The sequence below is a fragment of the Chenopodium album genome, chromosome 21 (genome assembly GCF_948465745.1).
Source record: "Chenopodium album chromosome 21, dcCheAlbu1.1, whole genome shotgun sequence".
Classification (NCBI taxonomy): Eukaryota; Viridiplantae; Streptophyta; class Magnoliopsida; order Caryophyllales; family Amaranthaceae; genus Chenopodium; species Chenopodium album.
Window position 1 is genome coordinate 30,847,879 of NC_137854.1, and position 62,405 is coordinate 30,910,283.

General features: G+C 36.7%; 5 protein-coding genes, 1 non-coding gene and 1 pseudogene across 8 annotated transcripts; 4 read left to right on the forward strand and 3 right to left on the reverse strand.

Annotated features, from left to right (window-relative positions):
- Positions 1-3,894: 3,894 nt before the first annotated feature.
- On the reverse strand, positions 3,895-9,410 carry LOC145600627 (uncharacterized; annotated as a pseudogene).
- On the forward strand, positions 8,749-8,855 carry LOC145603186 (small nucleolar RNA R71). Its single transcript, XR_014104717.1, has one exon. It is a non-coding gene; the product is annotated as a small nucleolar RNA R71 (small nucleolar RNA).
- A 20,404-nt stretch (positions 9,411-29,814) lies between the features above and the next one.
- Positions 29,815-35,017, reverse strand: LOC145600628 (uncharacterized). The gene is made up of 5 exons (XM_081656511.1): positions 34,521-35,017; positions 33,811-33,913; positions 33,439-33,638; positions 33,138-33,361; positions 29,815-29,963 (listed from the first exon to the last, which is right to left on the reverse strand). Exons 1-5 carry the CDS (start codon positions 35,015-35,017, stop codon positions 29,815-29,817), a joined length of 1,173 nt encoding a protein of 390 aa, XP_081512637.1.
- Positions 35,018-40,696: 5,679 nt separating this feature from the next.
- Positions 40,697-41,008, forward strand: LOC145600629 (uncharacterized). The gene has a single exon (XM_081656512.1). It carries the CDS (start codon positions 40,697-40,699, stop codon positions 41,006-41,008), a length of 312 nt encoding a protein of 103 aa, XP_081512638.1.
- Positions 41,009-45,604: 4,596 nt separating this feature from the next.
- On the forward strand, positions 45,605-48,483 carry LOC145600630 (uncharacterized). The gene is made up of 4 exons (XM_081656513.1): positions 45,605-45,689; positions 45,784-45,849; positions 45,940-47,313; positions 47,399-48,483. The coding sequence occupies exons 1-4, from the start codon at positions 45,605-45,607 to the stop codon at positions 48,481-48,483; spliced, it is 2,610 nt and encodes an 869-aa protein (XP_081512639.1).
- Positions 48,484-48,492: 9 nt separating this feature from the next.
- LOC145600631 (uncharacterized) lies at positions 48,493-50,271 on the forward strand. Its single transcript, XM_081656514.1, has one exon. The coding sequence runs from the start codon at positions 48,493-48,495 to the stop codon at positions 50,269-50,271; it is 1,779 nt and encodes a 592-aa protein (XP_081512640.1).
- A 2,540-nt stretch (positions 50,272-52,811) lies between these two features.
- Positions 52,812-60,655, reverse strand: LOC145602336 (uncharacterized). Of its 3 annotated transcripts, XM_081658525.1 has the most exons (5): positions 60,312-60,655; positions 56,402-56,471; positions 54,365-54,486; positions 53,922-54,281; positions 52,812-53,846 (listed from the first exon to the last, which is right to left on the reverse strand). In XM_081658525.1, exons 3-5 carry the CDS (start codon positions 54,386-54,388, stop codon positions 53,271-53,273), a joined length of 960 nt encoding a protein of 319 aa, XP_081514651.1. In that variant the 5' UTR covers positions 54,389-54,486; positions 56,402-56,471; positions 60,312-60,655; the 3' UTR covers positions 52,812-53,270. The 3 variants fall into 3 exon arrangements, with proteins under 3 accessions (XP_081514651.1, XP_081514653.1, XP_081514652.1); XM_081658527.1 differs by lacking the exon at positions 56,402-56,471; XM_081658526.1 differs by lacking the exons at positions 56,402-56,471; positions 60,312-60,655 and adding an exon at positions 54,583-54,793.
- Positions 60,656-62,405: the final 1,750 nt, after the last annotated feature.

Here is a 62,405-nt window from a genome sequence, read left to right on the forward strand (position 1 = left end):
AAGAGGACAACTAAGCAAGGTTGCACTAGGATACTTCTTTAGACCTTTTACTAGTTCATTAGAGCACATCTAGATATTCCAAAGTTGTAACAAGCCCTCTTTCGGTTATAAAATCTCAAAATGCAAGTCCACCTCCCAAAATGCACTCCCAAGCCCCTTTAACTACACTCTAACTCGGGAATTACACAAGAAACGTCAAAATAGACAATGTGTGGGAGGCATCCACAAGTTGACCTCTAAAAGTGAAAATTTGAGAATTTGGGGGAGTTTTTTTTTTTTTTTTTTTTTTTTTTTTTTCAACATTCATTGCCCTCGCCTCTTTTAACTGTGAGCGGCTCTTTCTTTTATTCGAAACATGTGGCTTATTATGCCACTTATTACACAAGATACAAAAAGAACCAATTCCCTAATAGAGTTTCATTTCGGGAAGGAAAGGGGGCACATCAAGGGCACAAGGGACCGCAATTCGATGCAAACATATCCTACTTAGGCAAATTTAGACAATATCCTATGCTAGACGTGCAATTGAGCATTCATCGGTTTTCATTTCATATGCTCTAATGCAATCGAGATTAATAGACCTCTAAATGACCCCAACTCTTGCACACACCCCTCTAAAAGAACTTTTACTCATCACTCAAGAGTCAAGCAAGCAAAACATATAAGCATCGTCATTTGAGTCTCATCCTTGGGTTAATTTTTTTTTTTTTTTTTTTTTTTTTTTTTTTTTTTTTTGAAATAATTGAGAAAATTCTACAAATCACTAATATTTACAACAATAAACTAAGTTGAACATGAAAGTAAGACATAACTATGCACTAGATAAGGAGAGAAGAGAAGTATTCACATGATAAGAGATTTGGATTTCAAGGGGAGCAAATTTGGATTAAAGGGATTTGGATGTTAGGGAAAGGGAACAAACAACATGCAAATTCAATGCCAACACAAGAACACACATGAACCAACATATGAACCAATGACTCGTGAGAAAGACTCCCCCCCAAGCTATCATAAACATTGTCCCCAATGTTAAAACAATATAAGCACAAAGAGAAGGGGAGGAAGAATACTAACTCATTGGCTCGGTCCTCCTTGGGAGCTTGAGCCCCCGGGGTACAAATGCCGGTAGACGTTGCGGAATTCACCCAACTCCGATCTTAGACCTTCGAAGCTTGTCCTCATATTGTCATATGAGGTCCTCATGTCCTCGTGAGACTTTCTCATAGTCTCGAACTCGGTGCTCATGCGGGTGAAACCGGCATTCATTAGTTGAATTTGTTGCTCGAATGATAGGTGTGGGTTGCCCTCACCCACACCTTGACCTTGGTACCCCTCTTGGTACCCTTGTTGGTGCTCATGTTGTTGTTGTTGTTGGAATTGTTGTTGTTGTTGCTCTTGTTGTTGTTGTGGTTGCTCTTGTTGTTGTTGTGGTTGCTCTTGCTCTTCTTCCTCTTCACGGGGAAGCCAAGGGAAGTCCCTCTCAAAGACCCAGTTTCTCTCGTCGTAAATGTATGTGGTCTCTGGGTCGGGAAGGAAGGCATAGGGTCGCCCACTCACATACCACAAGTAAGGATGTGCCCCTTCTACGTCCACGACCCATCTCATTGTCCTCAACGATTGCATGTCAAGCTGCGTCGGCCCTGGACAAACCTCCTCATCTGCAAAATTAAGATCAAGAGAAGAAGCAATAATAGTGATCATGCCACCTATGGTGATGTTACCGGACCCCATGGCAACATCCTCAAGGTGGTCAACTAGCCATGACCCTACATCTAAGGCCGTGCTCCCCTCGCTCAAGTGCCAAAGGAAGTAAAGCTCCCTTGTAGACACTACCCCCGAGCTATCACCCCTAGCAAACGTCGTGTTTGCTATAGTCCGCTGAGAAAGCCTAAAACCGAGGTGGATAATGGTTGTGGCCTTATCGGACCTAGGGTTGTACTAAAAAAGGCCCGTGATTTTTCTCCAAAATTCACCCGCATTATAATTACGGGGGTACCTATCCCTGGGTCCTATGGTTCCGGTTGTGGGCCACCCAAAGGCTTGGTTTACCCTCCTTATGGTCATGTTATGTTGGGTATTCATGAGTTGGAAGGTAATGCGGCGGGGGGTTCTATTGTTGTCTCGAAGCACATGGAGGGTGGAAAGGAACTCGAGGGTTAGTCTCTTGTAGGTTGGGGCATGCAATCCTAACCAAGAACCTAGGCCGGCACCCTCAAACAACATCCTCACATCGTCCCCTACCCCTAGTTCATTGGCCACCTCATCATTGTAGAACTTAGTAGGCCTAATTCGCCTCCTACTATGTCTAAGAAAATTGTTCGAAAAGGTCAAGTCATTAAAGATTATTCCCATTGTGTCCACTTGTGGTGGATCAACGGGGGGAGGAGGCGATGGGTTGCGATACCTAGCATCGGTGTTTCTAGGTCGGTTTCTTCGAGACATGGTCACCAATGCAATCAAACAAACCAAGATAAGGAAATCACCACACAACCACACAAAGAGTACTAGGTCCACTAAGCCGACAAATCAAGGTTTACACAACACCAACAAGCACAACACAAAGCAAGCCAAGCTAGCCACCACCTAACACAAGGCAAGCAAATCACCAAGTAACAAGGGCTTCCTCAACAATGCAATTCATAACAATTCAACATTAATTTTTTTATGCACTATTATCAAACAATTCAACACAACAATTCACTTAAACAAGCATGTTTTTTTTTTCAAAAATCAACTCCTTCATTCCACACTTACAAAATTTCAATTCTCACAACATTCACCAAACACCTTCAAATTCACAAATACTTGACTATTTTCAACAATCAATCACATGCAACCAATTCAAACAAACTTTCCCAAGCAATTTCATACAAAATACTCAAGAACTTAAGTAAGAAAGTAGTGAAAGGAAGGAACGATTATACCGATTGTATCGTGGGTGTAAAACCCGCAAATGAACCTTTCTAACCTTCCTTATGCTTGCTTGAGCTTACTCCTTTAACCAATTGCTTCAATTTTTAACCCACAAGAAAACCCCCAATTTGATTTTTTTTATGTTAGGGTTTGAGAAATTGGGTGATTTTTGGGTTTGAATGTGGGAAAAAGAGTAGTAGTTTGTGAATTTGTTGAAAAGGAGTGAAGATTTTTGCAAAATTTGTTGAATTTGAGTGAGAATTTGGGTGTTTGATGGAGATATGGGTGAGTATGGAGAAGGAGGAAAGGAGTTTAGAGAGAGAAAGGGGGAAAATGTGAGTGTGAGAAAGAGGGTGAATTTTTTTTTTTTTTTATAAGGTAGAAACCGTGCAGCAATAACACGGATTTCTGGGAACGCACGGACGTGCAGATTCAGCACGGACGTGCAGCCTCAGACAGATTGGAAGTTGGTTCTGCTTCAGTCTGCACGGACGTGCATAGAGTGGCACGGACGTGCAACATAATAATGCACGGGCGTGCTTAGTTTGGCACGTCCGTGCCAAACTTGAAAAATTCCTGATTGCAATGCTTCGCTTCTGCCTGACCCTGCACGGTCGTGCTGTGTTTTGCACGCCCGTGCAGCCCTGATGCTGCACATTTTTGCCTTTTTTCTTTTTTTTTTTTTTTTTTTTTTTTTTTTTTTTTTTGTTACTATAACAATAAGGCATAATAATAGTAATAAAATTATTATTATCACCATTATTATTATGATTTTATTAAGACCACTACTTCACTTCCACAAATACATCTTTTTCTTACTTTTTCTTTTCATCAATACCTACAAAAGATATTAAGAGAAAAGTTAGTAATAATAAAAATGATGGAAATGAAATGATGGTTTTTAAGAGAGAGAGGGTGAGAAACTCGGGTTGCCTCCCGGAAGCGCTCTTTTAACGTCACTAGCTTGACGACATTGCGGGATCAATGAGAGTAAGGAACATCAAACTCATCAAGGTGAACAACCTTGGCTTCTTCATGCACAAAACCGTCAAAGTATGCCTTAAGCCTTTGGCCATTCACTTTGAACGGTTCACCATTGTCATTTGAGATTTCAATTGCACCATATGGAAACACCTTCTTAACGGTAAAAGGTCCACTCCATCTTGACTTAAGCTTACCCGGAAACAACTTCAACCGGGAATTGAATAGTAAGACCTTGTCACCTTCTTTGAATTCCCTTTTGTTGATATGCTTGTCATGCCAAGCCTTGGTCTTCTCTTTGTAGATCCGTGCGCTTTCATATGCATCCAATCTTAATTCTTCCAAGGCATGGAGGTCAAGCAACCTCTTTTCACCGGCACTTTGAAGGTCGAAATTCAATGTTTTGATAGCCCAATGAGCACGATGCTCAAGTTCTACCGGCAAATGGCATGACTTTCCATAAACAAGCTTGTATGGTGTGGTGCCAATGGGAGTTTTGAATGCGGTGCGGTAGGCCCATAGAGCATCATCAAGCTTTGTAGACCAATCTTTTCTAGACCTATCCACCGTCTTCTCTAGGATCATTTTTACCTCCCGGTTTGAAATCTCGGCTTGACCACTTGTTTGTGGGTGGTAAGCCAATGACACCTTGTGCCTCACACCGTACTTCTCAAGGAGAGCTTGAAAGGACCGCTTTGCAAAATGTGAACCTCCATCACTAATGACGGCACGTGGCACCCCCAACCTTGGGAAAATTACTCTTTTAAAAAGCTTGACCACCACCTTAGCATCATTAGTAGGAGATGCAACCGCTTCTACCCACTTTGACACATAATCGACGGCCACAAGAATGAACTTATTCCCAAAAGAGGTCGGGAAAGGCCCCATAAAATCTATGCCCCATACATCAAAAATCTCCAACTCAAGAATGTTGTTCAAAGGCATTTCACTTCTTCTTGAAATATTGCCGGTTCTTTGACACCGGTCGCAAGCTTTCACTACACCCCACACATCTTTGAACATTGTAGGCCAATAAAAACCACATTGCAAGATTTTCGCCAAAGTTTTGTTAGCACTCATATGCCCTCCACAAGGTGAGGAGTGGCACATTGTGATAACATCTTCAATCTCATTATCCGGGACACACCTTCTAAAAAGCCATCAACACCTTGTTTAAAAAGTAAGGGGTCGTCCCAAAAGTATTGGCGAACATCATGAAGAAACTTCCTTTTTTGTTGATAGGAGAGGTCGGGAGGAAGAATAGAGCAAGATAAATAGTTTGCAATGTCCGCAAACCATGGTGCCGGTGCTTGAAGAATAGCAAATAGTTGATCATCCGGAAATGAATCATCGATTGGCAAGTTATCAAGGTCACCTACAAAGATAGGCAACCGTGATAGATGGTCGGCCACAACATTTTCGGCACCCTTCTTGTCTCTAATCTCAATGTCATAGTCTTGTAAGAGCAAGACCCACCGTATCAATCTTGGCTTTGGTTCCTTCTTGGACAAGAGGTACTTCAAGGCCGAATGGTCGGTGAAGACTATGACTTTAGATCCCAACAAGTAGGACCTAAACTTCTCAATTGCATGAACAATGGCTAGGAACTCCTTTTCCGTGGTTGTGTAATTTCTTTGTGCTTCATCCAATGTTTTGCTAGTGTAGTAGATAGCATGGAGCTTCTTGTCTTTCCTTTGTCCAAGAACGGACCCAACGGCAAAATCCGAAGCATCACACATGAGCTCGAAAGGAAGCTCCCAATTAGGGGGTTGAATGATAGGAGCCGAAATCAATGCCTCCTTCAAACTATCAAATGCTAGCAAACAATCATTAGTAAACACAAAAGGGGCATCCTTTACCAACAATTGAGTGAGCGGCTTTGCGATTTTTGAAAAATCCTTTATGAACCGGCGGTAAAAACCCGCATGTCCAAGAAAGCTCCTTATCCCCTTCACATTTGTAGGGGGTGGGAGGCGCTCAATCACCTCAATTTTGGCACGATCTACTTCAATGCCCCTACTAGAAATCACATGACCAAGAACAATGCCCTCCTCTACCATGAAATGACATTTTTCCCAATTCAAAACTAAGTTCACCTCTTGACATCTTTTTAACACTTTAATCAAATTCGAAAGACAAATGTCAAAAGATGAACCAAAAACAGAAAAGTCATCCATGAATACTTCAATTGATGATTCAAGCATGTCGGAAAAGATAGACATCATACACCTTTGAAATGTGGAAGGTGCATTACAAAGTCCAAATGGCATCCTTCGATAAGCAAAGGTGCCAAAAGGGCATGTGAATGTAGTCTTTTCTTGGTCCTCGGGTTGGATTGGGATTTGGAAGAATCCCGAGTATCCATCCAAGAAGCAATAATGACTATGTGATGCTAGTCTTTCCAATATTTGATCAATGAAGGGGAGTGGGAAGTGGTCTTTCCGGGTGGATTTATTCAATTTTCGATAATCAATGCACATCCTCCACCCGGTGACCGACCTCGTAGAAATGGTCTCACCCTTATCATTTTTGATGATGGTCATGCCTCCCTTTTTTGGCACAACTTGAACCGGGCTAACCCACTTACTATCGGAGATAGGGTAGATTATGCCTGCTTCAAGAAGTTTTAAAACTTCTTTTTTCACTACTTCCTTCATGTTTGGATTGAGCCTTCTTTGGTGCTCAATCGAGGAAGCATGATCATCATCAAGTAGAATCTTATGCATGCAAATGGTGGGACTTATCCCCTTAATGTCATCAATTTTGTACCCAATGACATCTCTATACTCCCTTAAAACAACTAGGAGTTTCTCAAGAGAGATATCATCGAGCTTAGCATTGACAATAACGGGATAACTCTCACTATCATCAAGAAAAGCATATTTAAGTAGAGGGGGAAGGGGTTTAAGTTCAACCTTATGAGGAGGCGTAGTCCTCTCCTCTTTTGCTTCCACGTTAAGCACTTCAAATTTCATCACGTCGTGGATCAAAGGTTGGTTGAGCAATAGATCATACCCCTTTGCTTCTTCACCCTCCTCAACTAAGCTTCCCGTTAGGATAGCTTGTAAGGGATCTCTTTCATACAATCTTTCTCGGAACTCTTCTAAGTCCCTCTCCAATGTGTCAATTCTATGAACCTCATCAATCAATGGCTTTTTCAAAGTTTGTGAGAATGAAAATGAAATTTTCTCATCTCCCACATTCAAAGTCAATCTTCCTTCCTTCATATCAATCACCACTCCCGCGGTGTTCAAAAATGGTCTCCCCAAAATGAGGGGTACTCTTGTATCTTCTTCCATCTCCATTACCACAAAATCACATGGCACAAATATTCTTCCAACTTGAACCGGCACATCTTCAAGAATTCCCAAAGGTAGCCTAACCGTGCGGTCGGCTAGTTGTAAGGACATTCTAGTTGGTTTCAAGTCTCCAATATTCAAGCTTCTTGCAATAGAATAGGGCATCAAGCTCACACTTGCCCCAAGATCACACAAAGCATCCATGGCTTCCAAATCTCCAATCTTCACCGGTATTGCATAGCTACCGGGGTCACCAAGCTTTTGGGGAAGCTTGTTTTGAATGATTGCACTCACCTCCTTAGGAAGGGAGATGGTTGCACTCTCTTCAAGCCTACTCTTGTTGGATAGGAGATCCTTCAAAAACTTTGCATAGGTAGGCATTTGTGACATAGCATGAAGAAAGGGGATGTTCACTTGAAGTCCTCTCATGACTTCAAGAAATTTTGAAAACTTCTCATTCAACTTCTTCTCTACAATTCTATGAGGAAATGGAATGGGGGGCTTGTATACTCTCATGGGGTTTTTTTCTATTCTTTCCTCATCTTTCTTTGTGGCTCCCTCATCACTCTTTTGTTGCTCCTTCCTCTCAACTTCAACTACTTCATTCTCAATATCACCCTCACTTCTCACCACAACTCCCTCATCTCTCTTTTGTGGCTCCTCTTCACTCATGACCGGACCTTCATAACCTCTTCCCGATCTCAAAGTAATAGCCTTAGCATGCTCCTTTGGGTTCACTACCGTTGAGCTTGGAAAGTGGCCACTAGGATTGGAGGATGAATTTCCAACTTGTTGTGCAATTTGAGCTAATTGGCTCTCAATCAACTTATTGTGCGCTTGAAGTTGTTGGATGTTTGCATTCATATCCGCATTGTTCCTTACTTGTTGTGTCATGAAAGTTTCAAGAACGGATTCAAGGCTAGTCTTTTGAGGAGGTGGGGGAGGAGGAGTGGGTTGGTTATATTGTGGTCTTTGTTGGTTTTGATCTCTTTGGTTAGGATGGCGATATGGAGCTTGTTGGTTTTGAGAATGGGGTTGGTTGTAGTGGTTTTGAGGTTGGTTTTGATTTTGGTTGTAGTTGTTTTGTGGGGGGCCTTGGTTGTGTTGCTTCCATCCCGTGTTTTGTTGGGGTTTCCAACTTTGGTTGTAGGATTGGGAGTATTGCTCATTTCTTTGCCCAATTGCCGCCGCTTGCTCTTGGTTTGTTGAGTTGCAATAGGAGGACAAGTGATCATTTCCTCCACAAGTCTCACAAGCCATGACTTGTGAAGAAGATCTTGGAGGTGTAAGGGTGGCTTGATCTAGCTTGTGAGCTAGCATATCAAACTTTGATGCAATAAGGTCTATTGCACTAAGATCGTGGATTCCGCCCTTCTTTGCTTGAGGTTGCCTTCGATCACCTCCATATGCATAGTGCTTTGCCACTTCCTCAATCATTTTGTATGCATCATCCACCGATAGCTTTTTAAGGCTACCACCGGCCCCGGAATCAAGGTTGGCCCTTGAAATAGGAGTAAGACCGTCATAGAAGCTTTGAACAATGATCCATGATGTGAAACCATGGTGTGGGCATTTCCTTGTGTAATCCTTGAAACGCTCCCAAGCTTCACTCAACGTTTCATCAATCTCTTGATTGAAATTGGTGATCTTTCTTCTTAGTTCGGCGGTCTTTTCCGGGGGACAATACTTTCCAAGGAAAGCTCTAGTGACTTCATCCCAAGTGCTCAATGATCCCTCTTCAACCGTTCTCAACCAATGTTTTGCTTTGTCACGGAGGGAGAATTGAAACATGTGCATACGGATGAACTCTTCCGTAATGTTGTTTTGCTTGATGGTTGTGCACAACTCGAGAAAGTTGTCCAAATGAGCAAAAGGACACTCATGAGAACTACCTCCAAATTGGTCACTTTGAATCATACGGATGAGTTGAGGTGAAAGCTCGAAATTATTTGCATTCGTAGTGGGGAGACGTATGCCACTCCGTAGTTGGAATGCGTTGGGGTGGTCATAGTCTCGAAGCAACGGTTGAGGAGGAGGATGATCGTTATCTCCCATGTTATCTTCTTCGTTGTTCCCGAGAACCTCTTCCGAGTCGGAATCCGAATAGACAATGGAGAATTCGGGGGTGCCTTGCAAGAGTCTCCTTACGTTCCTCAAGGTCTTGTTCAACTCTAAATCAACGGGAATAAGCGGTGATTGCTTACTCTTTCGTGTCATGCAAAGTCAAACAAAGCTAAGAAAAACGTTAGCAATGACTATCACAAGTTAAAAACACAATTAAGCAAAAATAAATAAGAAAAATTATGATACAAATACACACACTTAGTCTCATTCAACAATAATACATTCAATGTGACTTTGCCTCCCCGGCAACGGCGCCAAAAATTTGATAGGCCGTCGTCGAGCCTACCAAAGATAAAGTCCTATCTTGGTCTCACTAGCTATTAGCAAGGGTAAGAAAGGGTCGAACCCAAGAGAGGCGTTGAATCAACCACCGAGATATTATTGTTTAAATAAGCCAAATGAAGTCGAAATTGGGTTGGTTTAAGTAACTTCTACTAGTTCAATCAACTAACACTAATAGGATACTAACAAATATTAGGGAATTCTAGGGCTCGGGTTATACCACTCAACTTCATTACAAATCACAATTAGCATGTAACAATCAAGGTAAAATAAGGGGATAGTATAGGGGAAGTCATCTAAAGCACCCAACTACTCTCTCAAGCTAGAGGGATTACTTGAATCATGAATACAACCTACTCTCGTGGTCACAAAGCATAAAACAAGTATTAAAGCATAATCACGATGACAAAATATTCCCTTGACTGGAAATTCCTATTCTCATGGAATTTCGAGTCAATTAAGCATAAGGGAGCTAACTCAAGTTCATCTCTCGATCCTTCGTTGAGAAAGCTTTGATAAATAGTTCTAGCAATGGCCATATACAAGAACTAAGCAATTAAACCACTTAAGCTCAACTAATTAACACCCAACGATTACCAAATTGGCACATACAACAAGTGATTAGTGACTACATTGAGGGTTTTACCCAAACCCTAGAAAATTAGACTACTCACAATCCATGGAGATTAAAGCAATTAAGAAATTCAAGCTACTCATGAACAAGATTCAAACTAAAGATTAAGCCAATTAACAATCTAAGCATACAAGAATTAAGCAAATAATTAACAATTAAAGCATTTAAGATGGAAGAGAAGAGTAAGAAATGTTACTAGAAGCTTCAACTTTGAATAACAATGGTGGAACTTGTCTTCTACAATGATTGAGATTGAAATTTCCAAGCTAATAATTAGAATTTAACTAATGATTTGAGAGTTTTTGTGTTTCTAAGATTACAAACTAAGAGGAAAGCTCTCCAAACTTTTTCTCCCCTCTACAAATGAGCTAAGGGGGGTATTTATATGACCCCCAAATAAAAAGGACGGAGAAAACAAGAGTCGGGCTCGTCTGCAGGTAAACACGGGCGTGCCAGACTTGGCACGGGCGTGCAGCCTACTCTACACGGTCGTGCCACCTTATGCACGGCCGTGCATAGCAAGACAGACAGTTCAGCTAGTTACTGTTTTGGCCTGGGAATTCTGCACGGACGTGCCAAGTATGGCACGGACGTGCAGACCTTGGGCTGCAGAATGATCCCGAGCTGGGCAATCTGCACGGACGTGCAGTAATCTGCACGGGCGTGCTGCTGGTCTTGCACGGACGTGTTGGAGTCTTGCACGGACGTGCGTGCTCTGGCAGAAGGTTCTGTTTTGCTGGAACACTCCTGCATGGACGTGCAGGGTATGGCACGGCCGTGCAGGGTCTCTTGGGCCCTTTTTCCACCTTTTCTTCGGTTTTGCTCCTTTGTCTCGGCTTCTAACCTCGGTTTATCATCCATATGCTTCAAATGGTCGTCTTCGAACCTAAAAACTCAACAAAAACACTAACAACCCGTGAAGCAAGGGATACACAAAAATTGTACGATAATAGAGTAAAAGTGAACCAAAACGCCAATTTATCAAGTAAACAAGGTTCAAAATCACCCTAAAATCATATCGAATAACAAGTTATCAGTTGCCAAAGTATTTTTGGGGTGAGTGTGTTATGACGGCGATTTATTTGATCAATAGAACTCCAACTCCAGTACTTGGAGGAAAAACACCCCATGAATGCTTGTTTGGTAAAAAAAACCTTCGTATGATAATGTTCGGGTCTTTGGTTATTTATGTTATGCTGCAAATCGGCCACGTGTTAAGGACAAGTTTGATTCTCGTTCCTGAAAATGCAATTTTATTGGTTACCCCATACGGAAAGAAAGGTTTGCGACTTTATGATTTAGAGACGAATGAATTTTTTGTGAGTCAGGATGTGCAATTTTTTGAAGATAAATTCTCGTACCTTGAGTCTCTTCCGGATGAGCGAAGACCATTGTGGGAAAAATATTTTGCAAAACCTCTTATATGGGATGACGAAAATGATGAATTTTGGCTGAATTGTGTACAAGAGGGGGGTGCCGGTTTCACGACCGGACTTAAAAGTTTCATCACAATCAATTCCTTCGCGCCGAATATCGAGACAGCGCGCACCGCAACCCAGCCGCGACGGCAGGTGCCTGGCCGCGACCAGGCCGCGGAACACTCTGCCCAGCAGAGTACACAACCCCCCCCCCCCCAATAGATCACTCCGCAGCCAGGCCGTGGGAAAACGCTCCCAGCCGCAGCCAGGCTGCGGAGTAGTCTTCCTAGTAGGTCACCAATCTTGCTGACAGTGCTAGTGGGCAGCAACACCCCTGCATGCAGCAACAGGGCACTGCTCAGCCTGGGCAGGTGGCTGCTAGGTTTGTGGTACCTTCGGTGGGCTCTGGTCAGCCTGCCGGAGGTGGTTCCGGTGATGGTTCCCGCTCCAATATGGTGTTTGAGTAGGATATTGTTGTTCCTAGTGGTTTTTCTCGTTCTGGTGATCGTAATGTGCGTTCTTTGACTGTTGTTGAGCGCGAATTACATGGTGAAAATATATTTATTAATCTGGAATACTTGAGCGGAGTTCGTCAGATAATTTGGGTCGTGATCATCGTGAAAAACGTCCCCCTTCGTGGCATCGGAATTATGTTACTCATACTATCATTACTGAAAATATAGACCCATCTACATCAACTGTCATCCCTCCTCAATCACATTCATCAGCTTGTCATGTTGAATATAATCATTTTCCTAACAGACATAGGTGTATTTTGGCGACGATCACTAAGGGAAAGGAACTGTCTTCATTCAAAGGGGCGGTTAAAGATGTTGGTTGGCGTAAGGCTATGCAAGATGAGATTAACGCTCTAGAACGTAATGGCACATGGACCGTTGAGGATCTTCCTCTCGTTAAGAAGGATATTAGTAGTGGTTGGCTGTATAAAATGAAGTACACTGACAAATCAAAGGTGGAACGTCTCAAAGCACGTTTGGTGGTTCATGGCAACCGACAGGTTGAAGGTGTTGATTAAAATGACTCGTTTGCTCCAGTTGCAAAGATGGCTACGATACGTATTTTATTAGTTGTTGTTGTATCATTGAATTAGGAGTTACATCACATGGATGTCCATAATGCTTTTCTTCATGGTGATTTGGATGAAGAAGTGTATATGCAGTTTCCTGTATGGTACGGTACTCCGACACCTGGCAAAGTTTGTAGGTTGCGAAAATCTTTATATGGATTGAGGCAAGCCTTGAGACAGTGGTTTTCAAAGTTGTCGAGTGCTCTGCGAGGTTTTGGGTTTAAAAATGCATATGCGGATTACTCCCTATTTGGCTATGTACAGGGCAGTGTCTCTTTGCATGTTCTTATGTATGTCGATGACTTGATTATTGTAGGCTCCTTTCATGATGCTATTGTTCAATTCGATTTAAAGTGTATTCATGCAAATGCTTCTATATGAAGGATTTGGGTTTGCTTAAGTATTTCTTAGGCATCGAGGTTGCTCGGAGTCTAGAGGGCATCAATCTTTCTCAACGAAAGTATTCTCTAGATGTTTTGACTGTGGGAGGAATGTTGGGTTGTAAACCCATTGATACTCCGATGGAGCAGAATCATCGTCTTGCACGTGCTTCTGGTGAGCCGGTCGCTCATCCGGAATAGTATCGTCGTTTGGTTGGCCGTTTGGTATACTTGTCGGTCACTCGACCAGAGTTGAGTTATTCAGTGCATGTTTTGGAACAGTTTTTGAGTGTTCCACAGCTTTCACATTTGGATGCAGCCAGTCATGTCTTGCGCTATCTTAAGGGTAGTCCAGGATAAGGTATTTATTGCGACCTATGATGGATTTACACTTGACAGCATTTTGTAATAGTGATTGGGCGGCGTGCCCGTTGTCTCGGCGTTCTTTGTCAGGTTATTTTGTTTTCTGTCGTTCCCCTGTTTCTTGGAAGACTAAGAAACAGCCTACTGTTGCTACATCCTCGTCTGAAGCCTAATACAGGTCTATGGCTCTCACTTTCTCGTGAGTTGAAATGGTTGAAAATGTTGTTGTCTATTCTTGGTGTTAAGCATTCAAAGCATGTGCAGTTGTTTTGTGATAATCAGTCGGCTTTGCATATAGCTAAGAATATGGTATTTCATGAATGTACGAAGCATATAGAGGTAGATTGTCATTTTGTTCTTGATGAGTTGCTTAACGGTAATATTTCTACCTCTTATGTTTCGACAAGTCATCAGTTAGCAGATATTCTAACCAAGGCTCTTGGACGTCAGAAGTTTGGTTTTCTCTTGCGCAAGTTGGGCATTTGCGATTTGCATGATCCAACTTGAGGGGGAGTATTAGAATCGGTTTGGTTATATTTGTTAATATTGTATTTATGTTAAGTTTATCTAGATAGGAGTTTTGGGCAAGTCATGTATTGTGTATATATATGAGATTAATATCAATACAATGGTTAAGCCATTTTCTCCACAATATTCTTGAGTTTAACATTTTCTTTAAGAGTACATTCAAGCTATTAATTAAAGAACCTATCTCATCTTTTGGAAAAATTGTCGAGAATTAGGCCTTGTTTAGTTCACCTTATGTTTACTTATTTTAGAAAAAATAAGTTCAGATTAGAAAAAATAAGTTCATATCAGAAAAAATAAGTTCAAATCAGATTATCGTTTTATGTGTAGTTTTTTATTGCTAAATATCTTTAATTTCCTAATTTAAAAAAATTATGAAAATCACATATAAATAAAATACACATTATTACGAATCTAAAAAGACCTCACTTAAAATATTTTTCCGTATAGATTATTGTATAGTTTGGTCAAATATGTCATTCAGATCATATCAGATCAGACCAGATCAGATTTGGCCAGACGAGATCAGATAAGCGGAAATAAGGAGAACCAAACTAGGTCTAAGATATATAATCTTTAACCGGTCTTTTATAGGATATTTTTCATAAAAAAGTCGAAACCTGTTGAATTAAAGAGTAAATGATTGAATGGATAAATTAGGCCACTTTTTATAATTTTATCGTTCCTTTTTTTTAAAAAAAAATTTCAATTTATTTGAATAGTTTAATTAAATACAAAAAACTTAACGTTTTTATTTAATTAGATTAGGTCCCTGCCATATATGCACGATAATTTCACTGCATTTAACTAATTAAAGAAAAAAATGTATTAAAAGTAACATATATGCTCTCTCCGTTTTTAAATACTTGCTCCACTTTTCATTTGTGACCATTCGTTTTTAAATACTGGCTTCGTTTTCTTATTTAGAAAGCTTTATATTTACAATATTTTTTCAATTTCTCTCACCTAATGGACCCAATATATATTCTCTCTCCTCCAATTCTCTCCACTATTTTTGCTTTCTACAAATTTTTCCTTCTTCTACCAATCCCACTATCTCCATATATTATTACTTTCTCCAATTTTTCCTAAAATTCCGCGCATGGAGAAATAGAGCAAGTGTTTAGAAACGGAGGGAGTACAATATAACTACAATATATTTTTTTTTGTCTTTTTTTTTTTGGTGCTTTGGCATAGCCCATCACCTACTTTTGTTATAGACAATTTTAACTTAATTTTCTCTAGGATTTAGGGTTTTTGTGTAAACTTAACTGAAAATTCAACATGAGAAATCCTAAAACATTAAGCTAAATATCTTGATATATAAGCAATATAAATACATAGTTATATGAACTAGCATGACCCCTTAAAAATTATCTTGAAGCCTCCAATCTTCAATCTTCAAGGTCACTTTGGCACCATTAGGCTTTGTATTTAAAGACAAGCCATCTTCTTGACTTCACCATTAAGCATGGAAGTACTAGAAACTAGGATTAATCTAATTAAATTATGTACAAAAATACTCAACGATACACAATACATATTTAGATTTACAAAAACACATAACGGACCGCAGACAGTAAGTTTTATCCCAGTCGGGTCATACTAGTCACTTTTGTATAAACCTACATAAGAACAAGAGTGAATGTCCTATGCAAATTTTACAAACAATATGAGCATAATAAGAAATTGTGTATCAAACAACCGTGCACTGGTTACTAAATTAGGTTGTTAATCTGATTTACATACCAAATTTTAAACTAGTCGAGCTGTTAATTAATTATGTGAACTAACGCAATAACAAGCATAAATAAAGCTTTAAACACTCTCACTAAAACCCACATCCAACTTAAACACTCTCACATTCATAAAGTCAGTATATTAAAATGACAAACCTGTCTATGGGAGCCTTTATGTAAAGCACCACTACTGAACGTCTTAAGACACTTTTACGAAAAACGTTCAAAACATATGCTTAGGGAAGACACAAAGCACGATGTGCATGTAGGATGATGCAAAAAACTATCAAAAAAGAAAAGAAACTACTGGATGCAAAACAATTTTAAAAGATTTTAATAATTCACGTGTTATTACGTCTAACAACGTACAAAACTGTTGGGAAAAAATCAAAACGGATAGATATCTGAGTACTGGTCTTTTAAGTGACCAGTGTCCACGCGCAACATAGTAAGTTGTCGTCGCCAAGAACATGCAACAAACTAGGTTGCGTTGGGATGCAGTGCAACTTGATGAGTTGCGCGCAACATTTGAATTAGTAAAAAGATTTGGAGAAGCGCAATCTGCAGCTCATTCTCTTTTTCTCCACTTTCTCTAATTTTGATCTCTTTCCATTTTTTGTTGTCGTTTTGAAAGCTAAGGAAAGTAAATCTTGCTCCGTTTATTCTACCAGAATTTAATCTTGGTCAATAAAATGGAGAAATCGAATGAAGAATCCTAACTCGAAGTTAGGGTTTTCGATTTGCCTTGTTGTTATGAATTTGTTTGTTTGCTGTTGTGACATGTTTAAGTAATATATTGCAACAAATTTCATGTGAAGTGATAAATTGTTGATCCTGTATGAAAATGTCAAGCATATATGTGTTTTTTGTTCATTCTAATTTTGAATTTGTGCTTGACCTTTATTTCTCTGTTTTTGCTCACATAGACTATACTTGTTAAATTTAATGTAAATTGAAGTGTTAGAACGACAATTATGATTTAAATTTATAAATGAAATTTTAAACTTTGATAATAGCATGAAATTGTTCTTACGACTCATGTTTGTTTTTTCATGCCTAAGTTGCAAAATTGGTTTTAACAATAATGAAAATAACCGATAGTTATTATTATTCACTTATAAAACTATGATTTCAAGATTTGCACCAAACTAGTTAGTTTAGGAAATTTTTGAAGACATCATTCGAACTTGTATAACTTGGTTACATTTTGGGCTTGTAAGCCCCCATTTTATATTTTCGAATGTTGTAGCCCCAGTGTTGGGTGACTTCCATGAATTTCTTATTTTTTAATGATTAGACCCTTTCATATGGTTTGAAATAGGTCTGGAAATCCTGTGTATTTGTTTTATTGTCACAACAACTAGGATCTTTGAAACGTTTAAACGAGTGTGTTAAAAATCGTTTCTGACCATTCAAATGAAATTCGCTAAGTGTAGTAACATTGGTCTTTCGTCAGAACAAGAGTAAAAATGAAATGTTGTTCAATTTTTTTCTTTATTCTTGCTACTTTTGAATTCTTTCTTTTGAGTTCAAATTTTTTTACTGTTGTGAAGCTCAAGAAAGTAGCTAGATGTGATCCTCCTTGCGAAATTCCAATGTGTACAATAATGGAGAATATTTTAAAACAAAGACTCCTTAATTTATAATTTAGGTGTCTTTTGTTTACATTCTAACTCATGAAATTGTTTGTCTTATGTTAATAAAGTGTCTTGATACGATTTTCATGATGAATGATTGAGTACTAAACTTTTGTATGAGCAAGTATGTTTTATGCATCATGATTTTGTTTCTTTTGCTCTATACTAGTCATACTCTCTAATCCCTAGAGTAAATTATGCACTAAGATTAGTTTTTGAAGTTAAACTTGAAAATTGGCTTGAGTAGTTACATGGCCAAGTGCAGTTGCAAACTTAGTTTTCAAAAGAACAACATGATTACTAAATCATTGTGATATATTTGAAAATTGTAAGGCTCAAGATCTACGTAAACCGTTTATGGTTTAAGCCATTCTCGAAAGTAGCTCGAATGGCACTAATTTCTCATTTTGTTTTTTTTTTTTTTTTTTTTTTTTTTTTTTTTTTTTTTTGTGGATATTGGAGCCCCATGTGCCGGGTTATGCGCATTCTTGCTATTTCACAAGTCTTGGAGCCCCCAATTGGGGGGGGGGGGGGTAGTTCTAATGACTTGCTGTTGTTTAGGCCATTCATATAATCATGATATGGAGATGGACCTATGTATAAATCCTATCTTTGCTTTTGAGATATTTAGGACAATGACATGGCTTTTTTTATTTTAGTTAAAGTCATGTTCAAGAAAGCAAATTAGTTCTTTTCTTGTTTACAAAATAAAAACAATTGTGTTAGGTTTAGTGCATCTTACCTAATGTCTAAATGTTTGTAAAGGTCATTGCGGTGATTTTGTTCTCAAAGTTGATTTAGAATATAACTTATTTTCTTTGTTCTTATCGATCATTTATTTTGTTCTTGCAGGTGGTTTGTTTACTATCCCTAAGCCATTGAGAACAAGTTCGAGTCAAGAAGAAGTCGAATCATAGTTCATTCCTTTTGAAAATATAAATGTACATACATGTATTATCCAAACAGTTATTGAGAATCTGAATATTTATTTATTTGAGGAAATGAAACAAAAATTGATTAATGAAGTTTTGAATACTATTTTTCATTAGAATTAGGTTATTTCAAACTAGAATTCAACATTTGAAAAGGGTCTAATAATTTAACTGAATGTTTGTTTTGAAAAGCAACTTTTTCTAGTAGGCAAAATACATGATCATATTATTTTCAAGACTGGACCCAAGATGGAAAAGAAAAGTCTAGCTCGTAATTAAGTGTGACTTTTTTGTCCAAGATTGATGAAGGTAAGTTGCAATTTGCAACTTATTTCAACAAAGATATGAAAATGTGAGAAAAATTTTGTATATCTAATTTTGTTTAAGTTTTACTTTTTAGTGTTTGTCATCATTGTCATATCTTGGTAATTGAAAGTGAAGTTCTTTCAATAAAATAAGCACCGTAGTTTGAAATAAATGTTAATCAAACTTAGGTTTGGTGGAGTGTTAGAATAATCATTTGAATCACTTTCCAAAATATGGTCTCATTTTAAAATAAAAGTTAAAGTGAGAGCTACATTTTTAATTTGAAGCCCCCAAGTGTAGACTTAGTTAACTTTTGGAATTCATGTATACATATACCAAGGGATGCTTCTCGTGATTATTTAAAGCCCCAAGATTTGTATTTTCAATTTGTGGAATACTGCATATGTTTATCATGAATTGCTTGGTCAAGTAACGTAATTAATTATCTTGGTCAAATAATAGGAAGTGTTATGCTTTCCTTCGTCATTTAAAGTTATTAAGATGATTTGTAATAAGCTATGCATGACATTGATTTCGCAACATAGATAGCGTGTTCAAATATGTAAATAGAGTGAAGTGGGGATGTCCTGGGTTTTTTTAACCCCCCAGTATGAGGCAAAGAGCGAAAACATTATACTAATTTTCGAGTACTTTAGTTGCCAAATGGGAGGGATCATCCCGACTTACCCTTAAAAAAATGAACAAAAAAGACAGATTTGTTTAAAAGGGAAGGGGAATCCAAATTACCATAGAAAAATAAAGAAAGTGAATTAGACATGTTTTCACAAAGCAAGGATTATTGACTTAGTATTTGAATCATCGTGATGACTTGGCAGTGAGGTATACGTGTGATAGTAATAATGATCATTTTTTCATGTAGCGATCATGTTTAATCAATGTTCCTTGCTTAGGGAAGATAATGGAGATATCCCACGCAGGCAGACATATTAGTTGCTCATGATAAGTGAGAAGATCAATGCTCAAAAGTTGTAAAAGACATCTAAAGTTGACATCGAGGCTGTCGATATATCAAATCAATTTATTGATTTACTCTTTTTCTTTCTAGGCAATGTATATATAACTTGAATTACCTTGGGCTATTATTAGATGAGTGTTTTTACAGTGATTTTCCATCTCAATTTTCTTGGCAAAAAATTTGGAAAACATCGAGTTTGAATTGATTGCTTTACTAAAATGGTGTCATCAAGCCATTGGCTATCATATCATCCAAATCATTTGATATTTTTTTATGATTTTGTAATCATAAATCAACACTTGATGCATTTTATATATGGGCATGACTACTCAATAGTAGGTCCATATGTGCAAAGGCCTAAGATTGGCCATATTTTCATGGAATGATGATTTTGGTACATGGTTAAGGTCTACCTCAAGGAGGGCCTTTCCAAGGTTGCAACATGGCTAGGCTTAGGGTTATGTAGAATGGAAAGGCTCAAGTATACTCCAAAAATGCCTTACATTTGGTGCTTCTCAAATTAAAACCATTCTACTTTGTGTGGCAACTTCATTCCTACATTAGGTGCCTTTTCTGTGTCCTTTCTCTCTTTTTTTCTTTCTCTCTTTTTTTTTTGACAAGTTTTGTTTTGGGTTTTGAACGATTTTTCCTTTCTTTTGCATTGGATCTTTCCTTTGGGTTTAGACTAAGTTTGTATCCCCCTTTTATGTTTTGTTCCCCCAATTTTTCATTATCTCTTTGCACCGTTCCCATCCTAAGGTTTGGAATAATGTAGGTTGAATAATTAAACCTCAACTGACGAGCCTCAAAAGGGCTACCAAAAAGATGGATTTTCTCTAAGGTTTAGAACATTGATTATCTTTGTAGAGTTTCAAGTTGCCTCCTGTGTTGGTGAAATCATGATATCCTTTCTTTGTAGGCCAAAGATTGGCCTCTTTTCATTCGATAAATCTAGTAAGACAAAGCTTATCAAGATTCTTAAAGTGTTGAGTATGTATGCCTTTTGATATTACATGTTTGTATGTATATGTTTCATTTAACTTGAGCCAATAACAATAAAAATATTGAAAAAGAGAACAAGACAAACGTACTTGAAAATATAATTATTTATTTATTTATTAATTAATGAGAGTACAAAATAAGTAGATTTGATAGCATGAATCTCTTAGTCTATCCTAAAAAAGAAAGGAAAGAAACAAAACAAGACCTAGGGTGCTACATCTTAAATTGTTGACAACTTCTTGAGATTGAGTCTTTGAGCTTTATCCACTTTTCACGTGGGTGAAATCCTCTCTAAAAATCTAGTCCATCTATATGATTCATGGTTTCATTTATCAAGTCCCTTTCAATTATTGTTCCCATAGTATAGACCTTTTGAAAATGTGTCTAAATCAAGGTATTGTAAATGGCACTTATTTAATTCCATAATTCCAATTAAGTTCATTAAGTGAGTTCTAGGGTTATCCGTAACCTTAAAGGTCGGCAAATCGGAAGTTAAGAACTTTTCTGGGAAGTCTTGCCACTAGGTTGTGTTGCAAGCTCAGAATTGAATTGAAGTACTTATTCCCTGAGCTAGCTGGAAGGACAAGTGTCTCCAAGGCCTCTAGCCTTTCGGCTCTTGCTTTTTCTTGTAGAATGTTTTCTTTTTCTTTCTCTGCTTTAATTTTAGCCTTTTCTACTTATTTGTTAGCCTTTAATTGGGCTTCTTCTTCTCGTAGGGCCTTTAGGTCTTAGAGTTCCTGTCTAATTTTCTCCAATGCTGCTTCGTTGAATGAAAGTCAAAATTATTGTTTTATTTCTTTTTTTTTTTAAGGAAAATTTGCCAAGAATAATACCACCTTTCAGCCATCTTCCAGTAATGGAACCACTTTTCGTTTATTTCAAAATAATACCACCTTTGATGCCTATCTGCTATAAATGGAACAAAAAACCGGTGACCTGTTTTACAAGTTGCAATTGACACGTGTCATATTTTGATTGGCCAAGATTTTTTAAAAATATTATTCTTTAATAATAATGATTTTAAACTTAAAAAAAAATTTAAATAGCTTAAAATTTCAAAAAAAAAAAAAAAAAAAAAAACTGAATTTTTTTTTTAAAAAAAATCCTCCCTACCCAACCCCTACCAGTCGGCGATCCACCAGACCATCTCCCCCACTAGACCACTGCCCACCGAAAACCACCCGCTCCCCTACCCCTTCCATTTCCGACCACCTCTCTTCTTCCTTTTTTCCGATTTAAGCCCCCCTTCCCTTTTCCCTTTTCGTTTTCGACCCCTCCCTTCCCCTTTTCCGATTTCAGCCACCCTCCCTTCCATTCTCTAATTTCAGGCCTCCCTTCCCTTTCCCTTTCCGATTTCACCCCCACATCCCCTTTCCCTTTCCGATTTTGGTCCTCTTCACGCAATCATAATTTCCGGTAGGTTAGGATTTTGGGAGATGGTTTTGTAGTTTCCGATAAATAAGGGTTTCGGGAAGGGGAAGCGGAAATGGGGAAGGGAAGGGAAGGGGAGGAGGAGCTAGAAAGTAGGACGAACGAGGGATGGTGGTTTCTGGTGAAAGGAGGTGGCTGGGTAAGGGAACTGATTTTTTTAAAAAAAAAATCAATATTTTTTTTAAAAAAAAATTCAATATTTTTTTTTAAACAAAAAAATTTCATTTTTAAAATCTAAATTGTAAAAAAAATAAAGATGCCAATAAAATTATGACACGTGTCACTCATAACCTATGTAACAGGTTACCAACAGGTTACATTCCATTTATAGAACAACCATGTGAAAGGTGGTATTATTTTGAAATAAACGAAAGGTGGTTTCATTATTGGAAGATGGCTGAAAGGTGGTATTATTTTTGGCAAATTTTCCTTTTTTTAAATCCTTATAATACGAATTCACTTTAAGCAAGTTGGTTGATGAAGAATGTAAAAAAATTCACGAACAATCATTAATGGAATGCCATGATTTGTGTTGACTTCAACAAGGTAATAATCTAAGGATTTTACTTTAAATGAACTGTTTTCGAAAAAGGTAGTATAGAAAGAAAAGAAAGTTGGATTGAAAATGCTCATCAAATTTTTAGGAATTTTAATCAACCCGAACATACTCCTTAAAATGATCAATATACTTTGGTATTTGTTCATCATTTAGATTACAATAGAGATCTATATCTTTTTTTTTTATTATTTATTTATTTTTTATAACTATGATTCTCATATTGCTTATCTTTAAAGGATAATATATAACTATTTGCCTAAAAAGACTGATGGCCTCCGAATGTAAAATCAAAGAATAATTAAATCATTTTCTCGGTTTTATCATTCATGATTTTCACTTTTTTTTATTTTTTTTTTTATATATATATCATACTCAAGATTTTTTTAGAACAATGTTTTTTTTCTTTTTTTCATTATATTTCACTCTCTGTTGTGTTTTTTTTTTTGTGTGTGTGAGGCAAACATCCCAAGTCAGGTTCTCAAGATTTTCTTTTTAAACCATAGAAGAAGTAAATAATTTAAATTAAGGTTGATCAATTACAACTAAAACATGATGAACATGTAAATAGGCACGTTTAGGAATAAACATAAAGATGACGTTCTATTAAGGGATGTGAACTTCTAATGACAAACCTCATAAGAAGTAATGTTATTAGTTCGATTATAAAGTACGTAAACGAATCATAATAAAAAATAGTATCGCGCGCAATTTCCTTCTTGCGCTAAGGTGGAAAGTGCAAGTTCAAGGGTAGCATCTAACACACATGGAATTTTTTTTTATTTTTTTTTATGCGACAATGCAAAAAGAATGATAAAAAACATGTTTTTGGATAATTTGAAAAAATGAAAAAAAAAAAACAAAAAAGACAATTAGAGTAAAAGTAACTAAGTTAGATAACATTGTTAGTAAAAGATATATTTTTAGCACCTGATTAACCTTGAAGCGGTAATATCGTTTTCTCCGTATGATATTGCTCGTAACGAGTCAAAGTCAACATTGACCAGTGGGAACACGCAAGACACAAAGTTGCTCGGAGATGCCACGCGCAACTTATGAACTTGCGCTTCGAGGGCGCGCACAACTTTCACAGGTGCGCGTGCCACCTGGTAGGTTCGACAATTTTTCTTCTATTTTTTTTTTTAAAAAAAAAAATTGAAGTGCTGACAGCAATTTTTTTTTTTTTCAATTTTTATTATTTTCGAACCATAACCCCTATGTAACAAGTTGGGAATTAGATTAGATACGAAGCATACAAGCACATATTCATGTAGTCACATAAGCACATAAAAGAAACCATCAAAGCATTCAATGCCATTCTAAGGTCAAGGCTTGGGTGTCCAAGGGTACCATGTCTTAAGAGACGATGCACAAATCAATCACTCAACGTGTTAATCCATGACATAGCCCTCCCAACATTTTGTTGGCAATATGGGTGGGATGATTGTTATTGATTTCGGGATTGAAGCCTGGTGTTGGTAGCTCCTAATTAATGAGCCAATCCCTAGTGGTTAAAGTGTGCTATCATTATGCAAGATGCAATGTTGTTTGTTTGGTTTTTACTTTTGTGAAAAATGAAGATATTTTGTATTCAGGTCTCGCTCTCTAACTAGAGATTATCCAAGTAAGCCATCATTACAACCCATAGGTAACCTGGTATTGGAAACCTTGGACCATAACTAAGAACTAATCTTGTAACCTCTAAGTCCCCAGCGGAGTCGCCACTTTAAGGAGGGTGTTCCCATCGTAGGGGATCTTTCTCCTTAAATGTTCATGTCCCTTAGAAGCCTCACTTGTTAGGGTGTATTAGGATTTGAATTCCTGACTGTTTCGGGGACCTTGAATTAGAATTGATCCTATCATCACGCTTTTTTGTATGAAACAAGTAGGAGTCACCAATGAGTTTTAGGAAAACTCATAAACCTCGTTCATGCCTTTCTCCCAAGTAAAGTTAAAGGGATATTTAGCATGAATCGTAAGTTTACCCATGCCCAAATTGGTCTACGTGTACCAGAAATGAGTTCGGGACCGAGGGTACTAAAATAACGTTCCTTTTAGGGAGGAATCGCTATTCTCACCCTAGTGCGGTCTCTACTAGCTCTTCCTTTTTCACAATTTGATCACCAAACAATATATACAACGCGATACCTAATACTAAGTTAGTTGATTTTATTTACATGCATCAATCACATAGGAATTACATCGTAAAGTCGTTATTCTTTATTTAATTCAAATTCGTGAAAGGAACAAAAATAAACAAGATTCGCCTTGGCTTAATTGATCAACCAACAATTAATTATCCAATCCTAATCTTCTTTAACTCAAGAAACTCCGTTTAGAACACTTATGGACTCCTTGTTGTTCCGGAACCTCCACCGTAGTATCAAGTATATAGGGGGTGAGAGTTTAGTACAAGAGGGTTTGGTAGCATACAAGTTCACAAAGTTTTTACCAGAGTTTTAGGTTAATTTATGTCTCTTTAAGCCTCGGATTAAGCCTCTATTTATAGGGAATGCGTACGATTATGGTTTTGAACATTCTGCCGCAGCAGGTGTCGCGTGCATCTGGATGAGTTGCACGTGACATCCCAGCGTAAGTGATTTGGTTTCACGGCCTTGGGCAGCGCAACTGAATGTTTTGCGCACGACATTATGGTAAGATTCATTTTAATATTTTTACAAAATTTTGAATCTTTTGTGAGCGCATCTCTAGCACTTGCGCTGGGCGTCGCGCGCAACTGAATTTTTTTTAACCTTGGAGCCTCTAAATCCGTCATTTTTATGTTTTAAGCTAGGGCTTATGCATAATTATGATCGGGCTTAGTTAATTGGACCTTGTTGTATTTGTTTTTGAGTTAGGCCAATCATGTTTGTGTCTTTGTAGTTAAATCAGTCATCCATAAGCATTCTTCACATTAATCCAACACGAAGATGGTTTTATTTATCGCCATCGCACTTCCTGTCAGGACAGAAGGCTAAAAGTAGATGTCTACAACCTCAAAAACAGAAAATATTCTTTAGCTAGCTATCCTAACTCCCATCAGAAAAGAAAAAAAAATGCAAAAACAGCCTAAAAATGAATTAACAAAATGGCTTAACTAATTTTCCCGCAAAAACTCAAGCTTACAATACTACCCTGTATCATACCCTCCCCCTTTAACAGACTTTTCCTCAAGTCTCATCAATAGAGAAACCTGGAAATCTGGCCTCAAAATCATCCTTCAGCACCCAAGTGGCATCATGCCTTGGCTTGTTATGCCATTAAACTAGGAACTGAACCTTAGTCCCTTCAAGAGTGTGAATGTTACTGGTCTTAAGAATGAGAGAGGGCAGCAGCAAAGCTTGATCATCTTGTCTTGTATCAGGTGGCATAGTTGCAATTGTAGGCAACACACCCCTAAATGGTTTCAGCTAAGAAACATGGAAAACATTGTGTATCCTAGCTAAACTAGGGAGCTGTAGCCTATAAGCTACCTTTCCAACAGTTGCAGTAAGTTTGAAAGGGCCATAATACTTAGTAGCAAGCTTAGTATTAATCATATGAGAAACAGAATGCTGCCTATAGGCTCGCAACTTCAACCAGACCTAGTCATTGACAGCAAACTGCCTTTCTGACCTTTTCTTATATACTTGCATTTTCATTCTATATTGTGCCTTGATCAGATTATCCTTAAGGTATCTCAAGACCAATTCCCTTTTTTGCATGAAACGATCCACTACCTCATTCTTGGACTCTCCAGGTAAGTAGGGAAGGTGCAAAGGTGAAGCTTGACAAAAAACAGCTTCCTAGGGTGTCATCCCAGCTGTAGAATGAAAATGAGTGTTATGCCACCACTCAGCTAAGGGTAAGTATTTGCACCATTCATTAGGTCTATCACTTGTCACACCTTAAATAGGACTCTAAGCAACGATTAACCACCTCAGTTTGCCCATCACTCTCATGATAGTATGTAGAAGAGAATAGAAATTCTGTTCATTGCAGTGAGAACAACCCTTTCCAAAATTGATTGAGAAAAATAGAATCCCTGTCACTTACAATGCTCCTAGGCCACCCATGGAGCTTAAAACATAGGTTAGGTAGACCTAAGCAACTTCTACAGCAGTAAAGAGATGTTTAAGAGCATACTTAATCAATCTATCCACCACCACCACAAAAATGGCATTCATTCCCATGGAGAAGGGAAGGCCAGTGATAAAATCCATAGAAATATCAGTCTAAATACTCTTAAAAATAGTTAGAGATTGCAGAGCACCAGATTTGGAAGATATGTCATATTTAGAGGCTTGACACACCATACGTCCAGCTTCCATAGATGAATGATGCCAAGAGATTAATTTCCCTTTTAAACCAGCATCAGGGCCAATGACAGCCTTTCCCTGCTTTCTCAACAAGCTATCCACCAATCTGAAGCCAGCAAGAGATTCTCCTTGTAAGAGCTTTTGATAAATAGCTTGAGTGTTCACATCAAGCACATAACTAGCTTGAATTTGCTAAGATAAATCAGAGTCCATTACAATTCAGCAAAATTTCAAATCTAGGCAACCTAGATAAGGCATCAGCAGCAGTATTGTCCTTGCCTGCCCTATACTGTCATAATTGAACCTTATGAGTTTTGATAACCAAAATTGCTTAAAAGGGGTAGAGATTTTTTGTTGTAGCAACCATTTCAAACTTTTTTGATTTGTTTTAACAACAAATGGAGCACTAATGAGGTATTGATCCCATTTTTATATGGCAAACACCATAGCCAATAATTCTTTCTCATTAACTAACAGTCTCTGCCATTTGGGACCCAAAGCCCTACTAATGAAAGCCAATGGATGACCATCCTGCATCAAAACTGTAACAATGCCACCCTTTGATGCATCAGTTTTAACAACAAATTGTTTTGAAAAATCAGGTAATTCTAGTAATGCAGCACTCACCATAGCAGTCTTCAATTGTTCAAAAGCATTTTGAGCTATATCATTCCACTCAAATACTCCTTTCTTCAGTAAGTCATTAAGTGGTTTGTTGATACTAGCATACCACCTCACAAACTTCCTATAATACCCTGCCAAGCCAAGAAAACTCCTGACTTCTTTGACAGAATTAAGACAAGGCCAAGAGCTAACAGCATCAATTTTGCTTTGATTTGTTTCCACTCCCTTTTTAGAAATAAAATGGCTTATGTATTCCACTTGTCTGACAGCAAAAGAGCACTTGGTGAGCTTGGCATACAGAGAGTTTGCAGTCATTAAACTGAAAACTTGAGCCAAATGTTGCAATCCTCCCCAATACTCTTACTATAAACCAAAATATCATCAAAGAATTCCAAAACACACTTAGGGTTTAAAGACAGCATTCATCCAACATTAAAATGATGATGGAGCATTAGTAAGGCCGAAATGGCATAACTAAGAATTTATAATGACCCTTATGCATCTTAAAAGCTGTTTTAAAGACATCATTTGGGTGAATTCTCAACTAGTAATAGCCAGCTCTTAGATCTAGCTTGCTGAATACCACAGATCCAAACAACTCATCTATTAACTCATCAAGGACAGGAATTAGGAATTTGTTTTTCATAGTTCTCTTGTTCAGTTCCCTATAATCAACACAAAGTCTCCAAGTACCATCCTTCTTTCCCACGAATACAACTGGAGAAGCAAAGGGGCTGGAGCTAGATTGAATAATTCCCCTCTTAAGCATTTCATGGACAAGTTGTTCAATAATGTCTTTCTACTTAAAGGGATATCTATAAGGTCTTATATTCACAGCAACCCAACCTTGTTATTGCCCAATTATTTGGTCAAACACTCCTCTGCTAGGTGGAAGTGATTTTGGCTCCTCTAAGACCTCTGCAAATTTAACCTTGAGGGTAGTCAGCTCATCATGTTCAACTTCCTCACCAGGTATTTGAATCCAACAAGTAGGGGAAGGCACCTCAGAAACCTTTAACACTTGCAAAAACCAATATTGAGTAGCACCAAACAATAACTTTGGGGAAGCAGCATCCTGCAGCACTTTCAGCTTCTGAATTGGCATACCCTTAAGCATCACCTCAGCATTATTCATGGTAAACTTTATAGTCAGATGCTTGAAGTCCTAAGATATAGGTCCCAAGGTGCTCAACCATTGGATACCCAACACCATGTCATAACGACTGCCTAAAGAGATGAGCATATAACATCCATGACCACATATAGTCTAAGTAAAGCCTTTGCAAATTTCCAGGCACATTAAGTGATTCCCATCAGCTACCTAGACAGATTGATCCACAATATTCTCACTCTTACAACCCAAGGCTTCTACTAGATGAACATACAAATAATTATGGGTGCTCCTACAGTTAATTAAAGTGTGCAATGGTGTACCCTTAACCGTTGCCTTCACTCTCATAGTGTGGAAGTTCTAGCTACCACTAAGAGAACACAAAGAAATGCGAGGGTCCACATCCACATCCTGGTCCTCCAACTCTACCATAGCAAATCTACACCAGGAATTTCAACTTGAAAAAGCTGAGGTTCCTCAAAGTTGCGAGTATGGTTTCAGTCATAGGGTGCATCACAATAATAACAAAGACCCTTAGCAATTTTCTCTGCTCTCACAGCTGCAGGTACATAATGGATAGGTTTATTAGGTTTAGGGAATGTGTTTGGCTTGAGGGCTGGGTAGAAAATAGTGGAGGTTTCGAAGAATTGGAAAGAGTAGAATTATATGTTGGTTTTCGGTAGGTAGATAGAGGTTTGACAGGCTTCTGGGAATTAGCAAAAATGGATTCATTCTGCAACAATGATAGTATGAGGTTTGAAAGCTTTGACAAAAGGTCGAATACTAGGGTTCAACCCCCCAATGAAACTCTTTAATAAGTATTTTTCAGGTAGAACATAACTGTTCTGTAACATCACAACTCTGAGGTTCTCAAATTCATCTACATATGCCTCAATAGAATCAGCCTAACTCAGCTTATTGAATTCCTCCACCACATTAACTCCAGACTCATCATTAAATCGACCATTAACATCAATAACAAAGTCATTCCAATTAGCAAGAAATTGAGTAGATACATAACTAGTTACTCAGTTTTTAGCCTTATTTGTTATATTAAGGGAGGCAAAATCTACCTTTTGATCATCACGAATTTTACAAAGAGTAAAATACTTAGAGCATTTCTTGATCCACATTTTGGGATTACTACAATCAAACTTAGGAAATTCAAGTTTTGGATCATACCCCAATTTTGGTTAAGCTGGACGATCATCAGGTCTAGGCACATGACCATTATCCTTCATGGTCTGTATCAATCGAACAAGTTCATCAAACCTTAGATTATGAGCCTCCTTTCGCTCAAGGTCTGTAAATTGAGCTTCCATTCTCCTAACACAAGTAGTAGCTGAAACCATCAGAGAGAAGCCACAATAGAGGCTATGATCCCACTGATAAGGTAGAAACCTTATCTGAGCTTACCCTTAGCTAGGATCAGCTCGAATTTTCAAGAAAATATAAGCAGAAAAGAAGAAGAAGATGAATGTAACAAAATAGTGAGAGAAAGAGAAGAGAGAGAAGAGATTAGAGAGGGAAGCTGTAATTCATTTCATAATCCCCTAATTACAACTCTTGGTGCACTAATAAGGCATGACCTCAAAAAAAGAAATGATTCTTTAACCAGCTGTCTTAACCCCCAATAGAAAAGAAAAAAATGCAAAAACAGCCTAAAAATGAAATAACAAAATGGCTTAACTTAACTTTCCCGCCAAAACTCAATCTTACCGTAATACCCTGTATCAAAGATCATAAGGCTGATTATACTCGTAAATCTAATTGCTTAAACTACCAAAAAAGTTCTCAGCCATTAAAGAAAAAGTAAAATAAAAAGCTGTAATGTTCAATTGTTTTAGCCTTAAAATATCAAAATTCAACTATAACCATTCGATGCTATGTAGATTAAATCAATCAACTTCTTTTTTATCACTTCAATTACAGCGAGATTCAATGATTGTATCTACCTGCAAAAAAAAAAAAAAAAAAAAAAAAAAAAAAAAAAATTCAATATTTTTTTATATAAAATCACCCGAAACAACAAATTCATAGAGAACCGAAATGCAAAAATGAAGTAAAAAATCACCATTTTGCTAGAATGAAACATCGATACATCATTCTCATGGACGAATATTAGAGTCTCGATTTTGCTGTATTAGTAATGCTAGATTAGAAAATAATATAATGAATAGATGGAAGTGAAATATGATGCGAAGAAGAATGAGCAAAATTGTTAGGGATAGGATAGAGGGATTCAAAATTTGAGATATACAGGAAGAACAGAAAGAACTTGATGAATACAGTAGTTCCTTAGGCCATTTTTAAAGTAGTGATTATTAATTGTTCAACAACATATTTGTTTTGTAATGAGTAGATAATGTATACCTAGACCAGTGCTTAGCAAGAGTATTGTCTAAGTCCACATATGCATCCTTAGACATGATTCTTATAGATTCCATTCTAACCTCAAAGTCAAACTTCAACATAAAAAAAAGACAACAAATGGAAGACAAATAATTTTTTAAGTACCAAATGTGATGCATTTGAAATTACATAACCAAATGTAGCCTTATATTAACAAAATTTATCAAAACATAACATATTTCACACTTAGTGATATGTTAGGCTTGACAATAATAAAATTTAGGTTTCACAATGAGCACACTAAGGTCCTGCTCTCTTCAGCTTAATTTCAATTCAGTTCAGCTCCAATCAGTTTAGTTCAGTTAAGTTTTAATTTTCTTCTCTCATAAAGTATTTGTTTCAGCTTTATTCAGTTCAACTCAGTACTAGAACAGGTCCTAAGATTCAATTTGGTTCACTAGATTCACTTGATCAATCAAACATTCAACTTAATTCATCGGAACACTTGATCACATAAGTTTAGTGACTCACCAATGTTGTAGCCCATAATGCAAGATTTATTCAACGATCGCAGCTTTGATGAAGGCAACTCTTATTTGATTTAGTTTTATGTATTTGTTAATTTAGATTTCATTTGTAGATGTCATACGTCTTTTGAAAACTTAATTTTTTGTTTGCTTTTTTTTTTTACTAAGGAAATTTTGCAAACAACTACATACTGCTAATGTTCCAACTTTTGCGACCAACTACCTTTATCTTTTTTATTATGCGAACAACTACCATAAACTTTGTATTTGTTTTGTTACTGATAGATATTATAGGATTACGATGATATTTGTCGCAGAGCTAGGATATATTGTATATATTTTTGATATAGTTTGTATACTTATCATACTAGGATTCCTAACAAGATTAATTAGGACTAGTATTGTAACACTATATACATTGATCAATGGTACACACTACAATACGAGGAGTTTTTCGAAAATCTAACATGGTATCACAACCTTAGATTTTCGATCTAGCTTCCGCAATTTTTTTATTTTTATTATTCAATCCCTTCATAGCTCCTTTTCTAAGTTGATTAATCACATTATATTTACCACTACCCATTAACGATGGACGTTTGCTTGCCGTATGTGGGGCCCACCTTTTGTCATTTTCCCTCCAACTATCTCTCCTTTATATTAACGATATTCCCCCTAATTAGATACTCTCTATTTCTTTGAATGTTTGTTTCTGAAAAAATTTAGGGCATAGGTGAAATTGCTCTGAAACAACAGGTAATACTTGTTCATTTTCTTAATCTTTCGTATGATTTCTGGTTAATTATTCATTTATTTGTGTATTAAGCGAACCAGGGTGGGACTATAAATGGCAAGCAAACGTCCATCGTTAACTAGTAGTGGTAACAAAACAAATACAAAGTTTGTGGTAGTTATTCACAAAAAAAAAAAAGGTAGTTGTTCGCGGAAAAAAAAAAAATAATAATAATAATAATCATAAATTACGGTACTTGTTCGCAAAATTTCCTAATAAAAAAATTCAAATTTATTAAGGTTTTAACCATGCCCGTCTTTAGAGTGTAACATTATAAACTTAAAAGAAAATCATACTCGGTGTTATTCCGCATTTATAATGAGACCTTATGCATAAAAAATGGATTAACTCATACAATGTTCACATCTTGTTAATTGGGAAATTATGACACATACATTAACAAAATAGAGCTCTAAGCTAGAGTAACAAATTTGTGGGCCGGGTATGATGTCTTTTCGAATTTGGTCCACAAACCAACCAGGCCGGACAAGCAAACAGTACAGCCTTTTCGAACTTGATCAACAAAGGCCAAACCACATTGTAATATATGAAACAGAAGCAATTCCAACAAGAGTTTAAAAATAAACACTACTGTAACAATCGAAATTTCAATCAGTAGATTTGATTATTATTGCATTGCAAAATGTTGAGATATGAGTCATCGATGCTTTGTACTTGTAACTTCGGTTCTTTTCTATATCTGTGAAAGTGTAACATAACTTGCCACCAACACTGTTTTCTCCTGGCAGACTTGTAATAGAAGAGATCTATAATCTCGCAGCACTGAAACAAAATCCGTTAACGGAAATTACATTGTTTTATTTGAAATGTGATTTATAAAAACTGTTAACCAGTGATGTATACACATCATGAAACCTCCTGTAATGGTCAACATGAGGTGAAGTTCCAAAGTTGAAAGACCTGACACTTTTTCCTTTCATCTTTTGGTGTTCGATAAAGGATTCTACAGACCGATATGGGATAACTTTGTCCGCGGTGCTGTACAGATAAAGCTGAGGACAGGGTGGCTGATTTTCTGATAGATGAGAGATAATTTGGAGCATTCTCCTATTGATCAAACAAAAGGTTAGTTAAGGTCTTAACAACAGAAACAAAACCATTTAACAAAAATGAAGAATACTCACTTCTTCACATCGGGCAACTTAAAAAGGAAGGAAAACACTTTCCCCAGAACTGCTTGTAGTAATGCCTCAGTTATGAAAACATCTTCATCCTGCAAATTTGATTTGTTTCCATCATTGCCCGATTCTATTTCCTTGGACGATGGAAGAATCATCGAATATCTTTTCTTCAGTAGAGCAGCACTAAAACCCGCGGCCCAAACCTAAAAGTAATATGACAGAATGTGAGAATCCTACAAACACCTTCAAAATAGATCTTACGAAGTATAGAGTAATATATATGATGATTTGGTTTTACTATAGAATCGATGACAAACATCAATGGATTAAACTGATTTCTCCATAACAAGGCAAGAATGAAGCAAAATTAAATACCTGAGGATTTAGCTCTGGTTCCCCTCCGGAATCAACAATACATCCTTTTATTCTTTCTGTAAGGTCCGGCCTGTCCTTAAGACGAACAAGAATGGCTCCATATCTGCAAGCAAGCAAGAGAAACAAAACAAAGCATTGTTAATTAATTGAACACATGTTAATTAATGGTCCACCCCATTAACGATCAAAGCTGGGTGCTGCCATAACAATACAAGAGGTTTAATGATCAAACCACAATTGTTTAGCCAATGGATTAAGTAGTAATAAGATTCACAAAGGTGACAAAGTTACTTATTTGTGCAAATATAACCAAGGAAAATCAATTTTTTTAAGTTTATTAATTAAACTAGGACAGGGATAAGGCCTAAATAATAATGTAGGTTTATATTATTTTTCTTAATAATAATAATAACAATAATGTCTTTCAAAAAAAAAAATAATAACAATAATGATGATGACTATAAGATATGAGAGAGAAAAAATAAAATAAGTAAAAAAAAATAAGAGATATCAATTCACTTAAATAAACAAAAAAAAAATGTTAATGTATTATGTTGTCATTTAATAACAACTGACTGTTGGTGATGGTGATTAAAAGTATACTTGGTAGACAGAACTCGTGTTCGATGCCCGCATCAATTTTATATATATATATATATATATATATATATATATATATATAAAATCTGAGTATATTATATTAAACCTACACAAGCCAGCCTGTATTACTGAATGCATGAAAGATCAAGCAGCGATCTCGGCCTTCCGCCTCGGACAACCATGAAACGATTTCATCTGCCAACTCTCGAATTCGGTTCTCAACCTTGTTTCCCGAATCAAACCGAAGGACATCTGTAACAGGAACAACAAAGGTAACTGCATCAATCCCTCTAGTTGTATACAACTCGGCATAACTCCTCAAATGCTTCGGCGTCGCGCCTAACCAACCTAAGATCACCACCGCCGCTACGGCTTTTCCTTCAGTGAGCGGTGCCGAAGCTCTATGCCAGCTGAAGAAATTGCCATGGTTTGGGTGCTTGAGGTTATTTGAGTGCAAGCCAGGATTATTGGAGCAAAGAGAAAAGATAGATTTGGAAAACCTTGAAGAGAGAGAACTGTTGAGAATCGAAGTGTTGGGAATATAATGAGGTTTTGGGTTGAATTTAGAGGAGATTATACGGTTGAGAATTCGCATTGATTTCTGCATCTTTTTTGTTTATGATGCTCAAAGATTAAACTAAAGTATATATAGAACGGTCCATTTGGTCTTGTATTACACAATATTTTTAAATAAAATAACAATAAACTCGATCTTGTTAATGTAATGTATTATGTTCAAGTATGGTGAACATTTACAATCCTTTATTCTCCAAAGCTTTTCAAATTGCTTACATGCATAACTAGTGACATTCTAGTCATTTTGAGTAAAAACATAAAGAAGTACGCCAATATCATTGTGGGGTCAAATAATATCATTTGTATATTAAGTAGAGCATGATCACTTTCATTGATTGATTTTGTTTGCAACTATAAAATAATAAAATCATGGATATTTTGACAATTATTACCTTCTATAATGTCCATTTTAGCAATTACCACCTTCTATTTTTTTTTTTATTTTTTTTTTAAAATTACCACATTTGATTTTAAAAAAAATAAAAAATTACCACCTTTTTTTCCTTCCAACTACCACATTACATCATTCTGGATCCATTCTTTTTTTTTTCCCTCCTTATTTCCCTCCCATTTCTCATTCCTAACTCGATTCTCATCTCCCCTTTCACTTTTTTTCTCCCAAAAAATCAGAAACACTTCAATTCACTCCTCCAAATTAAAATTGACGAACAATTATTGGTGGTTTGGGGGAAAACAGTGAAAGGAGATATGAGAATCGAAATAGGAATGAGAAATTGGAGGGAAATAGGGAGGGAAGGTAAAGGGTGGGCCCAAGATGACGTCATGTAGTAGTTGGGAGGGAAGAAGGTGATAACTTTTGATTTTTTTGAAAAGAGAAGCGGGTAATTGAAGGGAATATTTCAATTAGCATCATAACCCCAAGCTTGAACCCCACAGTGATCATACATTAAAGTATGGTGGCGTCCAAAGGGAAAGAAAATAGAGCAAAAGAGTCGCCAACAAGTTTTAGGAACTTGTAAACCGTTCACGAGGTGAAGGTTACACCCCTTAACGATCCATGAGATCGTCAACTCCAAAAGGTCTTGAACCAAATAGGGTTCGGGGATGAGGGTACGAATCGAATCTACAAAAGAAGGGACCTGCCCTATAAAATTAGCCTCTACTTTATTCTACTCGTATTCATGTGCGCTTTTTGACTAACACGCAAACATTATATTAATCCTAAACCAGTTTATCTATGTTGGCTGAATATTAATGCACAAATAAATCTATTATGGGCGATCACTTGGGTTAAAAATCATATTAGTCTAAATCAAATTATTAAATTATCTTATCAAGCGTGATTTCAAGTACAAACTCCCTTTAAATATGCATAAAAGGCGTGATCAAGCAGTAACAATAAAATAAATCAAGCAACATAATAATAATAATCATAATAATCATGTTAATAATAATCAAAATAATTATCAAAATCACGTTAATAATAAAGCTTAATAATAATAGCAAGATCCTAGGCATAAATTAATAGGAAGTAGTAAGGAAGAAAGTGGAATTTTATTGATATAAATAAACATGAGTACTAAAATATAAACCAGTTTAATCACTTATGAATGTTCAAAAGTTCACTGAATCCTTGTGGCATACCACTTATTACTTAAACTGCAAATAATGAAAATACTGAAAATAAACTAAGAGTTCCTAATGAAAGAAATTATAGTAATCTAATCCTTTCGAACATTGTCCCTTTTATCAGTAGATTGTTTGTAACTTGAAGGATCGAAGTCATCATCATTTGAATCCTCCATTGGTTCAGGTGACTCATGTTCAGGTTCTACTTGTATGAACTCCCCTTCTTCTTCCTCATCTGATGATATGTCTATTATAATTGGAGTTGGAGGTGGATTAGGATCAGAAATTTCCATCAGTGAACTATCTCTCTCTTGTTGTTCTCCATTCTCTGCTTGATTACCCCCTGATGAAATAGAAGAGGAACTTTCTGGTTGTTAATTAGGAGGTGGGTTGTTCCCTACTGGGTTATCGTAGTAGTAGTCATGGTAGGGAAGATTTAAGCGTTGGTAATGAGCTCTTTCCACTCTTACGATGTAATTAATCAAATAAGCATAATCTGGATACCACTGGTCATAATAGTTTTTGTACTTATAATAATTTGGGACGTCTTCTGGAAGGTAAAAGTCAGAAAATCTTTCTTTGATAGCAATGTAGGGAGCCTCTTCTAGCAGACAGTGAACAATCATGGCTGAAATACGATCAGGGGTGTCATAAATTTTGTCTCATAAGACATTACTCCTATAGGAACAGAATTATCTGATCTTTTTTTCAAAGTCATAGGGGTGTTCATCATTTTTCTTTACTAGTGATCCCATTTGTGTGAATTTGCTAGGAAGGTTCGGCATCCTATAGAGGAAAAAGGCTTAGAAAAGAATTCTCTTCCCAAAAAAAATAAAATAAATACTACAGTTCTTGCAAGAAATTAAGTTTGGTGTTCAATCAAACAATTTGAAAAACCACATAAAATAATACATATATTGCATGCTTTCATCAACAAACATTTAGTTATACAACATGCTTGAACAGCCTAAAATAAAATTTATGCACATAGGGAACAAATTAAATTCTAGCCTATATGCCCTTTCCTTTCCTACCCAAGCTCACCAACATATTAATAAAAGCTTTTAACACATAATTCTTACCTTAATCCTTGCTCCCTGCAAAATTAACTAACTAAAAATATTTTACCCTGCTAAAAAAAAAATTCGAAAATATAGGAAAGGGGTCAAATTTTCGGCTATCACAAAAATAAAATAAAAAAAAAATTCGGACACTGAAAAAAAAAAATTTCGAGTGTCCTAAAAAAATCGTACCAAAATAAAATAAAAAAAAATAAATTAAAAATTTTCGGCCCTCCTTAATAAAATAAAATAAAATAAAATCGGAATGAAATTGACATTGTAAAATTAAATTAGCACTTGGCCAAGTTTAAATCATAATAAAAACGTTTTCGGGTTAGTGGTAATTTAAAATCTCAACCAAAGATCCCAGATACCACTTTGTAACACCCTAGAAATTCCTTTCCTTTAAATACACACAGAAATTCCTTTCCTTTAAATACACACTTTACTCTTTTAAAATACGTTTTAGAAATATCTAAGACATTACCGCCACCGTGAAAACGGCTAAGGCAGCTATCAAAGATACACAGCGGAAGACTTAAAAACCAAAACTATTTAAATAGAACAATTCAAAAGCCAAACCAACGAAAGTAAAGTTGAAAATCAACAAAACCAAAGTCAAATAAAATCCACTACAACTTGGAACCATTTAAGGCCCTTATTCAAAACCGAATCCACCAAACTTTTGCGTTAGTCCATAAAATAAACATCACAAAATATTCAATGCATAAAACACATCATATCCTAATGGAAGCTAGCATGATTCTCTCTTCACTCATGCCCCGTCATGAACATGCTTCAATGCCTGAAAAGTGTATCTCTACTTGCCCCCACTACTCTCCATTAAAATAGATCATCGTAGGGCCAAGATAAAGACATGGCCAGACACAAACAATTAGCAAAGCCGAGTACATAAGCGTAATTAAACACACTAACATGCTTTCTCCTATCATCACACACACTTACTTCATTGCACCTGTTTACAAGCACACACAACAATCAACGAGACACTTCAACTAGACACTAAATAATCCATTTAGCGATGATTACGCATCGAACGGGTTTCCAACTATACCTCCACCAAATAAATTGAGGTTAACTGGCATGGGAGCTAATCGTGCCAGCGACAAACCACACATAGGTGGCGGAATTCCAGCGCATAATAATAATTAAAAGGAATGTACAGCGTCATGTACCCCGTTAGAAGTTATGATGAAATATAAAGTCACATAACTCCCCCCATATGTTCATACTTAAGGTATATACGTTCCAAGAGTTTTGGTGCGTAATCTCTTTCACTTTACGTTATTTACATATTATTAGACTTGGTGATGACCCTCAAAGCATAACAATTCAATCATCAATAATAATTCAATCAATCAAACATACCAATATAATTCTTGAATATTTAGTGACCACATAATATTTAATGTTGAACCCTTTTTAATTCTACCTCAGTGTCAAAGACACCTTAAACGCATAAAGCGCCAAAAATCCTATCTCTCGGTGTTAAAAACACCTTAAGTGCACAAACGCACCAACATACAATTTATTGTGTGCATAGAAACTTATATATCTCCTTCCTCATGCTTAAAGCATCAATAAAAATTATATGAACCATAATTAAAATCCTTTTTAATATTCCAAACATAATTAAACATGTAGTTTAATTAACCATGCTCTCTATCATGCCCTAAAGAAATATGTAGTCCATATAATCATTCCAAAATATAATTTTTCAACCCATCAACCATCACAAATAATTCATGCTTCACAATTCAATCACCAACACTAATAATTCACAATTCAATACATAAACTTTAGCTTGATACTACTTGTAGTTGATTGAAATTAAGCCTAGCATGATTCTACATCATCAAAATATGCTAAGTACGCGAACGTACCTGGAATACGATCTTAAAATCGCCACGACTAGTAAAAATTGCTCACTTCGAAGTCTCCTACACATTAAAATTATAATAGAGCATTAAAATCCACAATAAACAAATTTTCAGCAATATATACTATTTAAAACCCCTCATAAAATAATTAGAATAAGCTGAAATTATATTTAAAACACCATAATTAAGTCCCACTTAATGGATAATTTAAATTTCCTTCAAAAACATAATATTAAGTGCTCTACATAAAATTCCAGCACTTTATTTCTAATTAAAACTTGCTGTAATTTAGTCTTAAAACACTTAAATTGAATCTCTAAACATTAATACCTCATATTCTTTCATATACCATAAATCAAGAACCTAGGGTTTCAAAAATTGGGGTTTTTTAAATTAAAACCAAAGCTGAAATTTAATCAACATAATAATAGAATCAAACATCAAAATCAAATTTCAAAACTCATAATTTACAATTAGATTTAAGCATAGATTAAATAAAATCAACAAAGTTGAGTTTTTTTTTTAATAAATTTTTTTTTATACATGTGCGAAAAAAAGGGAAGGGGAAAACGACAGCAATGGGGGAACAAGAGCAGCCAAAAAAAAGGAAAGGGGAAGGGGAAAAGAAAAAGAAAGAAAAAGTAAGGATGCGAGAGAAAGAAGTTTACTTTGGTTTTTCTCCACTCTGGGCAAAAGTTGATCTGTCTCATAAGTGGGATATTTATACCCCTTCTAAACCAATCCCTCTTTCCCTAAACTTTCCTCTTTTAGTTTTTCCTAACCCCTTCCCTAATAAAACTTGTTAAAATTAAACTTTCTTAAAATAAAACCCCAACTTTTATAAATAAAGAAATTAAATAAACTTTCCTTTTTTAAAAATATTAATTAAAATACCATAATTAAGATATTAAAATTATTCAAATACTTTATAAAATACATAATTTAAATAAAATACGTATAAAAATGCGGGGTATTATAACCCGCTTTGGGGTGCCCCGCATCTTGATCTCAGACAATGGCAGTCTATTCAATAGTAGGTCAACCAAAGAGTATTACGGGCAGCTTAGAGTCTAAACAAGGTTCTCGGCTGTATGCCGACCCCAAACCAATGGGCAAGCCGAGGCAGCAAACAAAACAATTTTAAAGGGGCTAAAAACAATGCTGGAGGGTACAAAAAGCTCTTCGATGGATGACTTACACGGGGTTTTGTGGTTCATTCGTGCCATCACCAAAGAGGCTACGGGACAAACCCCTTTTGCCTTAGTGTATGGAAGTGATGCGGTGCTCCCAGTGGAGGTTAGGATCCCATCTCTTCGGGTCACCTTCTATGACTATGTCGAAAATGATGAACTGAAGCCCTTAGCCTTTAACTTACTCCTAGATATAAAAGGGGATGCCCTGCTACGCTCCATAGCATACAAGTTGAGGGTCACTCGTTATTACAACAATAGAGTCAAGGCTATCTCCTAGCTGGGGGTAATTGAGTACTTAGAAAGTGTGAAGCTGCTTGGCAAACCCTCGACATTGGGAAAGCTGAGCCCAAATTAGGAGGGGTCTTACAAGATCAAAGAAGCCGTTAATCGGAAACCTTTTGCTTGCAGACTCCTAATGGCAAGGACCTCCCCCAGTCAAGGAATACGGACAACCTACGAAGGTTTTATGTCTAGGGCATTTCAATTCGCTGAGCTATCAACAACAAGTTTGTTCCAACGTTTGAGGCAAGATGCTAGTCTATACTCAAACACTTGCGATAAAAGTCCTAACTAAGTCGTTAACATAACTTGAGACTCGTTTAGCCCCCAGCCTATTCCAAAGGAGGGCACAATGACTCAAGGCTCGTCTAAACCTTAGCCTCTTTCTAGAGTTGGAATAGCCCAGCTCTCATACAACTCCCAACTTGGGGCTCGTTTTAGCCCCAAATCTACCTTTATTATCGAATAACCTATCTAACGTAACTAAGCCCAATAATATGGGGCTCGTTTAGCCCCCACCCGGAAAAGCAAGAGTGACATGCTAAGGTTACTCGTCAAGTGCGAGGCTTTTTGTCCCCTAAGATTCAAAAATTCCTAAAGAATCAAGTAAAGTGCGAAACCTTAAAAAAAATGAGGTAAAAAAGGAGACATGCAACTCTATTACATCAACAAAACCAAGTCAAGGGAGAACATGTAGTTCTACTACATCTAATATATAATTTAGGAGTCGCTTTTCACAAGAATCCCCCAAACCCCCAACTCTAAGCTCTCATTCACTCCCGCCTTTTTTTTCTTAATTCCTCTAAACTGCCTACTCTAAACATACAGATAAACATATCTAATATATAATTTAGGAGTCGCTTTTCACGAGAATCCCCCAAACCCCCAACTCTAAGCTCTCATTCACTCCCGCCTTTTTTTTCTTAATTCCTCTAAACTGCCTACTCTAAACATACAGATAAACATATCTAATATATAATTTAGGAGTCGCTTTTCACGAGAATCCCCCAAACCCCCAACTCTAAGCTCTCATTCACTCCCGCCTTTTTTTTCTTAATTCCTCTAAACTGCCTACTCTAAACATACAGATAAACATACAGATTTGAATTTCAAAAAAAAAAGCCCATAAATCGTGGTAGGCAGTTACCTACACTCCACCACACTACTCCATAACTGCACACACTATACTCTACAATACTCATTTCACACCAAAAAAAAAAAAAAAAAAAAACAGCACAAATCTGATAGAGAGTACATTATTGTTTGGGTTTCAATCAGAGATAGATAATCCTACTCACTACGAAAGATTGAATTGAGGTAAAGATTAAACCTTTATTCATAATTTAATCCTCTCTATTCTCGCTTTGTTAGTTTTTTTTTTTAAAGTACGTAAATATCATTAAGGAATTATATAAAAGATCAAGGAAATTTGATCATTGAGGAATTATAATCATTAAGGAAATTTAATCATCATTATGGAATTATAATCATTAAGGTTACACCGTCATTAAGGAATTAGGATATTTTTTCTGAATACTTTTTCACTCCTATTTTACTTCTTCAATACATTGGTTGTGATTACAGATAAACATTATAAAATTGCTCACTTTGAGGTTCTGTATATTATTGGAAGATTAAGTTGAGGTAAAGATTAAACCCTTTATTTTTGTGTATTTCTTTTGTATAGATTAGGGCTGAGCAAAACTACCCAAAAAACCGAAAACCCGAAAAACCGATCCGTAACCGTTCCAAAAATTAGGGTACCCGATCCAATAACCATAACGGTTCGGGTACCCGTTCCGATAATTTGTTATCGGGTATGGTTATGGGTATCATTTTAAAATTAACGGTTACCCGATCCGATCCGATAAGCATTTTTTTTTTTTGCTTGTTGTCCCTACTTAAATCTATTAATATAAATCTAAATTTTCACTTTACTTCATAATCACTTTATTATATCAATGATTAGTAATATTATTAATAATTTAGTCAAGATCATATGGTATTGTTGTTAATTAGTTGTAAATTATATCATAGTAACTACATAATTAAGTATAATTATCATTATTGGATATCTTATTGGGTACCCGATAACCGATCCGAAAATCCGGGTACCCGAAGTCCGGGTACCCGAACTTATCGGTTCCGGTTATGGGTATCACTTTTAGTGATTTTGGTTATCAGGTACCCGAACCGTTAGTACTAACGGTACGGGTACCCGTCCCATGCTCACCCCTAGTATAGATATTAGATTTTTTGATTAAAAATTATCTTTTGTGCTTAATTTAACGTGAATGGATTTGAGTTTGTTGGGAAATTTGGTCAACATGAGGTTTTTTGATTGGTTTGTGAAGAGATTATTTGATTAGAACTCCACCACAAAGAAGGAAACGGATGAAGTGGTTTCGGTTTTGAATATGAAGATTTTATTCAAATTGTTCTGTGTAGTTTTCTGAAGTTTTGGTGCAATGAGGAAACAAATACTAAAATTCTGCTGTATTTCAGTTTTAACATCTTTACAATGTCATTTATATTGCTCTTGGATGTTGGGAACAATTAATGAATGACAATCTTTGTTTTAGTTGCAAAGTACATACTGGGATTTGAATTATTGATTCATTGAAGTGGTAATTTGTAGGATTCGAGTGTACCTCTGGCCGAAAAGCTTGAGAGAAAGAACAGAAGGTTTGTAGCACTTAGATATTGGATAATTTGCTCAAGTTTATTATATAGTATGATAATTATTGTAAATCTAATACTGATAATTTGATTGTAATTATTGTAATTTGATAATTTGATTGTAATTTGCTCAAGTTTCATGGAGATGGACACGCAATCTACCTTGAATATGTAATTTTTTTGCTAGATAAATACTGTAATTTGGAAAGTGAATAAATAATGTGTCATCATGCTAAACTCATGTTTGTTAAGAAGAGCAAAACCTTTTAATAATGTTATGTGAACTTGGGTTTGGATTCCCACTTAAGTCGTTGGATCCAATTTACTCCATCCATTACATTTTTTTCCTTTTTTTTAAAAATTTTTTTTTTTATTGTACTTGGTATGTAATACTTCGTATTACTATAACTAATGGTGGCAGTAAAAATCAAACGATGTATATAAAAAATGATAAGATGTGTACTATAGGATTATGATAAATATAATTACGCATGTAGTGCCACTATCATGGTATCGCCGCATATGCCCTGTTCGAGTGTTTGGACAGTGACTTTTGTGTCAATATCTCAATATGGACTCAAATTGGTTATAATTTGTTATGTATCAATATTAAATTCATATGTAAATGTAAATGGATTGAAAGATGTTGATCAAGATAAAAACATTGATTAAAAAACTAAACATTTCAAGGTTTTTGATAGTTTTCATTATTGGTTATGGATGATTATTTGATTGTATTTGTTCACTGTATAATATTATGAATGCATTACAAATTAATCTTAATCAATCATTCCAATCCCTCAATTATATCTTATTAAGTTCTAATTTCATCTCATTTTTCTTTTGACAAGATAATTTTATCCCTTTTACTAATCTTATATTATTAAAATCTAATTTTCTCTCTGCTAATCAATAGTTTTTACAGTGCACTCAATTTTGACATAAATTGCAATTGATATCTGTTTCAAAAAATTCCTCTGTTTTGCCACCTAAATTTTTTTTGTAAAAAAAAAATAAAAAAAAACGCACACATAGAATATATATTGCAATTTTTTTTCCTTCCAAAGAAAAAAAAATAAAAATCATTTCCTCTTTTATGCCACCTGAATTTTTTTTTTTTTTAATTTTAAAAAAATACAAAATAACTTATATGAACAACTTTTTTTATACAAGTCTATAACAACATTTATCATTAATTGAGGATTACCAATAACAATGTTGATCCCTTGACCATGATTCTACTACTATTTCATACCTGTAAGGTAGATTTCAATAATAGGTTTGAACATTTTTTAAATGAAATGGAAACGAAGTTAATTAGAGTTAGACATGATTCATTATTATTTTTTTTATTTAAGTAGAAATGGAGTTGGTATTGGAGATTGTTCATTAATTCAAATTATTGTTCCATTTTTTTTTCCAGTACATAAAATACTCCGTCGACTGCGTTTCACCTTTAGCTTAAATTTCTACACCCTACAGGTATGAACAATTTAATTTACTTTAATTTTGTTAATGTGAATGTGCATGTATATTTAGGTAAATTTATGATTTTATCTGCTCATAGAGGGACATGCTATTAATTTGCCACTACACTACATTACATACATATATATTAATTTGCCTCTATTAGGATTATAACATTGTAAATTGTTACAACTTACCACTATTAATTGATGTTGTTCAAACTATAATATCGATTCTTATATTTATGTCTTGATTATTGTTTATATAATAGATTAGAATGGACATACATACAAGTAATTATCGATTCAGAGAGAATTTGCAACAAAAACATGCTAGATTAGTTGTTAGGCGAAGGTTACTATTCAAACGCACTACAAACCATGAAGATCCTATTTTCAAGCAACGTTGTTACTTATTGGAGAAAGAAGCACGATCCTTGCGACTATTAATGATGCAATTACGTCGATCAACACATCAATATCACGATGTGACACGTGAAGTGGAGCAATTTCCTAATGAGATCAATATAAATGGTACTTATAAGAACCATTAATATTTACTTTATAGCAGTAATACTAATACCTTGCATTAAGGACCCTATTAAATTTTTAAAACCTTTCATTCCAGAAAGCTCACCTAATGAAGGGATAGACAATGATGCTAGACCTGATGAGCAAATTGTCGGAATGAGAGGTAACCACTTTGCCAAGCTACTTAACCACACACATAAGAGATGTCGACATTGTTAATTGATATTCACTAAAATAAATCATTTGCATGCAGAAGTGACTCATCAATGTCGTCGTACCGATGGGTTTGATAGACGTTGGGAGTTTGGACCTAGAACAGTTGTGTGTTCTAATTGCAAGGCCCTTATGTGGATTGAAGAAAGGGTAAAGAGTAGCAATAAAACACACCCAAGGTTCAATCACTGCTGTCAAAGTGGGCAAGTTATATTGCCGCTTTTACCTTTGACACCGCCATTTTTAATGTCACTTTTGCCACATCAGCAATTCCGAAACAATATTAGAGCTTTCAACTCTATGTTAGCTTTCACCTCTATGGGTGGTCGGATTGATAACACTGTTAATGATGGTAGAGGCCCCTATGTCTATCGCATAAGTGGTAGTAATTACCATCGAATTGGAACTTTACTCCCTGAGCCGGGAACAGGTCCAAAGTTTGCACAGTTGTACATATATGATACTGACAATGAAACATCCAACCGACTAAATCACATGGGGGGCGCGGAAGCTTCTTCCATAGATCCAGGAATTTTACAAGGACTAAAAATGATGCTTGATGATATAAATCCTTATGTCACAGTATTCAGAAATGCTGGCACTATGTTGCGCGATCAAGGTGAGCATCAAGATTTGAGAATTAAGCTCATTTGCGCAAGAGAAGGCAGACTATATATCCAACCAACCGCAAGTGAAGTGGTTGCATTGATGGTAGGTGATGGAACTGAAGACATAGGTAATCGAGATATCATATTGCAAAAAATAGATGGTGGGTTACAAAGGATTGATGAAACTCATCCAAGTTATATGCCTTTACAATACCCACTACTGTTTCCATATGGTACCGATGGATGGAGAGTTGGGATACCTAAGGCGTCAAGTACAAGTACCAGCCGAAGTACTGTGACAATGCGACAATTCTACGCATTTAGGATACATGATAGGGAAGAAGAGGGTGACACCTTGATAGATTCCGGGCGCTTATTGCAACAATTTGATGTTGATGCATACGCTGCAATGGAACAGTATCGATTATCATGGATAAGGAGAAATCAAGGCAGGCTTCGCTCTGATTTATACAGTGGACTCCAAGATGCAATCAGGGCTGGAGATGTCAATGCTAATGATGTAGGTCGATTATTCATATTACCATCATCCTTCACACGAAGCCCCCGTAATATGGCCCATCATTATCAAGATGCTGTGGCAATTGTTCGTGTTTTGGGTCCTCCTGATTTATTTATAACTTTCACTTGCAATCCAAACTGGCCTGAGATTGTAAATGAGATATCTACACGTGGAAGTCGTCGCACTGAAGATAGACCAGACATTGTAGCACGTGTTTTCAAGATTAAATTGAAACAAATGCTTCGCGATTTGAAGGATAACAGGAAGTTTGGAAAAGTCATTGCTGGTGAGTTGTGTTGATTAATTATATAATCGTACTATATTTTTTGACATATCAAATTAATTAACATGGGACATATTTCATTTTACAGATTTTTATGTCATTGAATTTCAAAAGCGCGGACTTCCACATGCGCATATTCTCATAACATTGGCTCCAGAAGATAAGCCTAAGTGTCCAGAGGATATCGATGTAATTATCTCTGCGGAAATCCCTGACAAGGATATAGATCCTTTGGCATTTGAAACAGTTACCAAGAACATGCTCCATGGACCATGTGGGCCATGTTTAATCGATGGAAAGTGTTCAAAGCATTTCCCGAAGAAATTTTGTACTGAAACCACCTTTGATGATAATGGCTTTGTGCAGTATAGACGTAGACAACATAGAGAGCCCATCATTGTTAATGCAAGGGAAGTAGATAATCGTTGGGTGGTACCATATAACAGAGATCTATGTGTTAAGTACAATGCACACATAAATGTTGAGCGTGTTGCTGCGAGAAGTGTGGTAAAGTATCTATACAAGTATGTTACTAAAGGTCAAGATAGAGCAACAGTTGTCATTGAAAACAATTCGACCACACGACGTGGTCAAGAGGTACGACAAGGAAACAGAGTGGATGAGATAAAACAATACTTAGATTGTCGATATGTATCGGCCATTGAAGCATGCTGGAGAATATTTGAGTTTGATTTGCAACATCCATATCCTTCAACGGAACTACTTCAGTTTCATCTACCTGGTGAACAATTTGCAGTTTTCAATGATAATGATGATCTGCACACAGTCCTTGAACGACCGAGATTGCAACAAACCATGTTAACTATGTGGTTTCAAGCTAACAAGGATTTTCCAGAAGCAAATCAATACACTTACCAAAATTTTCCTATGGGATTTACATGGAATCGTTCTACAAAAAGGTGGGCACAACGGCAAGAAAGAACTTGCATTGGTAGATTGCCCTTTGTTCATCCAAATTCTGGGGAACGATATTACTTACGGATGCTTTTAACTAAGGTTTGTGGAGCGAAATCTTTTGAAGATATACGAACTGTTGATGGTGTCATCCACCCTACCTTTAGATCTGCATGTCATGCCCCTGGGTTGCTTGATGACGATAATGAGTGGCATGAAACTCTGTCAGAAGCCTCTAACTGGGCATCGGGTTCATAGTTGAGAAACATGTTTTGCTCCATATTGATGTTTTCGGAAGTAAGTGATCCGAAACAGTTGTGGGAACAACATTGGGGTGAACTTACGGATGACCTAGAGAGAATGATGCAACGTCAAACTAGAAACCCTAACTTACGATTAACTCCCGAAGAGATGCAGAATCAAGGATTACAAGAGATTGAGCATATATTGAATAAACTTGGAAGGTCATTGATAGATTTCCCTGACATGCCACAACCTTCTTCAAAGTTGGCACGCAATGCCTTAAATCGACTGATAAGAGATGAACTTGAATATGACACACATGATGAAGCCAACAGATTTGATACCTTAGTTAGAGGGTTAAACACGGATCAATATAGAGTATATGCTGCAATACTTGATGCTCATTCTCGAGATGCAGGTGGCCTATTTTTTGTCTACGGTAGTGGTGGGACAGGAAAGACTTACCTATGGAACACTCTGATTGCAAAATTCAGATCTGAAAGAAAGATCGTGCTCTCTGTGGCTTCATCGGGAATTGCTGCTTTATTATTGCCCGGGGGTAAAACCGCACATTCGACTTTCAAGATTCCTTTTGATCCTGATCAACATTCCGTTTGTAACTTCAAAAAAGACTCAACCCGTGCTGATTTGATCCGTGAAGCATCATTGATTATATGGGATGAGGCTCCAATGACCCATCGATTAGCATTTGAGGCGGTAGATCGACATTTCAAGGATATTTGTAGTGACAATAGAGTTTTCGGAGGTAAATTGGTTGTTCTTGGTGGAGACTTTAGACAGATACTTCCCGTGGTGACAAATGAAGGACGAGAATCTATTGTTGCAGCTACCTTGCATCGAGCGTCCTTTTGGAGAGACTGCCAAGTTATGTGCCTAAGGATAAACATGCGTTTATGTCGAAGTGACGTTCCCTCCGATACCCTTGAACAAATTCGAGAATTTGCTGATTGGATAATAAAAGTTGGAGAAGGAGTTATAGCAGGAGTGCCCATTGTAGAGGAAGGTGAACCAAATTGGATTGAAATTCCGCGTGATTTTTTGATAGCCAATGATGAACATGGTTTGCAAAATCTCATTAACTTTGTCTACCCCAACTTGCCTTCAAATTATACGGATTGGGAGTACCTCAAGGATCGCGGAATTCTAGCACCAACAAACAATGATGTAGATGAGTTAAATTCGAAAATCTTATCAATGCTACCAGGAAACGTGCATAGGTATTATAGTTCGGATACTTTGGGTCATACAGGAGATGGTGGGATCCTTGATAACATGGAGCCTATGGAATTATTAAACTCATTAAATTTGTCGGGTCTTCCTAATCATTGCTTAGAGCTGAAAGTTGGTGCCCCGGTAATATTGATGCGAAATATGAACCAATCCATAGGGTTGTGCAATGGAACACGCCTTATAATCAAGAAATTGGGTTACAGAGTGATTGAGGCACAAGTGATCACAGGTCCCAGAGCTACAGAATCAGTTCTAATTCCGCGAATTGATTTAACACCTTCCAACAATAAGATAGATCTCCCTCTTAAAAGAAGGCAATTCCCATTAAAATTGGCCTTTGCCATGACAATAAATAAGAGCCAAGGACAGACGTTGAGCAAAGTTGGCATTTTTCTCCCTAGGCCCGTGTTTAGTCATGGCCAATTATATGTTGCAATGTCACGAGTTACATCTCCTTCCGGGCTAAAAATCTTAGTACAAAATAAGAAGGATATTTCTCACAATTTGACTAAAAATATTGTGTATAAGGAAGTATTAAACAGTGTAAATTAGCTATGTATGTAATTTTGTTATAATATTTATATAGTAACTCTTAGCAATGTTTGTTTTAGTGTAATTTCAAAGCTATACTATTTTTTGTTTATATATTAGATTTTCTTTGTCATGTTAATGCTTATGTTTTACTTTATTAAAGATTGTTTCATTATCTCTACTATTTATGTAACCTTTATACATGTGCGAGGTTGGATCAATAATGAAATATTATGTAAATTATTTTTTATGCCCACTTCAATGATGTTAAAGTGCAGGAAATGAACACAAGATACACACCATGTCGTTGTATTACCCTTACGACATTGAATGTGAATATGAGAGTGCGTTTACTATGGATGGTCAATGAACAAAGTAGAGCCAGAGGTACAAATTGCGTCCATCGTTCGTGGAGTATGGTATACATTGACTCAGAGGTTTGAACTATATTTTTACTTAGTGCTTACATTTTTTTTCAATATATTCATTTATTTGACACTTATGTATGTATGAAATTTTCAATTTCTAGGGGGACGAAGTTCAAATCACACTATTTAATGTTGACATTGATAAATATAAAGAGATCTTCAAACAAGGAAAGGTTTATTCAATTGCTCAGCTAGATCTTATGCCCCTAGATACATCTTACAAATATTCCAATAACCAAATGAGGTTGAAATTTGGCAACAAGACCATGATAACAGAAATTCTTGATGATTGTGATGATATCCCAAGGTACAATTTCAGGTTTATTGAATTTTGCCACATTCCACAGTACCTTCACCTGCGTAATAGTCCTCTCATCGGTACGTGTCTTTTAGTAATTAAAATAAAGAATACTAATTTCTTTGCATTTTTAAAATTATTTAGTTTTGAAGGTCATATCCAATCTTTTTTTCTTGATGATGAATGTACACAGATGTTATTGGATCGGTTATATATGTGTCTGAATCATATAGAGTCTCGGGTGGGAGACAACAATTCAAAAGAGATGTGTTACTCTGCAACACAAAGTAAGAGCATATTACAAAAGTTACAATATGTTTATGTAATTCTAACAACTTATGCAGTGTTAAGTTTTTTTTTTTTTTCTTTTTTTCAAAAAAAAAATAAAAAAAAACTTATGACATATTTTGATTTACAGCATGGAAACAATGAGGCTAACTTTATGGGAAGGGTTTGCTCATGATCAAGGTCGGTTCTTATTCAATGAGCTTAATCAGGACCATGTGTTGGGTGCATCCATGGTATCAGTTGGCTCCTATTATGGTAAAATAAGTTTTTTAAAATAAGATAACCATGGAAAGACTATGGTGTCATTTTCATTATTATCATTGCTTTGAATACTTTTACTAACCTTTCAATAGGTGCATGTCTTTCGACTGTTGGACGTACCAGACTTTTTATTGATCCTGATATTGATGAAACTGATGATCTACATGGCTGGTAAGCCTAAAAACATCATAATATACAATGTAAGTTTATATTGCAAACTAATGTACTTATATAACCCATATAGGTATGCGGATGATGGATATGTCCAAAAACATATCAGCTGGAGTCAGATATTAGCCAATAGTATCTCTGAAATGGAAATGGTGTTTAATGCAAAAAGGATCAAATTAAATCAGTTTTCAGCGGCTCATAATGTATGTATATCAACAATTATTGATTTCATTTTCTTATACATGAGGTATTAAATATTTTATGCGTGTTTTCAGGTAAAATACTTTCGAGTACTAGCAAAGGTGTTATCTATTGATTCTTCTATGCCCATTTGGTATGAATCATGTGCTCGACACTTAAGGAGAGCTGATATGTGTGAGGAGTGTGACCCCTCTTTTAGTAGGCCAAGGTATTTTCACTTTTTTATTTTATATAAAAAAATATAATTATAACCTGCTTTACTTATCACTATACCTAATTATATCATATCAATAATAACAGATATAGAATCAATGTAAAAATTGGTGACGCTACCAATACAATGTCTGTTACACTCTTTGGCCAATATGCTGAGATGATTATCGGTTGTCCAATATCAAGTATTCAAGCGATGACAGATAATGTGAGTATATCCTTTAATCAAATATATTAAGCAATTACTCACCGCATAATGACTACATTTGTTATTTATTAACAGGAATTTGGAGACTACTTTCTAGAGGAGTATCTAAGTGAACGATTGATGAATACATTCACTTTCATACTACATGTCCCTGAGATAGGAAATGATGATATAATAGTTGCATGTGTTTTACAAGTAAAATGGGAAGAAGAATTCTATTATCTGAAACGAGAGATGCGTGGACAATCCAATTGAAGACTTAGATTCATTTAGCATAATATTTCAAGACTTTAATTTTCTTTTTTTATATGAATTCAACACTTGGATTTTTTTTTTTTTTTTTTTTTTTTTTAAAAAAAAAAAAAAAAAAAAATTGCAATCTATTTGTTTTTGTTTTTTCATTTTTTTGGGTTTTTGTTGTTATTATATTTGGTTTTATTAAATACCATTTGCATCTCTATACTTTGTATTTTTTTTTAAATCCTATCCTTAATTATAACCCGTGCATTAGCACGGGCACATTCTAGTCCATAATATAATTTAAGAGTTTTTTTTTCCAAGCACTCTAAATTCTCATCCTTGCAATTCTAGCCCTTCTATTTTTTTTTTTTAAATAACCAATAACCACCATTTTAACTCATAACTACCCATATCACTTAAAAAAAATAAAAAAAAAAATCAATAACCACCATTTTAACTCATAACTACCCATATCACTTAAAAAAATAAATAAAAAAACAATAACCACCCTTTAATAACTATCACTTACCATTTTTTTCTCTTAAATATATATACTACATATATCCCGTGCATGAGCACGGGTACACTCTAGTCAAAAGCTAAATAAAGAGTTAAGGTCATCAAATCAAAGATAAAGACAAAGTGCCATAAGTTTAATACATCCCAAGAAACATTAGCAAAGTAAATACAAAAGGCCAAGTCAGAAAGGCTATCAATCGGTCTCACCCTGTTGGTTTTGCTCAGCCAAAACCATCCTCCGTACCTCCGCATCAGCCGCGGCAAGAAGATCCCTAACCTTATCCCGCACCTTGGGATAAGATTCCTGTAATCCAAAGGCAGCAAAGGCCGTCTCCATGTGGCCCAGAGCATCCGCAATCCCAGCCTCGAAGGCCTCATATCCTAACTCAGACTGGAAGTCAGCAAAGGCTGGAGACCTCTTCCAGTCAGCAATCACCTCCTCTTGAGACTGCTCCCCCTTCGCTCGAGCCTTAGTCAACTCTTTTTTCATGGTCTTCAACTCGTCTATCTTCTTCTTAAGCAGCTCGGTCATCTTTTTATTCTCCTCATTAGCCTCAGCAACCTTAGTCTCAAGGGTCAGGATGCGAGTCCTCCCATCCTCCTGGGCATCAGTAAGGTCTTGCTTGGCCTTTTCTAGTGCATCCTTGGCCGAGCTGAGCTCCAGTTTCAGATCGTTAATTTGAACTCGAGCCTCTGTCTGCAGTCCTTCCATATCCTGCACGGCACACCTCTTATACTCCTCGGCCAGCACACTCATAGTCACGCCGGCCTAGATAAAAAACGGATGATTAGTATAATCCCAAGGACAGAGAAAACAATTGCAATATGTAAAAAAAATATATACCTTCAAGATACCATCAAAAGCAGAGGAGATAAACTTGGACGGGTCTTTCCTCACGACATTAAAATCTTCCGTCGAAGAAAAGCGGGACATAAGATCCTTCACCATAAATATGCAACCCGGCTCAGTCAAAGTCAAGAAAGCCTTAGGGAACAGGGGCTTGAGGCCCTCGGCCTCACAGTCCTCCTCGCTCTCTTCCTCAAGGCGAGGACGTTTCCCGTGATGCATACTACCTTCAGCTTTTTCAGTATGGTGGGAGACCGCTGGAGAGGCATGGAGAGACCCTTGATCATCCACCTCCACCGCCGTCGCTTGGGAAGATCCTTCACCCCTCTCAGTTGGCTTCCTCATGGAGTTCGGATTCTGAAAAAGGTATAAAACAAGTTGAATAAGCTGGCAAGATAAACAATCACTTAAAGGAATCAACTTTATGAAAAGGGGCATACCAGGGGAGAAGGTGGAATGCTCATATCCCCTTTGTTCAAGGAGGCCTTAATCTTCCCACCTAGGAAGTTTACTCCTGTCAACTTTTGCTGAAGCTAGCCTTTTAATAGGCTATATGCAACACCTACAAGCAAACATTTAAACAAACACGTTAGTCACAAAACTCGGAGATGAACATGTAAAGAGTTAAAACTTTTAAACAAACAAAAGCAAGTCCTACCCCTATCATAGGCTTGGCTCAAGTCACGACACTCAAAAAACGCTTCTTCTTGAAGTGCCTGTCTTTAGGACGCTTCTCTTTCAATCCTTATTCCTTACAGGATTGCAACCAAATAGCCCCCATGGCTTCATCAACACACATGGCAGGGACATTGTAGTTCAAACCAACCCTAGGCATGCCACTATGACCTAAGGTAACCCCAACATGGAAAATGAAAAGAAATGCATTGCGAAAGCCCCTTTTGGCTTGAGGGCTTTGTATGTATGGTGGTAAACTCTCTATCATGAAAAGCATACCACCCATAGCTATCTACGTTACCCGGGACCTCCTGAAGCGTATGGGTGTTCTTAAAAGCGGTTATGGCACAAGGTGTGCCAAATAAACTACAAGTAGCTATGTAGGCCTTTATTGTCAACTAGGAGTTATGAACAAGTTGGGTAATACTCAAGTTATACACTGTCCAACAGCGCATCAATAAAGAGGTGCAATGGAAACCTCAACCCATTATCCAAACAATCCTTATATACACATATACACCCGAGCGGAGGGTTATCTACAATACTATCACTCCAGAGGAATAAATGAGAAAAGATTCCTTAACATGATATTGGATTTGCAAGTGTCTAGTGCCCCTCCCCCCCTCTCCCCCAACAAATATATAAGCCAAGCGAGGGAGGGAAGCACATAGAGGGACTAATCCTCCTAAAAGGTGATTTATAAGGCACTGACGCCCCAAGAGAAATATTAGATCTATAATCCTCATTAACATAGTCACCACACTGTTAATAAGCAATACGTTTAAGCAATACGTTCAAACAACCCCTAGTAATGAGTTCACGTGCAAGAGAAAGTTCCCAAGGGGAAATAGGCAAATAATAATCAAAGCTTAAATCATGGTCAGGGGTGGGGATAGGGGTGTCCGTTCGGTTTTCGGTTTGGATGTAGTCCAAATCCGATCCAATCCGAAATATAATTCGGTTTTCAATTTTCCAATCCGATCCGATCCGAATTTTTCTCTTGATCCAATCCGAATTAAAATTCGGTTATTTGGATCCGATCCGAAAATCCGAATTATAATACATTATTTTTTAGCGTCTAATACGATCATAAATATAAAGCTTTAATATAAATAAAAGTCTTCAAAATTATGATTAAAATAAATCAAGCCATTAATTAATTAATACAAAGTCTCCCTAATTTATTTTATGTAAAAGTAACTATTTGTCCTAAACTTCAAAAAACATATTTACACAAGCTTAATTTTACAATTCGGTTTTCGGTTTAGATTGGATCCAATTAGGGTCAATCCGATCCAATCCGAAAATCCGAATTTTCAAAAAATCTCAATCCGATCCGATCCGATTTAAATTTCGGATCCGATCCGAATTGATAATTCGGTTTGGATTGGATTGGATTTCGATTTTTATCCGAATTATGGACACCCCTAGGTGGGGATGACATATAAGAAAATGGCACACCCAAGGGAATTGATGCATCAACACTCCTACCAATCACATTTGTCACAAGTCTCCCATCCGACTAGATTTTCTTTGAAAAGTCATAAGACATATGGCCGGGGAGAGAATCCGGATAATCTTGAGTTACTTGGTCGTTCATAATATACACATAGCTCAACTCAAGATTACCCGGAAAATGTTCTACTGTACATACAAAAACACAACAAGCGTACCTCTATGCCTAAACATCATTAATAGCGCAGCCGATGAACATTCAAGCATACTTGGGAAAAATGGCAAACAACTACTAAACATGAAGATTTAATACTTAGAGCATGAAAAACTAAGGATAGAGTGCTCACCAAGTGGTCAGAGTGGCCGAAGGAATTCTCTTGAAGCAAGACAAGCTCACCCTAGGGCAAAGAAGTAATCCTACAACATCAACAAAATGCAAATAGTTAGAAAAATATTCAAAGGTTAAGCCTAGAGGAGAAAAAGTTCAACACTCAAACAAGTCAAGCTGTCATCCCTTTGAAGGCATTATCAAGAAAAGTTACATGCTAAGAACTCCACCAAAAACAAGAATCACATCGAGACCAAAACATCGAGCTCTTGACATTGCATGAAAAGACACATCCAGTACACCGAGAAGTATGAGAGCTAGGCATCTCACAAGCCCGGTATACAGCTTCTTAGCAGCGGCGAATCACCTTCTTTGCTCCTTCTCTCGACCTACCATTATGCCTTCAGCCATCAAGTGTGTCGAGCGCCAAGCCGCACTCCAACCCCTCGGAATAGCCGAGTTGTCATTGCAAGCCCTCGACCTTGCTGCATCTTACACCCCCACGGCTCGGCTTCATACCACGCGCATACTCTCCTGGTTTGCTACCCTCATTCTCTCGCTTTACACTCCCAGCATGCCCGCCAAGCTACCCGTCGGCGAGGCGGGCCTGTCACACACAACATTGCCAACTGAGCCCTCGACCAACACTATTGCACCCTTGCTGATCTACAGCGTCGGTTTTGCCTAACATGCCCTAACATACCTCAAAAAAATAAAGATCAACAAATCGAGCCACAGCCAAACCCCGAGAGATGGGCTTGCTAAATAGCTCGCTCGGCATGAGCAACAGCCCCTCGGCACTCCACTACTCATACCTCGAGTACTCGCCTCGTCCCCGCTCTCTCCACTCAGCCCAAATCCCTTGGCATAGCCGAGCTATCAGATCCCTCAGCACCTAGCAGGCCCTCAGCTCTCTCACTTGCACCAGCACGCTTGACAACCCCTATGATCATCACACCACTTCGCTCTCTTCCATCTCACCCTGGGCTCGACCTCAATCTATCCCCTCAACTAAGCTCAAAAGACAGGCAAACCCAAGGCCGAGTGCCAAGCTAGCACCCACCAGGCTCTCAGCATGCTTGCCTAGGCCCTCGACCTGCAGCCTCCCTCAACATCTCTACCCCCTCGGCCGACCATAAAGGTCCTCGACACTTAGCCAACAAAAAACAAAATTTTCACATTTCATTAAACAAAATCACTACCCGAAATTTTCACCTATGCCAAGCATCTTCAATCCAAAAAATCCAATTCAAACACATGCCTACTCAAAATTCGAATTCAAATTTAAAAATTTGTAAGTACATAAACACCCATACATGCTTTCGGATCTACTTAAACGAATCAAAAGTTGGAAATTTTCACATACTTCTTGAAGATCTTGATGAACTTGGATGAATCCGAGCAATGTAACTTGAAACACTCAAACTCTCAAGAAATTTGGGAGAAAATTGGAGAGGATTTTGTGGATTTCTCTAAGGCAAATGAAAGAATGAAAAGCAAATCATGTGAGGTGGGAGTTCATACATTTAAAACCAAGGAGGGGGAAACTCCTCAAAACCCTGGCTCAAATAGGCCTACGTGATACCTGAGCCCAAAATATCACCAATGAAGGATTAAGCTTAATTACAAGCTTAATTAGCATCTAACTATCATCAGTTAACTCTTAATACAAAGCTTAACCAAAAATCAGGACAAGTCATGCCTTCAGCAAAACACATGGGGCTCAACCTAAAGAAAATATTCTAAAAGGAGAAAAGCTCTCAATTGTCTATAAGCTGTCATTCATCATCCCGCTTAGCTCACGGATAAATCATCAAAACCGCTCAGTCACGTGAACTAAAGTACTTCTAATGCATTGCTTGGGGCTGGACTTCACCCTTGCAAGTCGCTTTGGGGCTCACTTTAGCTCTCTGGTACACTTGAGGGCTAAGAGCCCTCGGGTATGCCTAAAAAGTCATTCCGATTCATATGACACTTCAACTATACTCATTCTGCGTGACACCCAAACTTCATGCGATCTCGTTCCCACATCACCCGTGGGGCTAAATTTTGGGGCTAAGTCCACTGTCCTAAGCCCAAGGCCCTAATTACAAAAATACCCTCCAAACCCAGGCCATCATTAATGGTTGCAAAGTCCAGATTTATCTCTAATCTGTCTACTCAAGTACAAGATTACCACATGAAAAGTACAACTATAAATAGCTCTCCAATCAATTAATGAAGGAGATTTTTCCTAATTCTCTCTCTTTCTCTCTATACTTTCTCTCTAATTACTCTTTCTTTCACTACATTCTCTCTCTAGAAAGGGCTTTCCTGGGTCACACCCCTGATGCAGCTAACCTTCTGTATTTTGCAGGCGAAGCCCTCGGACGTACAAGAGGTATCTTAAGTTATTAACAAAATTCCACTTGACTATTTATTTATTTTTATTTTTTTTTTTGTCAAAGTTTTAATCACAAAAAACGATCAAAGGAGTATGTGTATATATTGTAAACTTACAAATGTTGCAATTAAAAAAAAATTAAAAAAAAAACATAGGAAGTATAAATTTAATTTTAATAGATACTTTTGAATTCCGGATTATAATGGATGACATGTAACTTAATACAATAGAATACAATTAGAAAAAGGATCTATAAAAGCATTTGATTTTTTATATACGTTAAGTTGGTGAAGAAAGTTAGGGGGAAAAAATAACTAGAGGTAAAAGAAGTAATTGAAGCAAAAGGAGGAAAAAAAAAATAAACCATTAAAAATTTTAGGGGGAAGTTTAGAGAAGAAATTAAAGCAAAAGAGAAAAAAAAAAAAAAAAAAAAAAAAAAAAAAAAAAAGCTAAAAAAAATGTTGTTTGTGGGAGTCGAACCCACGACCTTGAGATCCCAAATGCTCAATAACAAACTCCTTTTTACCACTGGGTTATGCTACTTTTCCTATTCTCACTTGCGCGGATAAAATGCTTATATCCTTTTTTTTTTCGCTTTGTTTTTTTAATTTTTTTTTAATTTTTTTTCCCGCGAAAACAGTGGGTTCAATTAACCCATTAGAACCCAACGTGGATCCGCCACTGTCCCCACATCAAAGTATATCACTGAAGAACCCATCAATTTTGAAAGAAAAAATATAGAAATCAATGTATAAAACTATAAAACCCAAAACTATAATATCCATAGCAATTACACTACAGTTCATGGTCCAAACTTAAAAAAAAAACAGAAGCTCAACACCATCATAATTTTGTTGTTCCAATGCATACAAGATACAACAATAGAAACGTAAATAATTCAATAGGAAAAAAAAAAAAAAAAAGAGTAAATTAAATTCACGAAAATAGGCAGCAACTCAACAGGAGTTAAAAATTAAGATTAGGAAGACCTCAACAAGAACAGAGGGCTGAGACTCCTGAGAGTTAGCAATAGGGGCTGAGAGGGAGTTCATGGAAAGAGGCACAGTGCCGCTCGCATCGGTATGTCAATACCCAAAATTCTCATCATCAGTTATACAAAAATCGCAATTAGCACAACGAAAGTTGCTATAAGCCTACAACAACAATTCACTTTAACAAACTAGTATTCACACCATTATTCCACACAATTTTAATATGAAACACTCCATACTCTCTCCTATACCATAAAAAGGCCAAAAATCAATCAGCTAAACAACCAAATAATACTAAAATGAAACTCTAATTCGAGCAATTTCATCCCAATTTCAAAGAAAACCAACAACGGCGGAAAGACCAAACTAATTCTCCAGCTTGAATTCATATCCAAAAATAAATAATTTTGTTTAAATACATAGCACAACAATAATGTATAGATCGATCACAATCTAAAAATGATAGAAATTCTTCTCTAATTGATAAAATAATCATTCTGAACCATACAATCAAACCCTAATTTCAATCAAATTTAGAGAAATGGAATTCTTACCTGAGCGAGTGTCAATTGGGGAGCATTCAAGAGGGTTTTTGTATCACCACCAGATTTCTTTCTTGCTTCCTCCATCTCTCTTCATTTTGGTAACTTCTAGGAGAAAAAAAAAGGGGGGGGGAAATTGGAACCTAGAATTTAACACCAGGCCAACACCATTAAAGAATTGCAAATGAGAAACGAAGGAAGGAATTTGAGATAGGAGATAGAGAAAGGGGTGAAGCAGTGAGAGGAGAGAGATGGGGAACGAGGTTTATTGTTGGAGATATCAGAAACGAGTACTGTTCATCAAAACCCTGAAAGAGAAAAAGGCAGCAGATATCAGATACTTATGATATTTTTTTTTTTTTCCTTTTTTTTTTGTTTTTTTTTTTTTTGTTTTAATTATAAACTACAGGTTTTATAACGCAAGTACTGAATGCAGTAAAAAATAACCTAAATGCAGAAATTAATTAATGATATGAAAATAATAAAATGACTTAAATACCCTTTTTCAAAATAAAAAAATTGATTTATCATTTCACCCGTCTTTTTGTTTTTACATTTTTTTATTTTGCAATTCATTCTACTCGTCAATTTTTTTCTTTTCATTCACCAGTTTTTTTTTTTACAATTCTTTATTTCTCCATTTCCCTTAAAATATTTCAATCTGAGCCCTAGAGACGAAGAAGTCGTTCACCGCTCATAAACCATCCGGTCTTAGGTTTGTTTTCATTTAATTTTTTTTTTTTATTTTTATCACCTAATGGACCCAACAATATTAGTTCCATATTATTATTTTTTTTTTTTGAATACTTGCTTTTATTTTTATTTTATTTACCCTTCAATGTCTTTATATTTAGGAAAAATTGCTCCCATAAATCCCAACTTTGCCTCGTCCGCCGAAAATAATCCCAACTTTCGTTTATTATCTATTGCACCGAACTTTGGGGGGTATTAATTTTCGTTGCACCCAACTTACCTGCAACCGGTTAATCCGGTCAACATTTGTGTGTTACAGTGTTTTTGGACACGTGTCACTACATGAATGGTCAAATTAAAAAAAAAATTAAAAAAAAACAAAATTTAAAAAAAAAAAACAAAATTAAAAAAAAAAAAAAAAAACAAAATTTTTTTTTTTAAAAAAGAAAACCCAGCCACCCCTTAACGGCAGCCACCCATTAACGGCAGTCACCGTTAATGGCAGTGGGGGAAGGGGGCGGAAACGACGGGGAAGGGAGGCCGGATTCGGGTCGGAAATGAAGGCGAAGGGCGCGGAAATGACAGGGAGGGGGAAGCGGCGAAAACGAAGGGGAAGGGGAAGGGGAAGGGGATTGGGGTCGGAAAACGGCGGGGGAGAGGGGAGTAACGGAGGAAATAGGGGTGGGGGAGGGGTTTTCGGGGGTGGGAAAGGGAAAGGGGGAGTTTTGAGGGAAGGGGGAGGGTTGAGCGGCGGTTTCCGGGAGTGAGGGAGGGGTATTCGGGGGTGGGGGAATGGTTTTCGGGGGTTGGGGAAGGGGAAAGGGTGGGTTTCGAGGTAGGGGAAGGTTGGGCGGCGGTTTCCGGCAGCAGGGGTGGGGTTTTTGGCAGCAGGGCGGCGGTTTCCGGCAGCGTGGGGGGGTGGGGGTGTGGTGTGTGGTGGTCGGCTGCTGGTATGGGGTGGTTTGTGGGGTTTTTGTTTTTTTTTTTTTAAAAAAAAAAAAATTTAAGCCAATCATACGTTGACACGTGGCTAGGTGACCTGCTACATCAGGTTAGATGACCTGTTGGGTGCAACGAAAATTAATGCCCCCTAAAGTTGGGTGCAATAGATAATAATCAAAAGTAGGGATTAATTTGGGCGGACGAGGCAAAGTTGGGATTTATGGGAGCAATTTTTCCTTATATTTATTTTTATATACTTGTTTTTAAATACTTGCTCCACTGTCCTTTTCCGGCCGTTTTTAAATACTTGCTCCATTATCTTATTTGGAAAGCTTTTACAATATTTAATTAATTTCTATCACCTAGTGGACCCAACAATATTAGTTTCATATTCTCTCTCCTTCAATTCTCTCCACTACTTTTGGTTTTTTATAATTTTTTTATTAATCCACTAACCCCACTAACTCCATA

Excerpts from the sequence above, each read along its gene's own strand:
- LOC145600628 (XM_081656511.1), bottom strand. The coding sequence starts at position 35,017 with ATGCAGAAATCAATGCGAATTCTCAACCGTATAATCTCCTCTAAATTC. Across the intron at positions 33,914-34,520 it reads AGTAATACAGGCTGGCTTGT|ATATGGAGCCATTCTTGTTC; the intron begins GTAGGTTTAATA and ends GCTTGCTTGCAG. Across the intron at positions 33,362-33,438 it reads AAGTTGCCCGATGTGAAGAA|GAGAATGCTCCAAATTATCT; the intron begins GTGAGTATTCTT and ends TTTGATCAATAG.
- LOC145600629 (XM_081656512.1), top strand. The coding sequence starts at position 40,697 with ATGCTGGAGGGTACAAAAAGCTCTTCGATGGATGACTTACACGGGGTT.
- LOC145600630 (XM_081656513.1), top strand. The coding sequence starts at position 45,605 with ATGATGCAATTACGTCGATCAACACATCAATATCACGATGTGACACGT. Across the intron at positions 45,690-45,783 it reads TAATGAGATCAATATAAATG|AAAGCTCACCTAATGAAGGG; the intron begins GTACTTATAAGA and ends CTTTCATTCCAG. Across the intron at positions 47,314-47,398 it reads GTTTGGAAAAGTCATTGCTG|ATTTTTATGTCATTGAATTT; the intron begins GTGAGTTGTGTT and ends TTCATTTTACAG.
- LOC145600631 (XM_081656514.1), top strand. The coding sequence starts at position 48,493 with ATGTTTTGCTCCATATTGATGTTTTCGGAAGTAAGTGATCCGAAACAG.
- LOC145602336 (XM_081658527.1), bottom strand. The coding sequence starts at position 54,388 with ATGAGCATTCCACCTTCTCCCCTG. Across the intron at positions 54,282-54,364 it reads GCATTCCACCTTCTCCCCTG|AATCCGAACTCCATGAGGAA; the intron begins GTATGCCCCTTT and ends TACCTTTTTCAG. Across the intron at positions 53,847-53,921 it reads CTTTTGATGGTATCTTGAAG|GCCGGCGTGACTATGAGTGT; the intron begins GTATATATTTTT and ends TTTTTTATCTAG.